We start from the raw sequence: 65,209 nt of genomic DNA, 5'->3' as shown, positions 1-65,209 counted from the left end.
TTTGAGGCTCACTAGAGGACACAGAGCCTTGGGGGATCGATTTGCACAGAACCCCAACATTTTTACAATTTACAATTTCTGATTCAAAACTTTAGGGTTTGTTTTTTTTTTTTCTCCCCTATTTTTCCTTCTCCCCACTAGCAGAGGGGGAACACACAAGGCAGGGCTTTTTGTGCCTCTACCCCCCCGTTCAACTTCAGAGTCTAAGAAGCCAGCACTTTAATCTCTTGTTCCCTGTGAACTGCTAACAGAAGTGAGTGGTTTTAAAAGTTGTAATGCTGTGGTCGAAATTGGTTTTGTTTTGCCTTTTTTTAAAAGGTAAGATCATGTGATTGGAAGAGCACAAGAATTTGCTGTTTTGCAGAGAACTTTGCAGCTGAAGCGCTTCTACTTTTTGAGTGTTTAAGCCAGAATTTGGAGGGAATGGCCAACTTAGGAAAAGTGTCTGAGCTGTAGTGTCAGGATGGGGGAGAGCCGCAAGGACACCCGCCAGGTTGGGGAAGGGAGGATCTCCCTTTCAAGCTGACATAGGAGCAGGATCAGCACCTAGGAGGGCAGCGTTGGTGCCCTTCTCAGCTGTTGACGAGCACTGATCTCACAGGAACCCACTTGGTTGGGACCCCGGGGGAAGGAGATGCTATACATTTGAGGTGCCTGTCCTTAAGATTCCTACACGGTAGATGGCGGGCATGATTCATAGGACAGCCTCAGGAGCTTGGCAGTTAGTCCCCTTGACAAGCTCTCTCAAAGCCCAGAATAGTGAGTCCACTGCATTTAACCATCCTGGAGACCTCAGGCTGACTTTGAAGATTCCAGAGCGAGCAGAGACTCCCGTGTGGCAAAGGCTGCAGTGTTCAGTGTGCATTGCTGTGCAGGCTGCCTGTTGCCACAGGACACAAGTATCGCTGTGTTTTCATTTGCTGTGTTTCTCAGTTGGGTAAAACACTCTTTCTCTTGGTCTTTGTCTTACCATTTCACCCCCACCCAGCCCTGGCCTGCTCTGCAGATCTGGTGTTAAGGAAGCCTCTTCCCTAAAAGCCAAATGAACATCTGGGTCAGGGGCCAGACACTTCCTCCTGTAGGTGTCCACCGGCTTGAATTTGTCTCTTAGCTGTGTGTTCACGTCTTTGTCATTGAAACCAGTTTTTCATATTGCAGATTCCGCTGGGTAGGATTTCATTTCCTTTATTAGGAGTTTTTAGGGAGGGAAGGAAGGACACATTTGTTCATGCCAACGTCGCCGCCCATTTTTAGCACATACAGACTTCTGATCAGCCCTGTTTGCGTAGAGCCAGATCTTTCCCTCCTCCCCCCACGAGTGTCTGCATCAGGGATGTGACTTGGTGAGAAGGAGAAGGAGGGAAGAGGAGAAGCCGAATTTCTGAACCACCTTCTTACCTGGTTATTGAAATGGCTGCAGAGCAGACACACAGGATGATGTTGAACCTTTGGTCTCATTTGTGAAAACGTGTGCAATTTTCTTCCTGTGCTACACTACATACAAATCACCAAATTACAAATTAACCCTTTGTGATCCTTGGTGTAATGAGCAGTTTCTTTGGGGCTTTCTCTTTCCGGGAAGTGGGAGGGAAAGGAGCAAGGTATCATCCTGCTCTTCATTTGTATTTTGGTCCCAAAATGTAAATACAATTTTCTATGTTACTTTTTTGTGGTAACTACCAAGATGAATATTTTAATTAGATAAGTTATATGAAAAGGAAGGAAAATTTCATGTCTAAATAAAAAAACAAAAAACCCCATATACTGTGTTCTTCTTTCCTTTCTCCCTTATTGTGTCTGAGAATGGCAGTTGGTCACCAAGTGTCTGGTTCCTGGGCTATGAGGCAGAGAGCTTAATCCCTGGACCTGGACCGGGCTTCGTAAAGGATGTTGGATTTCTATAGCAAAGTGGGACTGGGGGATGGGAATTTGGGGGGAAAGAACCCTTGAGCAAAGGGAGGAACCTCAGATGACAAGGAGTACCTCCCGGCACTGAGGCATTAACCCCATATTACAAGCCGGAAGCTGGGGTGAAATAATGCAGCCAATCTGCAGCGAAGGAAAGGATGTGAAACCCAGGTTCTCTGGCGGCAAAGTGGGTGCCACTCCACCTGCCAGTCCCTGGGGGGGTGTGAAGGACCCAGGTCGGTCTCTTCAGTCTTACACGGACTTGCCAATGAGAGCATAATGACAATTAACGCAGAAAGGTCACGTCAGCAAGAACTTAAGGCCCTGGCTGAGCTGCAGGAGCTTCAGCCTTTCACTAGTGGAGCCCAGGGCTTGGTTGCAGCCTCTGCAGACATTGGATTGTATCTTTATTACGAGCTGGGGGTGGGAGGGGGGACAGAGGGAGAGAGAATCTTAAGCAGACTCTGCGCTGAGCAGGGAGCCCAACACCGGGCTCGAGATCAGGACCTGAGCCAAAACCAAGAGTTAGACGCTCAACCGACTGAGCCACCCAGGTGCCCCTGTATTGGATTGGATCTTACATCAAACCTACAACATCTCCCAGGAGCACATTTTTATTCTCCTCTCTTAATGAGGGCATTCTTGGTATACGAACTTAACTTTCCCTAGCCTTTACTGGATCGAATGCTCACGCTAAGAAGTTACAATGCATTTGAGGTAAATTATGGAACATGGTATCTGATGGACGATTTCACCTGGAGTTTGTTAAGTTAGCACCTTGTCCTTTACTCATTAATTCAACGTTTGCTAAACCAGAACCTGGATTAGACCCTGGGATACAGAGTAGCACACACATCTGGCAGGCAGTCAGGTAAGAGTAACTGGCCTCACTGGTTCTGAACCCACCACTTGGCAGGCACCGCTCTGACTCATCTACATTGTCTCGGTTATCACGGTATCTTTCCAGGTAGGTGGTCATGGCCCCATTTTTAAAATGAGAAAACTGAAGCACAGAGAAATCAAGAATGCGTGCAAGCTCACACAATCGGTGAGCAGGGTGCTGTGTGCTGGCCCTACCCCAAGCACATGTTGTCAGTCACATTTAACCATCTCTACAATCACACACACCCGAGTTAGGCTGAACGCCAAGGCAAAAAAATGCCCTAATTGTTGCGAACAATGATTTCTTCTCTTTGCTGCATGTAATTAATGCCCAGAAGAACCCTCCGGCTGGCTAATCACCTTGGCAGATGCCCCCTTCACAGACTTTCTCCCCTAGGGTTTCACATCCACTTCAGTCTCTCTGATTATTTGCCCAAATGGTGAAACAGGCAGTTTGTCTTCACAGGCCCCCTGACTTCTCTTTCTGTGATGCCTACTGTCTCAACCCCTTTCAAAAACCTCTGGGGAAAGGGCAAGCCATTAAAATTTTATATAGCCATACCTGTGTTTCTCAAGTATAGAATCTCTGGGGTTGGGGCCCCAACATGCACATTAAAAAAATTTAAAAAAAATCTTAAAATGTTCATTCAGGGCGCCTGGGTGGCTCGGTTAAGCGACTGCCTTCGGCTCAGGTCATGATCCTGGAGTCCTGGGATCGAGGCCCGCATCCAGCTCCCTGATCAGCAGGGAGTCCGCTTCTCCCTCTGACCCTCCCCCTCTCATGTGCTCTCTCTCTCTCATTCTCTCTCTCAAATAAATAAATAAAATCTTTAAAAAAAATGTTCATTCAAAAGTTTGAGAACTGCTCCGGCTGATTTGCCACGAATAGTTTACAAGCCCTTTGCAGCTGGCCCAGGGGTCAGGGCTGGGAAGTTTGCACATTCGGTCGCATGGCACACACTTTGCCCCCCACCCTGCGTCACTGAATCAGACAGACATGGTCCCTGCCTTCCTGGATCGTCCATCTAGTAGGGGAGACAGTAATCAGATTACTGCATCAATCATTAGCTAAAATACAGATTTCTTCTGGGCCCCACTGCAGAAATCTGTTCAAATAGGTCAGAGGGCCTTCCCCAGTGATGAGCAGCCTGGTTTGGAAATGCCGAGTGTAGTGGAAAAACTATGCATGAGCTTTGAAGAAAGGTCCAGGTTCAAATCCTGGCTCCACCATCCTTTAGCTTTGTGACACCTCTTTGACTTAGTTTCCTTGCCTGTAAAATGGAAATAATGACACCCCACAGGAATTCTTGTAAGGATTCAATGAGAGAAAGGGAGCTCAGTATGTTTTAATGTCCTTCCTTCATTCCTTCGAAATGTGGAATGAAAGGAAAAGCTTTATTTCCTATTGATGTGAATTGAAGCTTAGGGTCACAAGCTGAGCACTATTTTGAGGTCAGCAAGTCCTTCCTGATAACTGAAATCCTAGCCTGTGCCCCAGACAGGGTCATTCAACTTTTCTATTTTTGGACTCCTATCTATTCTTTCAGGTCCCTTACACTATAGCCCCTAACAACCACAAAAACAGCAGACCTAATTCCTTCTTAATCAGGAATCACAAACTCATATGCCAGGAGTTGGTAGAAGATAATAGCGGGGGTAGGTGGAAACAGGAAATGAAAGCTATTTACCCACATCCACCAGATTGTCTCAGGGTGGAAGGCAGGGCCCACTGCTGCCGCAACTTCAGAATTCTTTTTTTAAAGGAATCTTTTTTTTAATTAAGATTATTTATTTATTTATTTGCTAGAGAGAGAGAGAGACAGCATGGGTGAGAGAGAGTGAGCTAGAGTACAAGCAGGGGGAGCTGCAGGCAGAGGGAGAAGCAGGCTCCCTGCTGAGCAAGGAGCCTGATGCAGGACTCAATCCCAGGACCCTGAGATCATGACCTGAGCCAAAGGCAGCCGCTTAACCGACTGAGCCACCCGGGCATCCCTCTTCCCAGAATTTTAAAGAAAAGACAGAAATCTAGAATTTTTTTTAAAGATTTTATTTATTTGAGACAGAGAGAGCATGAGCAGGGGGTAGGGGTAGAGGGAGAAGCAGACTCCCCACTGAGCAGGGAGCCTGATGCGGGGCTTGATCCCAGCTAAACCGACTGAGCCACCCAAGTACCCCCAGAAACCTAGACTTCTTTGTAAAACTTCCCAGCTTTTAAAACCCTGGGCCACAACTCTATGAAACAGATCAGGAAACCTATATGAAATGGATAATTCTCCAGAAAAAAAAAAAAAAACTTACAAAATTGACTCTTAAAGAGATGCCAAGTCTAAACAGACTAGTTACCACAGAAGAAATAGGGAAAGTAGTTGTAGAGCCTCCCCTGTGGATGGTTTCACAGGGAAATTCCTTCCACCTTAAAGTCAGATAATACCAATACCACTTAAACTATTCCAAGGCAATGCAAACCAAAGGAAGGAAAATGCTACTGAAGTTAGTATAACACTGACATGGAAACTGGATAAAGATTGAACCAAAAAGAAAATTACAGACCAATCTTATTTATGAATATTGACGTGACTATCCTAAATGTTAGCAGAATCTAACAGCGTATTAAAACAAATAGGGGCCCCTGGGTGGCTCAGTCGGTTAAGCGTCCAACTCTTAGTTTCAGCTCAGGTCGTGATCTTGCAGTCATGGGATCGAGCCCCACGTTGGGCTTTGCGCTCAGCATGGAGTCTGCTTCAGATTTTTCTTTTCCCTCCTGCTTATTCTCGCTCTCGCTCAAATAAATAAATAAAATCTTTAAAATAAATAAAGAAAAAACAAAGAAATCATGCCTAAATGGGGTTTACTTAGGACTGGCAGGATACTCAGTCTATTAGGATAGGCTGGGAAGTCATTCTCAACCGGACGTGATTTTACCCCTAACAAGACACTTGGCAAAAAATGTTAAGTATCCCACAGCATACAGGACAGCCTCCCAAAGCAAAATATTATCGGCCCCAAAATGTCAATAGTGCTGGGGCGCCTGGGTGGCTCAGTTGGTTAAGCGGCTGCCTTAGGCTCAGGTCATGATCCTGGAGTCGCGGGATCGAGTCCCGCATCGGGCTCCCTGCTCGGCGGGGAGTCTGCTTCTCCCTCTGACCCTCTTCCCTCTCATGCTCTCTGTCTCTCATTCTCTCTCTCAAATAAATAAATAAAATTTAAAAAAAAAGAAATTCAAAATGTCAATAGTGCTGAGGATGGGAAACCCTGGACCTGGTCGTGTTAGTAACAGCTCCAAATCTCAGTGGCTCAAAACAACAAGGTCTGTCTCTCACTCACATTACATGTCCTTTGTGGGGCTGATGGGGCTCTGCTTTATGTCATCCTCACTCAGGGACCCAGGCGAAGGGAGGCAGCACCTGTGCTGCTAAGATTTTCAGGACAAGTGAAGAATATTGCACTGGCCGCTAAGCTATGTCCAGAAGTGACAGCCATCGTTTCCTCCATGTTTCCATTGACTGCACCTAAATTCAAGGGGATAAGGAAGTACAATCCCTCCATGTGCCTGGAGGGATTGAACACAGAGAACTGGAAATATTTGCTAACAGCACCAAAGACTCCCAAAGCATTTACAACAGCCTGCACCCTCAGGTAATCCGCAAGGCCACCCAGCTTCAAATCCCACACTTCCTGGCTGTGTGCCCTTCACCAAGTCACTTAACCTCTCTGTGTCTCTGTTTCTTCCTCCAAAAATGAGGAAAATATATCTATTTTATAGAGCTATTATACAATGATGTAATGAGTTAAAACGTATAAAGCACTTAAGACAGTGCCTGGCACATAGAAGGTGCTCAGGACATGTTAGCCAGGATGTTGATGAATAAGGTGAAGTACCCCACATGGAATGGGCTTTTAGTAAAGGATTGTTGTTATGACTGAAGCTTTGAGGGAAATGAATGTCCAAGGTAACCCAGCTGGTAAGTTCAGCATGGTGGTTAAGAGACTGAGCTCTGGGGTTAGGGCTCACCTTGGCACTCAGAAATACTCAGTAATGTTAATTAATATTTGGAGAAGGTTCAGTGTGGTTAAGAGTATGGACACTGCCTGGGTTTAAATCCTAGTTCCAACAGTCATCAGCTGTGTGACCTTGGGCAAGTCGCTAAGCCTCTCTGCACTCTAGTTTTATCATCTATAAAATGAGGATTATAATAGGACACCTGCAATTATGAAGATTAAAACACAATATAAGTAAAGCCCTAGGGACCCCGTGGCCAAGTGTTTGGCACATTTTCAGCACCATGTGGTTGTTAGCTGTTCTCTTACCACACTCTCAGCTTTCCACACAGAGGCAACCAAAAATAAAAGAAAAACAGTTCGTTTCACCCAGCCTAATTAAGACGGGTGAGAAGACACAAATTTAGCAGTCCTTGAACCACAGAAATGTTGCCAATGAACCTGGGAATGAGAAAAAGAAAAAAACTGGAAACTTTTCCTACCTGCCCCAGGGAGTCCTAGAAGTCAGTGAGAATTTCCATTTGTTCTCAGTCATCCCTGCAGCATAGACGTTCAAGAGAAGGGACAGGCAAGAGTAAGTCCAGTAAGCAGAGGCGAAAGGGCATTATTCCCAAATCAGAGCTAAATTACTCTGCAACTGCTGGTTTCCCTCAAACCCGGCCTTTTAAGCAATTGCAGTTTCCCATCCAACCAGACGGGGGCACTGAGTCAAAAGTCTTGCTCTTAGCAACAGTAAGTCACTATTTAACTGTTTTCCTACTGACCAGACGTTGTTCCAAACATTTTCCATGCATGATCTCATATTACCCTCACAGTAAAACCCTACAGAGTAGGTATTCTTATTATTCCCATTTTAGACATGACAAATCTGACGAAAGTAACTAAGCAACTTGCCCAGCAGGCCACACCTAATATTTCCAGGACTGGGGCAAAAGTACATATGGAGGCATACCTGAAAAGTTATAAATGAGGGGCGCCTGGGTGGCTTAGTCGATTAAGCATCTGCCTTCGGCTCAAGTCATGATCCCAGGGTTCTGGGATCGAGCCCCACATCAGGCTCCCTGGTTAGCGGGGAGTCTGCTTCTCCCTCTGCCCCTGCTCATGTTCTGGGTCTCTCGCTCAAATAAATAAATAAAATCTTTTTTTTAAAAAAAAGTTATAAATGGAGTTCATGAACTGTTATATAAAATACAGTCTGTTGGGCTACCTTGAAAAATAAACCTTCACAATGACCTGGAAGGCCACATCCAAATTTCTGGGCTTCTCGGAGCTCTGCACTAGAAGGTGGTGGAAGGTGGAAAAGCAGGATGGTAGCCCCATGCCCCCTTCTCTTTATACCCCTAAGTGCATTCCCCTGCAAGGGGCCTTGTGCACCTGTATGCTCATGTTCTGTTCTAAGGTTTCAAAACTGAAAGGCTCCATCAGGTATCCAGCACCGTGAATCACAAAAGAGCCACAACAAAGCACAACATCATCACATTTCAGAGTACCAGGGACCAAGAGAAAAGCTTAAATTTTGTTTCCAGAAAGGGAGCAGGGGGGACATCCATGCAAAGAATCAGGAATCAGAATGGCAGTGTACTTCTCAAAGCTAGAAGAAAACAGCAATATCTTCAAAATTCTAAATGAATTTTATCTTCAGTTAAATTAAGCATATGAGAAAAATAAAGACATTGTCAATGATCACTTAGCATGTATGGTAGTGTGGTGGCCAGCCTTTAACGAGTTCTGTCTCCTGCTATTTGTACCCTGACACAGTTCCTTCACACTTTGAATATGCCTGACCTATGGAACCATGGGATATTCCAGAATTGACAATATGTGATTTCTAAGGCTAGCACAGTTGTTAAGCGTCTGCCTTCGGCTCAGGTCATGATCTCAGGGTCCTGGGATCAAGCCCCGCATCCAGCTCCCTGCTCGGCGGGAAGCCTGCTTCTCCCTCTCCCACTCCCCCTGCTTGTGTTCCCTCTCTCGCTGTGTCTCTCTCTGTCAAATAAATAAATAAAATCTTTAAAAAAACACACACACACATTGTGGTTTCTACCTTGCTCTCTCTGCTTTGGTGAAAGCCAGCTACCATGTCCTAAGGACACTCAAGCAGTCCCATGGAGAGGTGTATATGACAAGGAAGTGAAACCTCCAGCCAACAGCCTGCACCAACTTGCCAGCCATATGAGTGCACCATCGTGGAAGTGGATCCTCCAGCCCCAGTCAAGCCTTGAAAGACTCTAGGCTCATGAGGGAACTGAGCCAGAACCACCCAGCTAAACCGTTCCCAAATTCCTGGCTCAGAGAGACTGAGATAAATACTAACTTGTTTTGCCGTTACGTTTGGGAGTAATTTGTTACACAACAAAAGACAATTAATACAGAAATATTAGGGAGGAGGGGGAAAGGAGCCACAGCATTTTGTAGTTCTCTCAATCAGAAGGTGCAGTCAATACCTCCACCCTTGAGTTTGGATTTGGCCATGAAACTTGTTTCAGCTGATGGCACATTAGCAAAGATTACAGGAGCAGAAGCTTAAAAAGTGCTCATGCAATTGGGTCTTCCTTCTCTTGTTCCTAAAAATCCGTAACTGCCACCACGTGACTAAGCTCAGGTGGCCTGCTAGAGGCATATAGCCCCACCACCTCAGCGGAGAGCCAGCATCAACCAGACATGTGAGTGAGGCCATTCCAAATTATCCAGCCCAAGCCAAACTGGCCCAAAAAAGAAGTGCCCAGGTAATTTACAGAATTACGAGTATAATGCCTGGAACCTAGTGCTCAATAAATCAGTAAAGGATGACAATGATGAGAATGACAGGAAAGAAGCCAAAAGTGAGTAATTGTCTCGGGTAAGGCCTGTGTTAGTCCTGCAGTAAGCAGAGGCGAAAGGTGGGACATGGTCTTCCCAAAGAAAGGTGGGACATGGTCTTCCCAAAGAAAGGCTTCTAAGTGTATCATTCAATTAAACAAATATTTGCCAAGCATTTACTATGTGCCAGGCTCCTGGCCTGAAACTGTGATTGCAAAGTAGAAATAATTCGTGACATTGTGCTGTTCTGAATCAGAACCAAGCTTGCCTATTTCACAAAGAATTGAACTAGGACATCAAAATATTTTAAGTAGGCTCCACACCCAATGTGGGGCTTGAACTCACAACTCTGAGATTAAGAATCACATGCTCTACTGATTGAGCCAGCCAGGCACCCCAGACATCAAAATATTTTTAGAGTGGAACTTAAGCAGATGGATATTTTAGGTTGTATTTCACCAGCCTCCAGTCTTGTCTGGACACTCAAGAGCCAGACATGAAGGGCAAGGGATATCCAGAGTATCCCATAACACTCTCTACATCCTCTGTCTTTCCCCCTCCCCACCAGCAGTAAGAACACATTCTACTCTGAATCCAAAATCATTTCAACTCTAGGGGTGCCTGGGTGGCTCAGTCATTAAGTGTCTACCTTTGGCTCAGGTCGTGATCCCAGGGTCCTGGGATTGAGCCCTGTATTGGGCTCCCTGCTCTGCAGGAAGCCTGCTTCTCCCTCTCCCACTCCCCCTGCTTGTGTTCCCTCTCTCGCTGTCTCTCTCTGTCAAATAAATAAAATCTTAAAAAAAAAACAAAAAAAAAAAATCATTCCAACTCTAAACATTGGCTTCCAATTCTTTTGACTTCAACCCAGGATATGAAAAACACTTTATATTGCACCTGAGTACACAAACCTGAAACAAAAGTTCTATAAATTGAGACTTAAAAGCGTGATATATTCTGAATTTTTAAATTACATACTCTTTTCTTTTAATTCTAGTCACAATCCTCTAAATGGGTTTTAAGACTCATTAATGGGTCACAACCAGCCATTTGAACAAACTGCTCTGACATGTCACATGGCAAGGGGACTTAAAGATTATCTACTCCAATCCTGTACTTTACAGGTGGTAAACTGAGACTCAGAGAGGTTAAGTCACTTGCCCAAGGCCACATAGCTAGGAAGTCTGCGGTGCTTAGATTTGAACCAAGATGTGACTCAGCTTTTGAACTTTTACCATGTGTCAGCCACTGTGCTGAGTTCTCTAAGTTCATTATCTCATGTAATACTCACTGTGATCCCATGAAACGTATTCCTACTTTACAGACGAGAAAACGAAGTCTCAGGATGGGGAAAATGACTTATTCAGAGTGTCACAGTGTTAGTAGCGGACCCAGGACTTGTCTCCAGGTCCGGTCGTCCGTGAAGCCTGCTCTCGACCGCTAAGCCCACTATGAAGAGAGTGGTTATGAAAGTGAATTTGTGAGCTCTAAATGCCTGCAGGTGCACATGTGAAGCAGCGATAACGTAGTGCTCCCAACCCTTCGGGGCCTTATCACTGCGCACGCTTTCCTCGACCAACTCCCCAAAACCGCTGGTGGCAAAAGAGCACAGACTTTAGCCTAATGAGGAGGAGGATTCGAATCCCAGCCCCATCATTTACTCGGAACGCCAGCCTAATCTCTCTGCGCTTCAGTTTCCACACCTCAGTAGCGGAGAGAGCGATAGCATTGACTCCAGGTCTGACTCCCCGGCACCTGCAAGCGCTTGTCAAGCGTCAACCCCTCTCCGAGCCCCGCCCCCTTTCTCCCCGGGCGCATGCGCCGCTCCGGGGCGCCTTTTACGACGCGGCCGCCGCGGAGCGCTTGGCGGCCGGAGCGAAGCGGGGCGAGCGCTGCGCGGGCGGCGGCGGCGGCGGCAGGGCCGAGGGGGCGCGCGGGGGGCGGCGTCGTCATGTCGCACGGCCACAGCCACGGCGGGGGCGGCTGTCGCTGCGCCGCCGAGCGGGAGGAGCCGCCCGAACAGCGCGGCCTGGCCTACGGCCTCTACCTGCGCATCGACCTGGAGCGGCTGCAGTGCCTCAACGAGAGTCGTGAGGGCAGCGGCCGCGGCGTCTTCAAGCCGTGGGAGGAGCGGACCGACCGCTCCAAGGTGGGCCTTCCGGGGCCTGGGGCGGGAGGGCGAGGCGGGGACCCGCGCGGGGCCTCAGGCCTCCCGTCTGCCCTGTCCGTCTCAGTCCTGCTGTTAAAAATAACGACAGCTCGCTTGCCGAGCGCTTTCCCGTGCCCGTCACCTGCCCGCCCCCTGGGAAGAAAACAGGGTCGAGTCTCCCCATTTTGCAGATAGAGGAACTAAGGCCCAGAGAGGGAAACGGGAGCTTTGGCTTTACACGCCAATATTCTCTTCCAGAGCTTCAGGAGGTAGCGGAGGATGGCCATGAGGGCGTTTTCCCTACTGTTTGACTGCTAGTCCCAATGGCTGCCCGATCATAATCACCTGATGAAGACTAAAGACAGGCTAGGCAGATGAAGCATGTTATTCTTTCTAGAGCATTTACCACTGTGGGGTCACAGAGCCGTTTGAAAGCTGTGGACCCCACAGGCACGGATTTTTACACACAATTTGAGGAGGCTAGTTGGGTCTGGAAGTTCATTCACGGGCTCCCCATTTAAGGACTATTAACTTATTAGCATCAGGTTATTAAGTGCTGGAAAACCGAGGGAGGTTGACTATTTGCCTTGCGCTCCGGTCATAGAACAGGGTGGAAAATGCGTGAAATTGTAGGCTCTCAGCAAATATTTGTTGCTTTCTCCTCCCCACTCCCCATCCCCTCCAGTTTGTTGAAAGTGATGCAGATGAAGAGCTTCTGTTTAATATTCCGTAAGTATCTCCTTGGTGTTTGCCTCAGGCTAGACAGGCTGTACCCAGTTGTCTTCTCAGGATTCATTCATTGGTGTGTCAAGGGCACACATCTGGTTCTAGAAATGGGGGAAATTACAGTGTGGTGGGTTTGAGGAGGAAAGCATAAAGATGTATCTGTTGAAAGATAACTGAGGAGTCAAGGTAAATTTCATAGAACTGCAGAATGCCAGAGGCAGACAGGATCTTAGAAATGTTCTGGTACAAGTCTGACACATGAGTAAACTGAAGCCCAGAAAGGGGAAGGGTCTTGTCCAGGGTTACACAGCTATGCAAAAGTTCATACCCAAGTTGACAACTTCTTTTGCATTCTGGCAGATTTACAGGCAATGTCAAACTCAAAGGCATCATTATAATGGGAGAGGATGATGACTCACACCCCTCTGAGATGAGACTGTAAGTGGCGTGAGGGCTGAGGCTCTCAAGAAGCTAGTTCTGTTTTCTGTGGTAGCACTTTATTCCAGAATGACACACTTTTTTCTTTTTACTGGGTTAAATATTCCCTCCCCCCTTTAAAAATGTTGGTCTTGTTCTTCATCAGAATACACTTACCTCTTCCTGAATTAATGACCTTTTTTTAGATTAAGCATCTTTAGGGCCAACAGCTTGTGTCTTTTCAAAGTACTTGCCGTGGCACCATTCATCCAGAGAGCATCCTATAAATGCCAATTGTCCATGACTTTGCAGTTTTCTTAGTAACCCAACTGCAGATCTCAAATGGTGGTTTCTACTCTCGGGGTTAGTTTCCAAATTTACCTTTGTTATTTCACACAGTTAAAATCTTTGCGTGTGTTTTGTTGACATGGAATTACTACTCCATCTGAGTGTGCATGCCCTTTAGTTGGCAAAGTTCTGTATTCCTCTTGCAACACTGGATCTGTTGCTAGGAGGGTTAATACTCCATTTTTGACAGCTTGCCTTAGTCCAGCATAGCCTTCCTAAAAGAAGGTGAAAACTTTTTTGAGTGCTGGAGAAAAAAATACCAGAAGAACTTTATATTTAAAAAAATTTCTTCCCAGGGCGCCTGGGTGGCTCAGTTGGTTAAGCGACTGCCTTCGGCTCAGGTCATGATCCTGGAGTCCCGGGATCGAGTCCCGCATCGGGCTCCCTGCTCAGCAGGGAGTCTGCTTCTCCCTCTGACCCTCTTCCCTCTCATGCTCTCTATCTCTCATTCTCTCTCTCTCAAATAAATAAATAAAATCTTAAAAAAAAAAAAATTTCTTCCTGAAAAATCGGTCAGTTGGAGAGATTTAAGAAATTGATACTTTTTTTGAAAGTTGGAAACATGAATTTGAAAGCAAACCCACATATTTAATCATGTTAAGGAAACCGTACGTCTGAGTTGATGCTTTTAGAGACTTGTTTACTGGGGAGATGGATTGGCTTCAGAAAACTAGAAATCTGTGTTGCATTGTGTTTAAGAGTGGGCTCTGGAATAAACTGCTTGGGTTCAAATTCTGGCTGTACCGCTGGTTAGGTGCATGCATTTGGGACATCTCTTTATCTCAGTGCTCTCGTATGTAAAATGACAATAGTAATAGTATGAACCTCATAAGATTGCGGAGAGAATTGAATGATACATAACATGTAAAGAGCTTAGAATAAGTCTGGAACATAATAAATGCCTAATTTTGGTAGGGCAGGTACAAATACATAGCCCTTGGTTCTAAGCACTTTATATACATTATACTTTATCAAATCTATGCCATTAATTAAAAAAATTTTGCTTATTCAACTGTGACATGCCACTGACACATCTAGAAAAGTTAAAATGGTAATTAATGAAATTTAAACACAGACTAGGTATTAGATGATTTTAAGGAATTGTTAATTGTAAATTTTTGTAAAATGGTATCATTTTAAGAGTGGTATTTTAAGTCTTTACATTTTAGAAATACATACTAAAGTATGAGTGAAATGAAATGTTTGGGATTGCTTTAAAATATCAAGCACAAACAAAATGGGGGTGATAGGAAATAGGCATAATGTTGATTGTTGAAGCTGAGTGATAAATAAGTGGAGATTCATTGTATTTTTCTCTGCTTCTGTATATATTTGAAGTTTTCCATGGTAAAAATTTTAAATTATATGTATCTTAGAATTGATTCAGTTTAATCTCATCATTGTATGGGATATGTACTATCACTGTCCCCACTCTATAAATGAGGAAACATACAGAGAGGTTAAATCACTTGCCCAAAATTACACAGCTGGTAAGTGACAGAGCCACGCTTTAAACCTAGAAGTCTGGCTCCAGAGACACTGCTTTTAACTACAGTGCTACACTGCCTCTCATAATGCTACTCGTAAATATTCACTGTTATTATTCTGTGCATCATTCTTAGAAACACTTTGAAGCAAACATTTGCTTTCTTAAATTACATGCATTTTGCTGCCCCTAATGTCTAGGCCCCTCCTGTGTGGGTGTTAAAACACTCTAGAGATGGTGGGGGTGTGGCTTAGGGCTTTAGAATCTTTGAGTTATAGAGGAGACACCTGTTTCTTTTTTTTTTTTAAGATTTTATTTATTCATTTGAGAGAGAGAGAATGAGAGATAGCACGAGAGGGAAGAGGGTCAGAGGGAGAAGCAGACTCCCCGCTGAGCAGGGAGCCCGATGTGGGACTCGATCCCAGGACTCCAGGATCATGACCTGAGCCGAAGGCAGTCGCTTAACCGACTGAGCCACCCAGGCGCCTGAGACAGCTGTTTCTTAGATATTTCTTTGGAAAACTTTTTCTTCATTAGCAGTTTTATTTGACTTTCCAAAGCTCGTGAGTTGGTAGCATTTTGTGCTCTTTTCAAAATGGAAACCCCAAATTGTATTTTTTTTTTTTAAAAGAACTGAAGAGGACTCAATATACAGGGTAATTTTGAACACAAAAATTGCTTGAGCGTTAAGTTACCTGCTCTTATCTCTTAACTCTGTTTAATAGGTTTCTGCCAAAAGTATTTTTTCTCCCATGAGTAAGCTGTTTTATTTAACCTCCTCAGCTTTGTCTGAATGTGCTGAGTTGCTGATTCTCTCCATGCATTTGCCGCACGTGACCTGATTTGAGCCTCCTCTTTGTGTATTGCTTCTCATGTGATCTTAACCCACTCAAAGATGCCACTGGCTTATGTTGCAGTTCTCAGCTCTTTTCTTGTTGGTTTAAAGATATTTGTGTATAAATGCCAGTAAAATGCCATTCCTAAAATTTGATCTCCTTTTAATAAAATGGAAGGCAGTTGAGTCAAAAAGAAGTTTTGAAAAACTGAAAAATATGCACAATGTGATAATGCACATTTCTTGATTTTTCTTCCCTTTCCTTTCTTAGGTACAAAAACATTCCACAGATGTCCTTTGATGATACAGACAGGGAACCAGATCAGACCTTTAGTCTGAATCGGGATCTTACGGGAGAATTAGAGTATGCTACAAAGTAAGCACTTGGCCTGTCTCCACTCTCTGGCTTCTGAGGAACAGCAGGTGTTCACTTGCAGTGAACATACATGCTAGCACTTCCTGAGCTTGCAATTCAATTTTGGCCCATTTCCTGCTTTCTTAGCATGAGAAACAAGTTAAAACAGTGGAGGAAACTTGATCCTTGGCTTGGTCAATTTTGGGCAGAGATGCAGTGCAAGCCATGGACTTGTTAAACTTGTAAGCAGTTGACAGATCTGAGTGATCTCCTAGGATGGTCTTAGGAAAGAGGTTTTCAGAATTCCTCTTTGCGTAGTGGGCTTACAATAGGCCACGTTACCCAAGACCACCTTATGTCTTCACTGGTTCTTTTTCCTAATGGTAAGGTTGGTGAGATCAACACCGAACTTGTGTTAGAATCCCTGCCTGGTCATACAGCATTTCTCATTCTTGCTTCTTGAGGGCAGGGCAGTGTTGACTCATTTTTCTATTCCTGTTGCCTGGAGCAGGACCTGGCAGATGCTCATGCAGTTTCCACTGAATCAATTCTTGTGCGAAAGAGAAGAATGATACATAAGAGTCCAGAATGTTCTCTGACATTTACCTGGGTTTTATCACAAGTTGGAGCTAGAATTGTTGTTTTTGTCCTGGTGGTGAGATATTCATTGAACTCTAACCTGTGTCTTCTCTCCCCATTCCTTTCATTCTCTAGAATTTCTCGTTTTTCAAACGTCTATCATCTCTCAATCCATATTTCAAAAAACTTCGGAGCTGATACCACAAAGATCTTGTATATTGGTCTGAGAGGAGAGTGGACTGAGGTAAGAAGGGGCAGAAAGCATGATCAACCCCCCACCCCCCCTCCACCGTGCACATATATGTGTGTGTACGTCTGTATGCTGTGGTATGGGCACTCCGAGGAAAGGAAAAAAGAGCAAGTGAGATACTACTTGCTTTCAGTCTGTGTATAATTTTTCTTGGTTTCATTACTGTAAACAGTCCATTTCTTTTGACAGGCTGTAGGTATTTTTAAGGGAGTTGAAATAATACAGTTGATAACAATTCATTTCTTTCACTTGGAGATTCTTTTCTTCATTTGACATTTTTGATAACTGTTCTTGTTCCAGGCACCCAGAGATAAGATAATAAACAAGATAGATAAGGTCCTCTTTTCGTGGTGGCGCCATAATAGTGGGGGAATGAATCTTTTAAGTTATGGGGTGAATCATTGCTAATGATCTTTGCAGTCTTACTAGGATAAAAGTGTCAAAAGGGGGAAGAGATGACTTCCAGAAATGAACCTGAATAAGGACTACTCCAGTGTGTGGTCTGGGAAATGGCCAGCTGACCCAGCCTCTCACTTTTCTTGCAGCTTCGCCGACATGAGGTGACCATCTGCAATTATGAAGCATCAGCCAACCCAGCAGACCACAGGGTCCATCAGGTTACCCCACAGACACACTTCATTTCCTAAGACTGGCCAGGGCTCCCACAGAGGCGCTGTGTCGGTGAAGATGTACAGCATCCTGTTGGGGAAGACAAAGAGATAGGGTTCCAGAGAGAGTTGGTGCCACAGCCTCTGCCAAGCTTTGTCTTTGGGGCTTGCTGCAGAAACCTGGCCTATGGAAGATACCACACCACCAGGGAGGGTAGTGTGGGTGCTGAGGGACAATCGTGGTTCTCTAGGGCCTAGAAATTGAATTTTGGGCTGGGCAGCATCTGGCAGTCATTGGATAATGTCTGCCTTTCCAGTCAGCGTGGCCATGGGATCCCAAGTGTCTTGTTGCTTTGTGGCAGGATTTTTGTGTGACTTGTTTTTTTTTTTAAATGGAAACCATTTCCTGGGCTGCAGTAAACCTTCTGAAGCCTCAGCATTGTGTTTCTATTAGCCATCAGGAGGGTCTCCAACTAGAAATACTTGTCCCTGCTTGCTCCTTCTTCCTGTCAGCGTTCAGCATTCTTGTCAAGTTGCCCAGCTTGGAGTTGTCTGTCATGTACTAGTGTTCCGTGGTTATAGCTAGAAGAGCAGGAATCTCCTGATGATGCCTACTAGCTTGAGGAGCTCTTTTTTTCTTACTGCCTAGGTAAGCAGTCTGGGGAGAGCATGGGCATTTCTGTGTTTGTGAGTTATCCTGGTTGGATAAGAGTGGGACTTAGGTAAGATTCCCCTTGGGACATCCTTAATGTTTATTAGCTTCTAACTAGTGTCGTAAGCGCAATGCCAGAAATTGGAGATCTCAGTTCTTCTGTTCATGGCTTTTTATTCACCGTACCTAATAAGCTTCCTAATAAATCTTTGCCAGACTTAATGTTTGTATATTCTTTTGATTTCTTGGTAGTACTGATGAAACTTTTACTTTACTGGGAAGTAGTATGGAGATTTGAAATTTGTTGTTGTTTTGTACTAGGTAGGTCATAGTGCCACAGTGATATTTAAGACTAGATTATTTTCTTCAGGAAGGGTACATTGGACTAAAAACACTCCTACAGCCACCCACCCACACTTTGTAAAAAGGAAGGTGAGGTTACAAACCGATGTTCCATTTCTCATGAGAGGAAGTAACGTTTACAAAGTGGAGGGACATTTACAAAACAAGGGAGAACAGTTTCCGGAGCTCACCAGAAGAAATGAGAGCAAGGAAAGTAAGTGAGCAGCACATGTGGACCCAAGACTGGACTTAAATTTTGTAAGTCAAGACAGCAACTGGAGACAATTTAAGTATCTAAAATGAGGGGATTTGAGATGGTCAGTATTCTCTCCTTTGCAGAAATAGAAACAGTGAATAATGGGAATTAGTGTCGAATCTCATCCTCTTGAAAGACTTCCTCTGAAGTGTTGGCCCACACTTTCTCCAGCCTGTCCAAGGGAAAGCGTGCCACCGCCAAGCTTTGCCAAGCCTCAAGATTTCTAAAATGTAACTGGAAATCAACCAGAGTGCAAACGCAATTCTTGATGCACTAAAGGTCCTACTCCTCAGCCACAGCCTCTTTATTTCAGTTGGATCATTTTGGAGATTAAAGGCTGTTTTAAAATTTGGAGTAGGAGGAAAAATAAAGTTAGAAATCTTAGAGCAGACTATCCCTTCACTAGTTCCACTAATTAAAGCCTAATCACAGGCAGGCCTTGGGACTGGGCTTCTGAATTTGAAGCTTCACTCTGAAGAATTTGTTCAAGAACTTGAAGAAGTGCCCCAGGGTCCCAGGGGATTGGGGGTGCAGGAGGAATTGTTTACTCTTCTATAAGCAGACCTAGCAGGGCTCCTGGGGCGGTGGCTGGCAATTATGTGGTCTGGGCACACTCATCCCTTTCTGACATCCAGTCTGGTTCTTTGGCTTGTTGCAGTCCTCAGGACTCAAAAGATTCCCTGTTCAGAATTCTGGTATTTTAGGCTCTGTCTTTGTGACCTGTTGAGCACTTAAGACAAACTGCCTCTCAGCCTGGAAAGGTGCTTGGAGTTCCCAAGTTTACTGTTTTCTTTCAGTTCAAAGAAAACTGTAGGTAGCAGCATCACTCATTTCCTGTTTGTAGATGCCCACATAGTCCTTCAACTCAGTTTGCTTCCCCTGCCAGCCTTTCTGTGGACCCGGAACCCATTTCCACTTTATCAGTGCGGCAAGGAGGAAAATGGGGACAAAATGCAGGCCTTTTTGTTCTTAACAAACTGGGGCTCATTGATGGTATTCTGTTCACTGTCCACATGGCATTGCTTGTTGAGGGCAGAGCTAAGACAACACTGCCTGTCCAGCTGTCCTGCTGTGACCTGTGTTGTTTTCCCAGGTACTTTTTAGTCAAGTCCTCACACTAATTTTTCAGTGTATAAAGCATTTCCATACGACCTATTTTGAGTCTAACAGCAAAGCTGTGAAGTAGGCAGGGTGGTGTTTATCACCGTGTTATGGCTCAGGAAGCAGATGCAGAGAGGCGGCATTACAGTGTCATCCTGAGATTGCTGTTTCCTTCCCCTCCCTGAGCGTCCGTTTCCTCATCTTTAGAATAAGACGAGAACTGGATGGTCTCTAAGGATGTCTTCAGTGTATGATCCATCCGAAACTGCTAGTGTGAGGGGTGCCTCTCCTTCCGGATAGCTTTCCTTTAGGAGGCGCATGGGTGGTGGTAGCAGGCGGGAATTACCGACGCGCTGTCTAGATTCTGCAGGTGACTCCGTGGCTTCATTACGGGGAGTGGCCCCACCGTACCCAACATGGCAGCTCCTATCTGGCGGATCGCCGACGCCCACTTCCGGGTTCCGTACCGCTGGCCAGGCTACTTCCGGCAGCGCGATGGCTGGGTTCCCGGGACTCAAACGGAAGTTCCGGCGGGGGCGGCCGAGGGGGAAGAGTGTGTGTCTGTGCAGGAGAAAGAGGAGAATCGCCCGAGAGGTCTCGAAACCCGCAGGGAGTAGAGGTACCCTCGTCCGGGACCAGCCGGCGGAGGGAGGGTACCGGGCGGGGGGAGGAGAGGCCGGACCTCCGCGGGGGTCCCGGCGAGTGGGGAGGGGACCGCAGTTGTGAGGGATGGGGGCGGGGAGTGAGGTGCGAAGAGAAGCTGGCCGGTCTTGGGGACTTTGGGGGTAGAGTGGGGCAAGAAGGCGTCCGGCTGTGATTGGAGGGACTTAGAGTCGGAAGTGGAAGATCCCATTGTGGGGCTGGGGCTCCCCGGGGTCAAAAGTAGAACGCCTCTTTGTGGGCAGGAGAGAGGGTCCTGGCTCAGGGTAGAAAATGTCACAGTAGGCAGGGTGCGACTCTTGGTCAGGACAGACGTTCCTAGTGTGGAGAGTGGGAGACCCTGGGTTAGGGTGGAAGTAGTTACTCTGAGGAGCTTCCTTCCCTTGTCGGGGGAGGCATCACTTTGAGAGGGGGGACCTGGGATGAGAGGTGGAAGTCTCCCAGCCAGGAAGGAAGGGAATCCCAGCTTAGGGCGAAAGATGTATCCCCGTGTGGGAAGAGGGACCCCGAGGTCAGAGGTGAGGGATCCCACGTGGAGAGGTGCACTCAGGGTCAGAGATGGAAGGTTGAAGCAGGTGGGGAGGGGGGTGGGTGGTGGGCACCACTCTGAAGGGTAGACGCTTAGGGGCAGGTGGCTTCTGGGGACTTGGGAGGATGCTAAGGATGGGGAGGAGCCAACCAGCCACGCATTCTTTTGTGTGTTCAGGAGTCCCAGAGCATGGTCAAACCGGGGGACCTGGTTGGATTCAGTAGGCACTAGCAGCCGCAGGTAGCCCCATTCAGTGGGGCGTGGGGCACAGTTACAGGGTGGGTAGTGGACCCGAGTCTGTGTGCCTTCTGGGGACATGGGCAGCCCCTGGGGGCTCAGGGAATGGCTGAGCCAGAAACTGCTTGTGAAGGCCAGGTGGGGGCTGGTTGTCGGGGGGTGGGGGGAGGTTGGAGAAAATGTGCGTGTGGGGGTGTTGGGGGTAGGGGCTAAAAGCATATTTTTCTGGCATTTTTCTCCCCTTCATTTCCCGGTGGGGCTGGGAGTTGGGGAGGAGGGAACCCGGGGCTCTATTAGAGGCATGATGATTGGAGAGCAGGGAGGAGGCAGTTAGTGGGGGGACGACAGCAGGGGATGCCCTGGCTCCCCTCCCCCACAATCCCTAAGCCCTCTCTCTGCCCTTCTGGGTCTCCAGCAAGCTCAGGCTGTGTGGTGGGCCAGAACCAGGGACTGTGGTTTCAGCCCTGGAATGGAGGCAAACTTCCTCCCTGCTCTGACCCGAGACGACTTGCCTGCCTTTTCTTGGTGCCCAGGACAGAACCAGGGTGTTATGGGGCGCTGACATTCTGAGTGGGCCCTCAGTTTGAGGCTCTTCTCCTGTGTCAGGAGTCTCTCCCCTGCCTGGTCTTGCTCTTGACCACTCCCCCAAATTTGCACAGGCCCCATCCTTGGAGCCTGCAGTGTATGTGTGGTAACACCATGTCTGTGCCCCTGCTCACCGATGCTGCCACTGTGTCTGGAGCTGAGCGGGAAACGGCCGCGGTAAGGGTCCTCCCCTGCCCTCGGCAGCCCCTGGCCCAGCCCCTGGCCCAGCCGGGGAAACTGGCTGGAAGGGGTGTGGGGAAAAATGGAGGTGGCACAGTTGAGAAGGGAGCAACCTGAAGCCAGGCAGTAACGGGTTAATAGCCTGTTTGGCTGCTACCACGGTCCCCCCCCCCCCCCCGGGTCCTTGGGGGCGCAGGGGGATGGCCTGAAGTTGGAGGACCGAGGGGGAATGAGAGCAGGGTAGTGGTGACTGCCCTCTTCCCACGTCCCCATGTCTGACCCTTTTTCAGGTTATTTTTTTACATGGACTTGGAGACACAGGGTGAGTGAGCTGGAGAGGGAGGGGGTACTTCCTTGGGAAGGTGGGGAAGGGCCCAGGGGGCAGGGTTAGGGGGCCTGCGCCCTCCCTCTCCCCCTCCCCACATGGGTGCCGGTTTTCCCTTCCTTCCTAAAGGCACAGCTGGGCTGACGCCCTCTCCACCATCCGGCTCCCTCACGTCAAGTACATCTGTCCCCATGCGTGAGTGTCACCCCTGCAAGGGATCCGCTGGGGGGTGGTCCTGTGGTCTCGGGCCTGCTCTGTCCTGTCAGCTGCATCCTGCGGCCTGAGCCCAGGGCAGTTAGAGGTGCCATTTTCAGCCTTTACTCCCGTGGAGCTCGCAGCCCCAGCCCCCAGCCCTAGGCCCTCCTAGACCAGGGATCTCCTAGAACCAGGAGATCCTGTGCCCCTTCCCCCAAGTACTCACCCACTGAGCTGGAACCCCGTCACACCTAGTATCAGGCTCTGCTTCTCTGCTGGTGCCCCAACCACAGCCTCCAGCCCCACGTGGCAGGTTGCCTGGCAACACCTTAAACACAGCCCTTGCCTGCTGGGAGGGGCCCCCCAGGGGCTACTCTGCCCCCTCCTGGCTCTCTGCTGTGGCTTCCACATCCCTTCTGCGCATGATGGCTCTTCTCGCTGCCCCTCCCCAGACCCCGGATCCCTGTGACACTCAACATGAAGATGGTGATGCCCTCCTGGTGAGTGGGAGTGGGGGGCGTGGGGGTAGGATGGGAGCTGAGAGAGCTGTAGGGGACTGGCCAGGGTCTTCCGGGAGCCAACACCTCTCCTCCCCCAGGTTTGACCTGATGGGGCTGAGTCCAGATGCCCCAGAGGACGAGGCTGGCATCAAGAAGGCAGCACAGAACAGTAAGGCCCCAGCCCCTCCTCAGCATCTGCCCTCCCCACCTTCCATCCCCCCCCCCCAACAAAAGCATTAGGCAGTACCTGGCTCCCTTCCCTGGGCCGCCCAGCAGCTTTTCCCCTACCCAGTCATGCCCCTTCCCCCCAGTCAAGGCCTTGATTGAGCACGAGATGAAGAATGGGATCCCTGCCAATCGAATCGTCCTGGGAGGCTTTTCACAGGTGAGGGGAGAGAGAGGGGGTGGGGGGTGGTAGGTGAGCTGTGCCCTCATGACCTCTAATTCTCTCCTCCCTCTAGGGTGGGGCTCTGTCCCTCTACACGGCCCTTACCTGTCCCCACCCTCTGGCTGGCATTGTGGCATTGAGCTGTTGGCTGCCTCTGCACCGGGCCTTCCCCCAGGTGAGTGTCTCCGTGACCCCACTCCTGCCCTTTGAGTCTCCTTGTGGCCTGGGGCTTGTGCCGAAGCATCGGCTTTGCTCTGGAGGTCTTTTCTGGCCCACAGGCAGCCAATGGCAGTGCCAAGGACCTGGCCATCCTTCAGTGCCATGGGGAGCTGGACCCCATGGTTCCAGTACGGTTTGGGGCCCTGACGGCTGAGAAGCTCCGCTCCGTTGTCACACCCGCCAGGGTCCAGTTCAAGACTTACCCCGGTGTCATGCACAGCTCCTGTCCTCAGGTCAGTGATGAGGGGCCCCGGCCTATGCCCAGCCCTCTCCCTCCTCCCTCCACCTGGGAGCCTCTCACAATCCCTCCTCACCCCCAGGAGATGGCAGCTGTGAAGGAGTTCCTTGAGAAGCTGCTGCCTCCTGTCTGACCGGAGGCAACGGCCCCCAGCGCAGCCCCCCAGCTCTTGGGGGTCCAGCACGCGCAGCACCATCTTGGATCTGAGCCGGTCGAGCCCCTGTCCCCACCATCCCTGACCTGTCCTCTTCCCATAGGCCTCTGGGGCAGGCAGGCCGAGGCCTGGCCAGGCCTTCCTTCCTGGCCTCAGCCACCTGGCTGTCTGCAGCAGGGGGTGGGCCGCCCACTTCTCCCGTGTCCCTGGAGGCGGGCCCCCCTGGCAGCAGTATTGGAGGGGCTGTAGGCAGCGGGAGAAAGGGGCCCAGCCGCTGACCCACTCACTCAGGACCTCACTCACTAGCCCCGCTTTGGGCCCCCTCCTGTGACCTCAGGGTTTGGCCCCACCTACCACTCCACCCCCAAGTGATTCTGCCCAGATAATCGTGGGTCTCTCCTCCTTCCCTCCAGCTGCTTCTCAATCATGAATGTGTCCATGGCCCTGGGCCCCCGTGCTGCTGTGGGCTACCTGCCCCTGGGCAGGGGTGTTGGTGAGGGGGCAGAGTCCTTGAAAGGGGGCCTTCCCTTAGCCTCCCCAACGCGGGGGCTGGGCCCTGCCTCCCTCTTACCCTGCTCCCCCGCGGGCCTGGAGCCTGCAGGGCTGGACTGAGGCTCAAGGTCTCCCCCAGCTGTCCCACCCCCATGTTGTCCCCACTCTAGGGCCAGGGGAGAGGTGGGGGAGGAGTTGTGTCTTGTCTTCTGTCTCCATGTGGTTTTGGGTGTTTTTCTTGTTGTGTCCTGGATTCCGATAAAATTAAATTGCTTCAACTCTCAGGCTGGATGATTCTATCCCAGGGGTAGAGTGATCGCGTGCAAGAATCTGCCCCATTGTTAGAAAACTTTTATTTTAAATACTTCGTAAAGCGCTTTCAGAGCAGTATAAATTAGTGCCTGTCTCGGGACCCTTGCTCCCCCATTCACTTCTGGTGGTCCTGATGGGTTCCTGGACGCTGCTGCAGAGAAGAGTTAGGGATCCCCCCAACTCCTGGTCAGTGGAGCCCTTGGCTTCATGCCTGGTGGGCTGAGAAGGCCCAGCCTGGGTTTGAGGTAGGGGAGGCTGAGGCCCTTGGGTTCCCCCCAGAGGCTGGAGAGCAGCCAGTTTCTCTCTCCTTTTCTGGTGTGTGGTAGGGGAGCGTCTCAGGCCTGCGCACCAAAGCCTGAAGGATTCTGCTTCTGCCAGCGCCACAGATCTTCACCTGTGATGGGGGGAGGGGTGGAGTGAGGGTCCACATCTGAACGCAGGACCACCACCCTCTCGGGCAGCCCTGGGTGGGCGTGCTCAGACCCAGACAGCCCCCACCCAGCCCGACTCCCTCTCAGGGGTCAAGCCAGCACCCAAGGTCAGGGGTGGGGGCGGAAACTCACACATCCTGTCCAGCCCTAAGGCTGCTGTCCAGCCCAGCTCCTTGAGGGCCAGGCTGGGGTTGGCGTAACAGGCAGCCACATCGCCTTCCCGCCGTGCCACCACCTTGTATGGGATCTGCGAGAGACGAAGCGGCTGTGGCTTAGCTGAGCCGGCCCTGGCCTCGCCCACCCAGCTGCTGACCAGGCTCAGAAACGCAGGTGTAGGCACCCAGCGCTCAGGCAGGCAGGCAGAGGAGCTGGGCAGTGCTGGGACGCCCATCAGGGAGGCTAGTGGGAGGGGCCCAGGTTGCCTCGAAAGTGAGGGCAAGGCGGGGGGGGGGGGGGGTCGACGTGGGGCTGGGGTACAGCCGGCCTACCTTCTGCCCAGAAGCCTTCTCCATGGCCTGGACCATCTGTAGAACCGAATAGCCCGTACCCGTGCCCAGGTTGTAGATCTGCCCAGGAGAGGAGAACGGGTGGTGGAGCGGGTTGGACTAACTACCCCCTCTGGACCCCCAACGCCCTCGCCAGCCTCGCTTCTCGCCTCTCTCCCTACCCGGCAGCCACACTGCTCCTTCAGCTTCCTCAAGGCTGCGATGTGGCCCTTGGCCAGATCCACGACGTGGATGTAATCCCGGACACCTGCGGAGGAGGCAGGGGGGGGGGTGTTCGGTACCGTGTCTGTGGGACCGCACTCTCCCCCCGGTCCTCGGCTCACCTGTGCCGTCCTCCGTGTCATAGTCGTTGCCAAAGACATTCAGTACCTCCCGTCGCCCGATGGCCACCTGGGGTGGGGGTCAGGTCAGCTCTTCCCAGGCCCTCGGCACCAGCTGTGACCTGACCTTCCCCTTCCCCCTTACCTGGGAGACGTAGGGCATGAGGTTGTTGGGGGTGCCCTGGGGGTCCTCGCCGATGCAGCCCGAGGCATGGGCGCCTGTGGGGTTGAAATACCGCAGCAGCACCGCATTCCAGGCCTGCGGGACCAGGTCAGCTGGGCGGGGGGCAGAACCCAGAGCTCTTTACCTGCACCCCCCCCCCCCGCCTGGGAGGTCCCCCCACCCGGGGCTGTGATGTGGGGCAGGTCACTGCCACTTCCAGAGTCCTCCCTTCCTCCTGGGTGGGCGGTGCCCGGGATTCCACCCTCAGGTTCATAGGAGGCCTTGAGTCCATGAGTGGGACCGGGGCTGGGTCGGGGGGCGGGGGGCTCGCCTTGTCTGCCTGGCACAGGTCCCGGATCATCTCCTCGATGAAGAACTTGGACTTGCCGTAGGGGTTGGTACAGCCACCTGTGGGGTGGGCCTCATCCAGGGGCAGGTACTGTGGGTTCCCGTACACAGTGGCTGAGCTGCTGAACACCAGGTTCTTCACCCCGTGGGCCCTCATGATCTGGCCACGGAGGGGAGGCGTCAGTGGCCTCTACCTCCCACGGTATTCCCACCCCCTTCCTCCTTCACAGGTGAGAGGGGCTGAGGTTCGGGCGCTCCTGTTTACAGATGGGGGGACCGAGGCAGAGGTAGAGAGACGTGTACCGTTTTAGAATGGTACAGCCTGGGCCCCGCCCGCCTCTCCCCTCCAGGCCCCTCAGCCACTGTGTCTGGCATGGCCCGCCTGGCTGGGGTCTCCTGGTGTCTGGGACCTTGCCGCTCAGCTCACCTCCAGCAGCTGGATGCTTCCGGTCAGGTTAACTCTGTAATAATCCAGAGGCTTCTGCACCGACTCTCCCACGGCCTTGAGGCCCGCAAAGTGGATGACTGCTGTGAAGCTGTGCTGCAGGGGCGAAGCCAGGGTCAGAGGTCACTTTAGAGGCCGGGCCCTCGGCGGTGCCCCCTGCCTGCCTGCCCAGCACCTACCTTCTTAAAGAGACGCTGTAGGGCTGCCTGGTCCAAGATGTCCATCTCCTCAAACTCCACAGAGCGGCCTGTCAGCTCCTGAACCCGCTGCAGGCTCTCGGGCATGGAGCCCCTTCCTGGTTGAGCACAGGGAGGCCATCAAAAGAGGACGTGGGTCCTGGGCTCCCAAGAGACGAGACAGACAGACAGACACACACACACACACGCATCCATAGGAGGCGGCGGTGGAACCCACGGTTTTCCTTCCACCCCCGGCCGAAGCCAGAGCCCCCCGGCCCCGCGCTCACCACGGATGGCATTGTGGAAGTTGTCGACGACCACGGGCAGATAGCCGGCCTCCAGCAGCTCCAGCACCGTGTGGCTGCCGATGTAGCCGGCCCCGCCGGTCACCAGCACCTTCTCTGCCATTGTACCTGGCCCAGAACACAGAGCGTCCGGCTCACGTCGGAGGCAGTACTGTGTCCTCGTGAACAGGGTGGTTCTGGAACCAGCCCCGCTCCACGTCTGGAGACCATCTCTTTCTGGCCATAGGCCTTGGAGATCACTTGTCCTCTCCTGGCCTCACTTTCCATCTCTAGAAGTTGTAACTGTACAAACGTCATGTGGTAGTGTGAGGGCTGAATGAGGTGACTTGAAAGGCCTGCCACACCGCACGGGTGGGAGACTCATGTGCAGGCACCACAATTTCTAGTCCCAATTTACCTGGGACTGAGAAGAGGAAACCTAAAGCCTCCCAGGTGTCTGGGGACTAAGCAGTCGTGGCCAGCAGGAAACACGGCAGCAGCACCGGGACTCCCAAGAGCCCAGGAAGAGGTTCTGTCTGCTCAAATTCCGGCCTTCCCAGTCCCTCTGCTATCACTGGGTGTAAACTGGCCAGTGATTAATACCTCCTGCTCTGGGTAGCTCCCCTGACTCCCTCTCCCTCAGTCAGCTGGGAGGAAGCAGGAAATAAACCAAACGGCCCCAGGGTGGGGTGCTTTGCCAGGCGGGCTGAGCCCAGCTCTGGAGCTGCAGCACCAAGGTCCTGGAGTGGGCCCCACCCCACCCCAGGTCAATCAGGCTGGCTCAGCCTCTACCGACGCATGCCAGGGCCAGCTGGGTCGCTGCCCAACTTTAGGCGGCACGGAGCTGGGCGGTGTAGACGTGGCCCTGGTCCCGAATCCACTGCCAGGTGTGCACCTCCGCCCTGAACAAACTGCGGGTAGAGTTGGGGAGGGGGGAGGAGGCTCCAGACACTCAGGTCTTTCATTCGGTGCGGCCTGGCCCGCAGCCGCCTTCCTCCTGGCTGCCTCAATCCCCATTCTGGGCTCATCCACTCCCACCCACTTGACTGAGTGCTTCCTGCGTGCCAGGCTCTGTACCGGCCACTTCTGCATTATTTTCCTGGATTCCCCCAACATCCCGTTGAGCCAAGTGTTATGGCTGGCACTTTACCGAGAAGGATACTAAGGTCAGAGAGGTTAAGTAATTTGCCTGAGGACACACAGCTGTGACAACCCGGCTAGAATCCGGATCTCCAGGCTCACAGCCCGCTAACCTCGCGCCAAGGAGTTCACCCTTCCCCCTCACCACCGCTTCCAGCTGGACTTTGCTCCGGACCCCGAGGCCGCCCCCACCCCCACCCCGCCGTGCGAAAGCCTGAAAAGTGGTCGCGGATGAGCCCCAGGGGGCAGGAAGGCTGGTGAGGCCAGCCTCGCCCCGGACCGACGGGTTTACCTCGGTCGGCTGTCGCCGCCTCGGTTTTCCCAGTCTGCAAAATGGAGGGGAGGAGGAGGTGAGCGGCGGGCTGGGATTTGGGCCGTGGCTCCGAAGGGGCCGAGCTCGGAGTCTCCGGGTCGGGAATGAATGAACCCGGGCCGCCCCAGCCAAGGCGGCAGGGGCTGAGAGCTGCAGGGGCCCGCCCTAGTGGGACTCTACCCAGGACGCTGCCCGGACCCCTGAAGCCCTCCCTCGCTCTCCGCAGACCACCCAGCCCCTCGCGAGCCCGCCAGGCCCCCTCCCACCCATTCGCCTCGCGAACCTGCTCCAGACCGCGCTCCCCGCGCTGCCTCCAGCGGTGCCGCCTCCCGCACCCCGCGTCCGGGTCACTTTAAGAGCCGACGACCGGCCTGGTCCCGCCCCCCCCACGCCCCCAAGGAAACGTGTCGCCGAGGAGCGCGCTACGGGGCCCCGGGAGGACCAAAGGCGCTGTGGCATCAAGGTGCCTGCGCGGCGCGGCTCGGGGCGGGGGCGGGGGCTGGGACCCGGGAGGCAGGCGGCGCGCTCGGGAGCTGTCTCTAGGCGGGAGCCGCAGGCCGAGGGCGGAGCGGACGGGCCCGGCTCCGCGCTCCCCGCGGCCTCTCCAGCCTTTCCGTACCCGCCGAGCCCCGCAGGAAATCAGCGACGGCGAGCAGCAGAGGCAGCCGGGGGGCGGCGCTGACCGAAGAAAGCTGGTTCTGGGAGGTCTGGTTTGCAACCCCCCGCCCCCGAGAGCTGGGGAAGCTGAGGCCCAGGGGGAGATCGCTCGGCCGACTGCGCTCAGCCCCCACGCGAACCGCCGGGGATGGTCGGTCGGTCGGTCCGCACTCCGCCTACCAGAGTCGGCTAGAAAATGATGTGGTGCTTCTGTTTAAAGGGAAGGTGGGGCAAAGTCATGGCATCCTGAGTGATGAGCCGAAGTGCGTGCCCAGCCCGGAATGCCCTGGGCCCGGAGTCCAGCAAGGACGACTGACGGGCGCACTCCCTGCCCACAGAGCCAGGAGCCGCAGCACCCAGGGTGTTCCGGCCAGGCCTGAGCCGGCCCAAAGCCACTGGTTTCGTCATTAAGAATTCGGGAATCAGGTGGGGAAACGGAGGAGATCCAGAGATGCACAGACTAGTTCCAAGTCTACACGTTCCTCTCAGAATGCCATGCTGTAAAGATGTGTTATTCCCCACCAGTCCCCCCCATTCATACACACACAGCTGCACAACACAATACTGGCACGTGCTGTTATGTGTTAAACCTTTAATTACATAAGCTGTGCTCAAAAGTCAGGTCCAGAGTGCACATTTTCCAAAGACGCTGGAGTCGGCAGGTGGTCACCGAAGACAGCTCCGCCCTCACCCCTTCCAAATGCCCTCGCCAGCTTGGGGAAAAACTCCAGGCCGCTTTGCTCTATGGAGTCAGCGATGGCCCCAGAGCCACAGCAGGTCAGGCTGTGTAGCTAGCTGACGGATTTCATCCAGAGATGGGGCCTGAGCACCAGGGAACTGGGTTCCAAGGGGGACCCCAGGCATTCAACTCCTGGGCCTGTGGGTCCACAGGGCAGGGAGACCCGCAGCCCCCCAGGCCTCTCACTCAGACTAGACTCCGGCAGGGAGGGCCCGAGGCCAAGCAGCTCCTGTCCCTTGCCTGCCTTTTGCAGGAGAGACCTATGTGTGGACCTGCCAGGGAGGTGCCCACTCCTGTTGATTTCATTCCCATTTCCACGTGCCCTTTCCCCAAATCATTCACGTGAGTCCCTATTCCCACTGAGTCCCCCCGAAGGGGTTTACAGTTTACAGGTAGCCTGAGCCACTTTGGAGCTGGTTTTTCTGTTCAGGGCTTGGCAGATAAAGGTCCCAGCTTCCAGGAGCTTCTGGAGGTTCACACCCTTTGAGAAACAAGTTAGAGGATGCACTAGGTCATGACATGCCTGCAACACCCAGGGAGACATCGGACTGGACAGAAAACAGATACTGAGAGAGTAAAGGCGAAGACAGGTTCTCGTTCCTCTTGTGCTGGGACAGCACCTGCCTGCAAGGCTGCAGACTTCTGCCATCTGGGGTTACCCCGGGGGCTCCCCTTGTATAAGATGCCTCCAACTGTGGAATGGTTTCTACTGCTGCCACCATGGCAGGGATCTCGTCGTTCCTGTTCAGTCTGCATCTCCAGCGCCCAGCACAGGGCCTGGCCTGCAGCAGTCAAAAAGTGCAGACTGAAGTAATAACGACTGCCAGGCAGAGTGAGCCGGGAGGGAAACACCAACTGAAAAGGCCACCCCGAAAACCTGTTCGTGGCAGGAGCTCACATGTACTGATGCGTACTGTGTGCTCAGCTCTGGTCTGGGCACTCTTCATTTTCCTACCTAGTCCTCATCACAGCCCCACAAAGGGGTGCTGTTAGCATTCCCGTTTCCTAGGCCCAGGGAGGTGAAGTCGTTTGTCAGGTCACACAGCCTGTGAGTGTCAGGACTAGGTTTTAAACCAAGATCCATCTGGTCCCAAAGCTCAGACGAGATACGGCTTCCAACCCACCACTGAGGGTCCTCACTGACTCTAACAGAACCCTGGGGAGGGCTGTCTCCTCCTGCCCTCATTTTACAGGGAGCAATACAGGCCCAGAAGGAACTGCCTCAGGTCATGGATGCGGCCCTTTCCCTACTCCTTGGCGCCTCCTCTGCTACCTCTTAACTGTCTTCCCTTTCACCAAAAAACTCCTAAACAAAACCATCAGCTTCTGTCCTCAGGCTTCAAGGAGAGTTCTAGTCAGTTCGGGGCTGTCGCCAGCAGGGGACAGGTGCGCTTACCGTGTGAATGCCCAAGCCAGACAGCATGTAGACAAGGTCCTCAGTGGCCAAGTTTCCGGATGCCCCCTGTGCATAGGGACAGCCTCCAAGTCCCGCCACGGAAGAGTCCACGACACTCACTCCCATCTGGAAACACGAGGGTGGGGAAACCTGAGTGTCACTGTGGGGCCGGAGCCTACAAAGCCGGGAGGTCCTTGCAAACCTCCCAATCAACTGCTGCCTGAAATTCCACTGAGTTACTCTTTCCTTTGGCTAAGGATTCTGTCGATGTTTCTCTTTTTAGTTCCTGGAACAGTGTGAATCTTTTTTGTGGACACTGTTTCCTATGCCAGGGGTATCTTCCCTGGTTCCTTTCACACTCAACTCCTCACTCTGAAAGATCTCCCTAGGCGCTTCCTGGCCACAAACCTAAAGGAAGCACCTCTCACAGTTGAGATTTCAGGCCCCTGTTATTTACTGCTATTCATTTACCCACGTCCCACCACCCCAGCCTAAGGCTGCTCTCACTTCAAGTTGGGCCTCTAACCCCAGGGGGCCTATCCCATTTCCCTGGGGCAGCACCGCCCACTCTCCTAATGACCGTTTCCCTTTCTCTTCTTCCCTCAAACCTCCCACAGACCTTAACCTGGACAGCTGCAACAGAGAAAACAGACCCAGAAAGTTACAGAATCTTGCGGCTTAGAGACCTGAGCCTCTAGGAGATAACTTAAGACCCCCCTCCCCCCAAAAAACCCCGCAAGAACAAAGATGGCCCAGGATTGCTTTAGCAAACCTAAAGACAACAGGCCAGACTTCAACCAATGTGACAGCAAGGTCAGACATAAGGCGCAGACACAGCCTGTGGTCAGGCACTCAGAACTTTCTAAGGGGTGGCCAGTCCACAAGGAGCAAACCTCAAGGGAAACCCAATCTGAACCCTCAGTTCAGTCTTCGGGGGACAGGTCAGGCTCCCCTGGAGTGACTTCTGCCTGCCGCTCTGAGCCCCCCCTTGCCCACTCCCTCTGTGCATGCGCAGTCACAGCACCCCCCCTGGGGGGGGGTGTGTTCTCCCCAAACCCGTCAGCCTTACAGCGCAGGGCTGCCTAGTCAGCTTCCCGTTCCCTCTTCCAGCTGCTTAACTTCCTCACATCGTCCAGGCCTCATTCGGGTCTCTCCTGGCAAATCCTCTTGGACCTCCCCAGCTGGGATGGAGGCCTTCCTCAGCCACGTGCTTCCTCCCTGCAGGTGACCTGTCATAACGCACGGGGACTACCACAAAACTCCCTTGACTATCCCCCTCACACACCCTTACAGGCCAGGGTCACGTGTCCGTGTCCTCTGTGGCCGCCCCAGGGCCTGGCACACAGGTATCTGTGAATCCTCGCTGAAAGAAGGAGGGTACCTAGCTGTCCTGCCACTATGTCCTTCTGGAGAATGGACACGTGCCTTTCTCCTCGGACCTGCCCTGATTACCTGCAGGGCCATCAAGGTGTTGGCCAGGGCCTGGCCGTAGGTGTCATGGCAGTGGACAGCCAGGGCAGCCACAGGCACCTCGTGCATGACAGCCGACAGCATGTCCTTCATGATCCCAGGGGTGCCCACACCGATGGTGTCCCCCAGGGAGATCTCGTAGCAGCCCATCGAGTACATCTTCTTGGTGACCTGGGGAAGCAAGCAAGCAAGCACTTGGAGGACACCAGGTTCCTCAAGCCAGGGGCGCAACACCTCAGAAGCAGGGGTCCCGGGCCTGTGTCAAACATCTCCCTGTGGAAATACTATGTTCCTGTCCGATCATCGGCTCCTTACAACTTTCTGAGTGGGAATGATGATCCCCACTCTACTCACCAGGAAGCAGAGACGTACGGGAACAGAGCTGGCCCCTGGAGCAACCCTGGGCTGCAACCCCCGAGCTTTCCTCCCACCCTTTCCTGCCCCTGTGCCCCGGCTTCAGGCCTTCGCGTGCCACCTCAACGCACCGGGTCAGAGCCAACGACTGGAATCAGTAAAACGGATTTCTCTCATGTGACTTTACCCTCAGGAAGATCTACGATCTCGTGGGTCTGAGGGACTAGTTATGTATTTTTAATAGAAGTACCTAACTGTTTAAACTTTTAGAAGCTCATCTGCAAATCCCTAAAGTCACTGAGAAGCCAGGGCAGCGTGTGCCCCCCCTTGAGGAGATGCTGCCCCACACCGCGCTGCCAGAGAAGGTGGGCATGTGACAGGGCCAGGGATGCAGGTGACACTCTCAGAGGCCTGCGAGGCAGATGGACCGGCGAGCCCCCCACTGCCCAGGCGGGAGACTGAGGACAGCCGGTGGGGGCAGACGCTGCAGCGAAGGAGCGGGTTCTGGAGTGACACACGTTGGGTCACCATCCCAGTTCGGCCACTCCCTGGCTGGGGGGCGCTGGCAGAGGGCTGATCCTTTTGGAGCTTCCATTTCTCCTTCCGAGAAGCAGCGTGGGACTTGGCGGGGCGGCAGTGAGGACTGGAGGCTGCGGGACGGGCGGCTGGGACGAGCACCACGGCCACTGTCAGTAAGCAGCGTGCTCTCCTTGGGGCTCCCGGGTGTGCAGGAAGAGCAGGGGGGTTGCCGGTAAACAGAGTGGGGACTGAGACCTAGTGTCCCCATTTGCAACCTGTGTGGCAAATTATTTAGTCTGTTTCCTCGCTTGAGAAACGGACTAAGAATAAGAACACCGAATCTGCAGGGTGACTTTGACAACTAAGTGGCATAAGCTCTTGGGTTGCTCAGACTCTGTTCCCACACTGTGCTCTCCTTGGCGCGGACTTGGTTCCTGCTCGGAGGACACCAAGGGCGTGGTGGCCTCTCCAACCACGGCAAGGAACTGCGGGGAGCCTGGGTGGGGAGCCCCTCCACAGATCCCCTCAACTATCACCTGTCCACTGACCAGACTGCATACTGAGTCAGAGGCTTCCAGGCTGGGGCAGAGGGTCGGGCTTCACGCACGCTAGGAGGTGGGCCTCCAGGAGCAAGGGCTGGGAGCTGCGTGAACGAGTGACATCAGTGACCCGCCAGGAAAGGGTGGTGAGGGGAACCTCAGGGGCAGGCAAGGCAGACAACCCTCAGAAAACCCCCGGCCCGATACACACACACCTCAGCTACTTTAGCCGGGGAGATCTTCCCTTCATAGGGACATCCAAGCACACAGGAGACATACCTGTGGGAGGACAGGGGAGGGATGGTGTCAGTGCCCCCAACCTCCCAGGCCAGCAGGGCTGACGCAGGGCAGAAGTCTGACAGCCATCCCTGAAGCGGGACAAGGTCAAAGGCCTGGGGAAAGGCAGATTCGATACCGCAGGGCCAGAACGGCGTGAGTGCCGCGTGGCACCAGGAGGGGGCAGTGGCGAGCCAGAGCAGGGAAGCGGGGGCTGCCCGGGCCTGAGGGGAGAAGCCAGAGAGGGCAAAGTGAGCAGGCTCCTGAGCCGTGGGGCGGTGAGATAGAGCAGAACATCTGCCGCAGGCAGCTGGGGCCCTACTCCCGGGGGGGCGGGGGGAGGGCAAGGACACATGAAACCCAAGCAGGAACAGAAGGGCTGGGCCGGCCTGCGGGCCAAGGATCAGCTGCTCCGGTGAGCTGCCCAAGGGTTCGGACACTCATTTATTCTACGGGCACCGACGGAGTCGCCCACTACGTGCCAGGCGCTGGGTCACGCTGTGAAAAGGCCGACAAGGTGCCTACCCTCACGGAGGCTATTTCCAGTTAGAGACAGAGCCGATACGCGGGCAAACGACGGAACGGGTGAGGTGACCTGGGAGTGCTGTGCTGGAGGGGAGAACAGGGGACGTGGCGGGAGCGACGGAGGGGAGGCTGACCGAAGCCAGGGTGGCCCGGCAAGACCTCCGAGGCCGTGACACGGGAGCCGGGGTGGGGGGGCAGGTGGCGGGAGAGCCACTGGGAGAGCCTTCCAGGCAGAGCGCAGAGCAGCGTGGAGCCCCTGAGGTGGTAGAGAGAGTGTGCTCAAGCCTCAGAAGGACGGAGGGCCGGGCCCGGAGCGCCTGCGGCGGCGAGCACAGCACGTGGCCGGACAGGCGGGCGCGGGCCGACCCGGCGACCTGCCAGCTGCGGGGAGTTTGGCTTTGGACACTGGTGGGCTTCTGTTCCCACCTGCCCTCTTGGCACTAAGGCCCCACTGAGACCTCGAGTCTGGCAAACTGTTCCGCATGTGACAGGCGTCACAGATGTTGGCTGGGTACATCATTTCAGGCTCAAAGATCTCAAGGCGTTTTCCCAACTTCCTTCTCGCCCTTGTTCTCCAGTCACTGCTCAGCAAAGAGAAGGGAGATGCTGAGGAACGAGCACAGGCTTGGGAGTTGGGCAGACCCCGTGGGCCCCTGCTTCCCCGTGCCCCTCGCATCCCCAGAACCCCAGCGTGCTGGCCCTGCACCGCGGGAGGGAGCCGGCCACGAACTGTGGCACATGGGCTCTGCCCTCACGGGGTGCAGGGTCCGGCGGGGGTGCGAGGCAGGGGAGAAGCTAACATGCAGCTAAGTGCCCTGTCAGAGGACGTCCAGGGGGCCATGAGAGCCCGACGAGGGGCACGAACCCCAGCTGGGGGCCAGAGAAAGCTTCCCGGAGAAGCTGGAAGATGAGCAGGAGCTAGCCCGGACAAGTAGGAGGCAGGGCAAGAGAGTTCTGAGTCTATGGAAAGCACCCAGAGGCGAGAGAGAGCGGGAGCAGGGACACAAGGAATGAAGTTCCCGTCGCGCTGGAACGCCGCGAGCTGAGGAGCGGGGCTGGATGGTGAGTGGCAGTGGGAGAGGCTGCAGACAAAGGCGGTGTCTCGGGAGCCGGGGGAGACGCCCAGAGTCGGGGTGTCACTGACAGGTTTTAACCAGGGAGGGAGGTGATCACACGTGCACCTTCAGAAAGAGCACGCTGGCTGCGGTGTGGAAGCAGTGCGACCTCACAGCCGACTCTTCGGCCTTCCTGAGCCAGGTCTGTCTTCTGGAAGCAGGGAGAGCCCTGCTTGCTGGGTGACCGCGAGGTCACAGTCAGATGACACAGGGACCATGCCCGGAGACCTAGAGGCCGACGGGGGTCCTCAGACACGTACGGAGAGGGGTTCATCTGACACCCACAGACCCCGGGGAGTGTCCTCTCCCTACTGGATTCCTCTGGGGAACTGACCCCAAAACCGGTTTTGGAGAAAGCACTTGCCAGGATTTCTTGACCACAGCTACTGTGGGAAAGATCTCAAGGTGTGCAGCATGGGCTGTCTGCGCCCAGGATAGGGAGTATGTAGGGGGACGGTGGCTTGAGTCAGAGCCTGGCCCCCCTTCCAGAACGGTACCGAAGAAAAGGCAGACGGCGCCAACGCGCGGTGACTCACCCGCGCACAGGGACACCGGCAGCCCGAGCTGCCCTCAGGATTTCGTCGGACCGGTGTAAACTCTCATCGATGGAGCAGTTGGTGTTCTTCTTGGTGAACAGCTCTGAGGCAGCTCCAAAGACGGTCACCTCCTTGGCTCCAGCAGCAACCTGCCAATAGCCAGGTGAATTCCTTTCAACCTTTGTCTCTTCAAGGAACACCAGCATGGCAAAAACCCTTGTCTTACAGTGAATTTTATAACACACGACTATCATAGGTTGAACTATGTCCCCCCGAAAAAACATCTGTAGAAGTCCTAATCCCCGGCACCTCAGAATGTGGCCTTATTTGGAAATAGGGTGGGTGTAGAAGTAGTTAGTTAAAATGAGGTCACAGTGGTCCTGACTCCAATAGGACGGGCGTCCTTCTAAGATGGAGGCCCTGTGAAGACACACACAAAGGGGAAGGCCAGCGAAGACGGAGGCGGGATGGGAGTGAGCCGTCTACAAGCCAAGGAACGCCAAGGACTGCCAGTCTTCACCAGAAGCTAGGAGAACTGTGTCCTCCCAGCCCTCAGGAGGAACCAACCCTACTACCACCTGGATTTCAGACTTCTCGCCTCCAGAGCTGTGAGAGAATACATTTCTGTTGTTTTAAGCCACCTAGCATTTGGTATTTTCTTATGGCAGCCCTAGGAAATTAACACAGTGAATTCTATCTCCATTAAAGAAACACCACCACCCTCGGCCTTCCCCCGAGGCCCAGCACTGCCGCTGACATCACTGCCCTGGACATCACTTTTTTTTTTTTTTTTAAGATTTTATTTATTTATTTGACAGAGAGATAGTGAGAGCAGGAACACAAGCAGGGGGAGTGGGAGAGGGAGAAGCAGGCCTCCTGAGGAGCAAGGAACCCGATGTGCGGCTCGATCCCAGGACCCTGGGATCATGACCTGAGCTGAAGGCAGACACTTAAGGACTGAGCTACCCAGGTGCCCCCTGGACATCACTCTTAAGAACAGCTTTCTGCCTAAATTCAGAGTCAGCATCCCCAATGATGTTCTTGTCCAACACTCTAAGAAAGATGGCAGATACCCGCAACCACCGTGGACAGCACGATCACCTTTCTCTAAAGAGGAAATGGATAATAACAACAAAAGCTAGTATGTATTAAACACTTACTTTCTCCCAGGCTCTTGCTAAGTAATGTAGGTGCATTCTATCCTCTGAAATCCTCCCAGCATTAGGTACTATGGACTTACAGTCCTACCTTACAGGCAGAATCTGAGGCTCAGAGGGTTAAATAGCTGGTCAAGGTCAGAGAGCTGGGGGTGGCAGGGCCAGAACTGCCCTGCGTCTGTCTGACAGTGCTCATTATTACTGGAGACAAGCCCTTGAGACAGACAGCCCAGGATAGGGACGAGGGCCCAGTGACGAGACAGGGACCAATGTCATCAATCTCATTTCAGGGGAGCCCACCATCAAGCGAGTCTCTTACCGCTGCCTGGAAGCCTTTGATATTTGGGGTCAGGACTGGGTAGTTGATGCCAGGAAATTTCTGGATGCCCTTCAAGACTTCAGCATTGTCAGCCATCTGGGAGCCAAAGGAGACATTGCCAGGTCACTGCCAAGTCAGGCAGAGAGCTCAGGTAGAGAAAACATTTTTATCACGAAATCTCTGTTGTCCAGAACCCCTGAAGAACGAGTCCCTTTCCAGAGCTATGTCTCCCCAGTGCTTTTACTCTTTGTTTGACCGAGGATGGGCCCGAGGGCTCCTTGGGGCCGGTAAGTCCCCCAATTTCTCTCTACAGCTAATATCGCCAGCTTCACACAAGCAGTAACAACACTACCAGCCATTTACTGAGAACAGACTCTCTGTTCCTTTTTTTTCCCTTTTTTTAAAAGATTTTATTTTATTTTGACAGAGACAGACCCAGCGAGAGAGGGAACACAAGCAGGGGGAGTGGAAGAGGGAAAAGCAGGCTTCCCGCCGAGCAGGGAACCCGATGCGGGGCTCGATCCCAGGACCCTGGGATCATGACCTGAGCTGAAGGCAGACGCTTAACGACTGAGCCACCCACGTACCCCTGACTCTGGGTTACTTAACGCTCAGCTGAAACAGGATCTTTCTTCCCACTTGATTATTTCTGTGAAACAGGAGTCATCCGTCTTTCCCTTTTACAAACATAGGTACCACTTTTCTAGACAGGGCTAGAGATTCTAGACTTCCAGAGCCAGAAGAGGCCTGAGAGGTCACTCTCAGCCTGGAGAGGGGAAGACCTCCCAAGGCCCCCGAGCAAGTCAGGGGCAAAGCCAAGACGGAATCCAAGCCTCCTGCCTTCCAGGTGATGGTCTTCTGCTGCTCCATGCTCCCACAGGTCACGAGAGCAAGCCAGAGCTCTGGAGACCTATGTTCCCAGCTTCTACTTACTTCCAGGGCAAATGCAAAACTTCACATCTCTCTCATCTGCGAAACGCTTATTACTGAGGGCCAGGGCTCACCTGGGGAACCCACTTGGGGGACACAAAGCTGGTGGCTTCTATAACGGGAAGTCCTGCTTCAGAAAGCATGTCTATCAGCTTGATTTTCGTAGAAGTAGATACGATATTCTGTGATGGAGAAAGAAACACCAGAAAAGATGGGGTTAGCAACAGTGGGAATAAAATGGTCTGAGACCCAGAGCCTGTTAGTTCAAAGCTTTGCTACAGCACGCACTTCACTATCTCAACTTCCAAACACGAGCATGAATTCACATGTAATTCGTGCCAATAGACGGGGGACGTGTCCAAGTTCTACAGATAGCATTTTGCAGTGGAGGCAGCTTCTCGCCTGAAAAGGAGTTAATATTTACATGGAAACAACATTTTTCTATCATAAAGGCTTTTTCTTAACTGTTTGTGAATTTATGACCCCATCATAAGCAAATGGAGAGCAATGTGCCATGACCTCAAAGGGCAGAGATGACTAACCCTCTGTCTGCGTCCCATGAGATGGGGCCCCCAAAGTATCACTTTGTCTCCTTTTCTGTCTCCCAACTGGCGCTGGACCTCATCCTCACATGGTCAGCCTGCTGCTTCTCTCTCTCCCTCCCCCACCATGCCTAGTTGCTCACCAGATTCTATGGATCCCTCTTTCCAAATCTACTATTATTCTCCCCTGTATTTTATGGCATGGTCCCACTCTACCAATTCATACCATGCAGGAATCTAAAACAGTCTCCATTGTTTCACTCTCCTGCTCAAAAGCCTTCCATGGCTCCCTGGTACTTACAGGATTAGGTAAAAAAAAAAAAAATTCTAAGAACTCCAAGTCCTTCTCACCAGGCCCTTTCACGCCAACCCCCTCAATTCCATTGCTTTACCTTAATCCATCCCATACATAATTTTTGAGAGCCTTCCATGTTCCAGGCATGGTGCTAGGTGCTAGGGATACAGCAGTGAGCAGAACAGACACAATTCTACCCTCACAGAGCTTATCCTTTATTGTTATCAATAAGCTCTCACTATTTCACTTTCCAAAAAAAGAAAGAGCTTTTCCGATTGAAAAAATAATGCTCTATTATTTCAGAAAACATGCCCCAAACAAAGGAAACCACCCTTAAAATCTCCCAGAGATAACACTGGTAACATCCTGATAATGTGACTTTCCAGATCTGTGTAGTCCAATATAGTAGACGTTAGCCATATGTGGTTATTTAAATTTACATTAATTTAAATTATATAAAAACAACATTTCAGTCCCCCAGTTACACTAGCCACATTTCAAGTGCTCAATAGTCTTGTGTCCAAGACAGCTCACATCTCGAACATTTCCATCCTCACAGAAAGTGCTACCGGACGGCACTGTTCTAGATCCTTTTCTAGGGAGATGTTCCCACAGATATACAAACTTTTTTGTTTTACCTAAAAGTGTAAGATGAAAGAAAATGTCTATTATTTTATAATCTGCTTCAGTCACTTAACATGTTCCTTATTACTACAGCTTCCTAATCCATTTAATGAAGTCATTAAAGTATTTGAGCCAGGGGCGCCTGGGTGGCTCAGTGAGCTGGGCATCTGCCTTCAGCTCAGGACACGATCCCTGGGTCCTGACACTGAGGCCCGCATCGGGCTCCCTGCTCGGCAGAGAGCCTGCTTCTCCCTCTGTCTCTGCCTGCCGCTCTGCCTACTTGTGTTCTCTCTCTCTGTCAAATAAATAAATACAATCTTTAAAAAAAAAAAAAGTATTTGAGCTAACTTTCTCCACACCGAGCACTGAGGTGGTTTCCAACTGTTTTATTACAACGAGGTTGTGAGGAACATCTCTAAGGCTAAATCTTTGCATGTGGCCTTCGAGACGTCCTGGGGATAAGTTAAGTCGCCTTACACAGAATTGGGAATTGCCAGATGACAGGCATGCCCTCACCCTCCCTCTCCTCTCCTGCTGCCTTTCCCATCCGCCCTGCCGCAGGGGATCTTGAGATGGACTGGGGACGCCACACCTGAGGCACCGCCGTCTTAGACTGCTTTACTGTCACCCACGACTGCCTGGCCTTCTCTACTTTGCTCTGCGTTGAGTTGGGGGGAGGGGGCGATCATGTCTTGCTCTGTCCATCCCCGCAGTGCCCACCACAGGCAACGCTTGCTGCTCAAAAAACCTCTTTTGGTTGAATTCCATCTTTACCTTTTCATTTTGTAGTCCGTCTCGGGCACCAACTTCCACAATTTTCACTCGCTTTGGGAAAGTACCCACAGATGAGGTGCTGACCTTTGGTTTAAAAGAGGAAACAAAAAGTGATGAGAGGAGATTGTCACAATTCTCCAAGGGGACAGATCTAAAAGAATGGATCCACCTTCACTGAGACAGGAAGCAGTATTTCTCACTGTAAACACTCCGTATCTCTCACATTTGGTTTATTGTAGAAGGAAGAACAAAAAGAACTAAAGCATTTCACTGAGGAATGGGCAAGATTCCTGCTCCTCGTACCGGCCCATTTCTCACCGCCGGTCTGCCAGCTGAGCATTCAGGTTGTTTCTTACACAAACCTATTTGCACCTCCTAAACTCAGAAGTCCCTAAACAGAACTGTTTAAATTCTAAAGCTCCGTCTGGCTTCATCCTTTCTCAGTAAAAAACAACACATGCATTCTATTGCTTAAGCCAGAAACCTGACTCATCCCCTTACCCCACTCCCCACAGGCTAGTAGGTTCTTATCATTTGGTTCCTGCTGATCTCAGTGAGCTCATGACTTGTTTCTACCGTCCCACATCCCCCAGTGAACTCATTACTTGTCCCGACTCCCCCTTTTCCCCCAGTGGGGTCCCTATACTGCAGCCCCAATGGCCTTCCTCTCACAGCAGGGCCTCAAGGCTTACTGTTCCCTCTGCCCAGAATGCTCTTCACCTGGCTCTTCCACATCTGGCTCCTTCTCACCTTTCAGCCAGATGGGCCGCCTCTGACTGCCTTTTGTAAAGCTGCCAATCCCCTGACCCTCATTATTTTCTATCTCAAAACCCTAATTCCTGGGGTTCCTGGGTGGCTCAGTTGGTTAAGTGTCCAACTCTTGATTTTGGCTCAGGTCACGGTCTCAGGGTTGTGAGATTGAGCCCCACACTGGGTTTCACACAGGGCGTGGAGCATGCTTGAGATTCTCTCTCCCCGTGCCTCTGCCCCCGCTTTAAAACAAACAAACAGGGGCGCCTGGGTGGCTCAGTCGTTAAGTGTCTGCTTTCGGCTCAGGCCATGATCCCAGGGTCCTGGGATCGAGCTCCGCATCAGCTCCCTGCTCCGTGGGAAGTCTGCTTCTCCCTCTTTCGCTGTCAAATAAATAAATAAAATCTTCTAAAAAAAAAATAAAACTCTATGGGGTGACTGGGTGGCTCAGTCGTTAAGCGTCTGCCTTCGGCTCAGGTCATGATCCCAGGGTCCTGGGATCGAGCCCCACATCGGGCTCCCTGCTCTGTGGGAAGCCTGCCTCTCCCTCTTCTACTCCCCCTGCTTGTGTTCCCTCTGTCTCTGTGTCTCTCTCTGTCAAATAAATAAATGAAATCTTTAAAAATAAATAAATAAATAAATAAAATAAAAAATAAGTAAAAAAATAAAACTCTAATTCCTTCAGAGCCCTGACAATAATGCCTACTCAGTTTCCTTCAGGAGAATATAAGCTCTACAAGACTTTGTCTCCACCTCTGCTCCATCCCTCATGTGTGGCCCTGCGCTTGGCACAAAGCAGGCATGCACTAAAAAGTCACTGAAACAACAAATAAATGCATGAAGGGCATAGCCACCCCGGGGAGAGGGCAATTCCTAGGTAAAGGAGAGGAGTAGTTAGCCTTGGACTTTGTGGGGTTTGGGGGATGGAGGAGGACTTGTTCTGTTACAGTCATAGGCTGCGTGATGACAAGGAGTGGGTCTGGGGAGAGAGGACACCAACAGCTGAAGACAGTATAAAAAGGCTTTGAATTTCCTCCATTTAAAGTCTGCCCCAAATCTTCCCCTCCTTACCACCAAGCAGTATGAGGTTTCTTTTCCCTCTTTCCTCTGTTCTTAATACTGTAACTCTTCAAAATAACTTCGTTTTACCAGATTTCATCTGGATAAACATACTGCAATGGGGAAAGGGAAGAAGTGCACTGGGTAATCTGCTAAGGATCCCAAACTCCTGAAACCCTTAAGGAAGGTAACATTCCCTGCTATGAATCAGCTGGAACTTGAACAACTCACCTGAACTGGCCTTGCTTTTGGTCAGCAAAACTTCCTAGAGACTAAGGTGATGAGCCACTGAATTTCATGAAGTCAACAAGCTAGGTTAGAAGGTCCCTGCAAGGGGGCACCTGGATGGCTCAGTCAGTAAAGCATCCGACTCTTGGGCACCTGGGTGGCTCAGTTGGTTAAGCGACTGCCTTCGGCTCAGGTCATGATCCTGGAGTCCTGGGATTGAGTCCCACATCGGGCTCCCCGCTCAGCAGGAAGTCTGCTTCTCCCTCTGACCCTCTTCCCTCTTGTGCTCTCTATCTCTCATTCTCTCTCTCTCTCTCAAATAAATAAATAAAATCTTTAAAAAAAAACAACATCCGACTCTTGATCTCAGGGTTGTGAGTTCAAGCCCGCGTTGGGCATGGAGTCTACTTTAAAAAAAAAAAAGAAGAAGAAGGTCCCTGCAAGTTGAATGTCACTACAACAGGGATGTTCAGCTTATGCTGGTACATTGCCCTAAGTCGATCCCACTGGAATGTAAGCTGCATGAGGCAGCGACTTTGTTTTATCCGTTCCTGTAATTCCAAGGCCCTGGGACATAACAGGGCCTTGTTGAAAGCATGCAAGACCTGCTTCCAGGTTCCTTCTACTAGAACAGAACAAACTTAATTCCACGTCCCTCCCCATAACAACTCTTCACATAATAATAAAACAGTAGATCACATTTATTAAGCATTTAATATCTGCCAGGCACTCATAAGAGCCTTTCACATATTAACCCTATCATCCTCTCAACCTTATTAGGTAGGAACTATTACAATCTCTATTTTACTGTGAAAAATAAGAAGCCCAGAGATCAAGTAGCTTTCCCAAGGTCACATAGTTAGCTTGTCATGAGTCATTATCTGAACCTGGCAGTGTTGACCTACAGCGCTCCCTCCTAAACCCTGGGCCACGTTGCCCCTTTGCCACTTTTCTGTCGTCCCACCCGCCAAATCTTCTCTTGTCTTGGTTAACACCCTGTTGGTTCCCTCTGCCCAGCTCTGCTCAGAGATGATCTCTAACCACAGAAGTCCTGGGCCAAGCCTCCTGAGCTATGGCATACCTATACCAACAGCTAATAGCAACTAAAGCCCAGTGCTAACTTCAGGATCAGTACCTCATTTAGTAGCTACATGGCAGGGACTATCATTATCTCAACTCCATACAGGAAGAAACAGCCTCAGAAAGATTCTCCAAAATCACATAGCTACCAAGTGAAGAAGTCTGGCCTTTAACCATCTGTTTCTGATACCAAGCCTCTGCTAGTAACCCCATGGAGAGCCTATAACCACCACCTCATTAACACTAGGAATTTTTTCAAAGCACATTAATACCCACCATCTCACGTAGTTTTCCAAACCGGAAGTACCATCTTTATTTTACACATTAGTAATTGGTAGGGCTGGGTGGCCTAGTAGACATTAAAGTGGCTTTCTGAGGGGTACACTTGCCAAGACAGTGTAATTTCCCCACTACACACTTATAACCCCTTCTAAACTTAAAACAAAAATAACACACCTGATTTATCACTTACTATGAGCTAAAACAATGTCAAATGCTTTACCTACGTTTCCCTTAACCTCCAAAGAACTCTGAGGTAATGTTTACCCATGTTATAGATGAGAAAACTGAGGTTTAGAGAGCAAATAATTGTCATTCGACCCAGTGGCAGAACCACTGGGGCACCACAGCTTCAGCTTTAACCAAAACAATTTCTTCAACCCCTCATTCAACTCGGTCTCCTACGCTTTCCCTCCACTCCAGCAGGGGAGGGGGAAACATCAGGATCGAACATGACCAAAGTACAACCCCAAGGGAATCAAATCACACATGGTTCTACGCAACCCCGGTCCTACTTGGCACACCAGGATAGCTCTCCAAGCGTCCCCAAACGCAACAAGAGCTGGAAATGCAGGCAGAGGGAGGGGGAGGACCTTGCTTTTCCCCTCGGAAACTGGAAGATTATTCGTGATTTTCACTACTGAGGAGCTTGCAGAGCTTGGAAGCTCAGAGGGAGAAGGTGCCAGGGTCGCCGGGAAGAGCCTTGGACGTAATCAGGACACCTGGGATGGCGCCCCAGGTCTCCAAGACCCGGGCAAGTCGTTCCCCATCTACGAGCCTCAGTTTCCCCATGCCCCTCAAGGGATTTGGGCGGGACAAAGTACATCTGAGACTCCAAAGCCCTCCCGATAGTGGCCTGAGCAGCTGTCCGGCTTCGCCTCTCATAGAGCTGCCGCCACGGGCCAAGGCCCCGACCCCGACTGTCACGGTGCCTGCAGGGCCACCCCTCGGCGGGCCGGGGCACTTACAGCCCGGAGAGACGCCAAGCCCACCAGTCTCCGCGGCAGCACCTTCCTCATTGTCGCCATCTTCGCCCAGCTTGCCCCGCGGCCCCCAGCTGAGTCCCACGTGACCGCCGACGGCCAGGTGGGCGTGCCCCCGCCTTTGGGGCGGGGCTTCTGGAGCGACGTGATAACGCCCTACGCGGGCTCTCTTTCCAGCTTCTAGGTTTTTGTTCCTTCTGGCCAGTTCTTCCTTACCCGTTATGTTTTTCTCTGAGTGCTTTCTACTTGCCATGGAAAAGTGAGGCTAGGACTATGAAAATGAACAGAAAATAATCAAGGGGTTTAGAGTTTGGGAGCTCTTGGAAGACATTAATAATCACACAAATAGTTGTATAATTACTACGTTTCGCAATAAAAGACGAAGCATTACTATTTGCCATGCGCTGTTCTGAGTTCTTCGCCCGTGTTAACTCTTCCATCACGATCTCCAGGATTCAAATACAGGCAGTCGACGGGAGGGAGAGAAAGAGCGCGCGCGCTAGTGAGCGAGAGCATCCTTTGATTTCATACCTTTAAAATGGGTAAGATTTATCCAGGTGAAGAGGACACAAGAAAAGTTTTCCAGAGCGTAACATATGCGAAGACTCTGAGGCAAAGAAATTGAATGCTTAGAGCAGTGTTTTTCAAAATGCATGTTGTACCCCATTAATTGGTCATAACATTAATCTAGTGGGTGCCAACTTTAAAAAAAAAAAAGCAAGCACTGGAGTGTATTGCATAAGTAATAAAGCTAAGCATTGCTTTGCAAATCTTATTTTTATATATGTCAACCAGGTTGCAATGTAAAATAAATTTCTTACTGTAGGCTGCAATTAGAAATGTTTGGGAAAAAATTGTTTTAGAAAGATGGAAAGAAGGCCAGAATGACTGTGGAGCTGCGAGGGAGTAGGGACAGACTTCCTACTAAGATGGGAGAGATTGACAGGGACCATATCACCCACTTTGGAGAACACATAGCAATGCATTTGATGGGTTTTAAGCAAAAAGAGATGATCAAATTTGCATTTCGTCAATAGTCACTGTGGCTACTGGGTGGGTGGATATCCAAATGGTAGGTGTACTGACTGGCCTTCTCAGGGGAGGCAGAGAGGGCACTGTCTGTCCCTGCCTTCAGGGGCCTCAGATTTTAGGTAGGGAGAGCACAAGACCTGGTAAATGTTCTGTTATGCTTCTGCAGCATCAAAAATTTCCTCCATCATAACAGAGCAGTACTCACAGATTTCTCAAACCTGCAGCTAGAGGACTGAACATGACCCAAAACTATTAGCATGACATTTATTTAAAAATATTTATGTAAAGGGGCGCCTGGGTGGCTCAGTCGTTAAGCAACTGCCTTCGGCTCAGGTCATGGTCCCAGGGTCCTGGGATCGAGTCCCACATCGGGCTCCCCGCTCCATGGGAAGCCTGCTTCTCCCTCTCCCACTCCCCCGGCTTGTGTTCCCTCTCTCACTGTGTGTCTGTCAAATAAATAAATAAAATCTTAAAAAAATAAAAATATTTATGTGTGATTTTCATGACTATTATGACATATTTATTTTTTACTTTCAAGAATTGTGCACTGAAAACTACAAACAATTCCTGAAATTAAAGAAGACAGGAATTAGCAGCACCTGGGAGGCTCAGTCAGTTAAGTGTCTGCCTTTGGCTCAGGTCATGATCTCGGCGTCCTGGGATGGAGCCCCATATTGGGCTCCCTGCCTGGCAGGGAGTCTGCTTCTCTCTCTCCCTGTGTTCCTCCCCCTTGCTCGTGCACTCACATGCGCACTCTCTCTGTCAAATAAATAAATAAAATCTGTATTTTTTAAAAGATTTATTTGTTAGAGAGGACAAGCAGGGGGAGGGGCAGGCAGAGCAGGCAGAGGGAGAAGCAGGCTCCCCACTGAGCAAGGAGCCCAATGTGGGACTCGATCCCAGGACCCTGGGATTGTGACCCAAGCTGAAGCAGATGCTTAACTGACTGAGCCACCCAGGCCTTCCTAAAAAAGATTTTTAAGTAATCTCTACACCCAATGTGGGGCTGGAACTTATGACCCTGAGATCAAGAGTCGCATGCTCCTCTGAACCAGCCAGGTGCCCCTCTATTCCCAGTTTGAGTGTATTTATCACAAAAAGGTGTTGAATTTTGTCCACAATAGCCAAACTGTGGAAAGAGCCAAGATGTCCATCGACAGGTGAATGGATAAAGAAGATGTGGTATATATACACAACGGAATATTATGTAGCCATCAAAAGGAATGAGATCTTGCCATTTGCAACGACGTGGATGGAACTGGAGAGTGTTATGCTGAGTGAAATAAGTCAATCAGAGAAAGACATGTATCATATGACCTCGCTGATATGAGGAATTCTTAATCTCAGGAAACAAACTGAGGGTTGCCGGAGTGGTGGGGGTGTGCGAGGGATGGGGTGGCTGGGTGATAGACATTGGGGAGGGTATGTGCTATGGTAAGTGCTGTGAATTGTGCAAGACTGTTGAATCACAGATCTGTACCTCTGAAACAAATAATGCAATATATGTTAAGAAAAAAAAGAAGAAGAAGAAGATAGCAGGAGGGGAAGAATGAAGGGGAGTAAGTCGGAGGGGGAGACGAACCATGAGAGATGATGGACTCTGAAAAACAAACTGAGGGTTTTAGAGGGGAGGGGGGTGAAGGGATGGGTTAGCCTGGTGATGGGTATTAAAGAGGGCACGTTCTGCGTGGAGCACTGGGTTTTATGCACAAACAATGAATCATGGAACACTACATCAAAAACTAATGATGTGGGCGCCTGGGTGGCTCAGTTGGTTAAGCGACTGCCTTCGGCTCAGGTCATGATCCTGGAGTCCCGGGATCGAGTCCCACATCGGGCTCCCTGCTCAGCGGGGAGTCTGCTTCTCCCTCTGACCCTCTTCCCTCTCGTGCTCTCTATCTCTCATTCTCTCTCAAATAAATAAATAAAATCTTTAAAAAAAAAACTAATGATGTAATGTATGGTGATTAACATAACAATAAAAAATAAAAAGGTGTTGAATTTTGTCAAATGCTTTTTTGCCTCAATTGAGACGATCGTGTTTCTTTTCCCTTCATTTTGTTAATGTGGTTTATTACAATGATTGATTTCTGTATCTTGAACCATCCTTGCATCCCATGAATAAATCCCACTTGGTGATGGTGTGTAATACTTTGAATATGCTGATTTTGGTTTGCTAGTGTTTTGTTGAAGAGTTTTGCATCAGTGATCATAAGGGATGTTAGTCTAGTCTTCTAGTAGTGTCTTTGTATTTGGCATCAGGTTAATGCTGGCCTCATAGAGTAAGTTAGGAAGTTTTCTCTCTTTACTCTTCTGGAAAAGTTAGTTCTTCTTTAAATGTTCGGTAGGATTCACCAAAGAAGCTATTGGTTCCAGGGCTTTTCTTTGTCAGGAGATCTTAAAATTACTGAATCAATCTCCTTACTAGTTATACATCTATTCAGGTTTTCTATTTCTTTGTGATTTAGTCTTGGTAGGTTTAATGTTTTTAAGAAATTTCCCACTTCATTTGGTTAACCAATTTGTTGGAATACAGTTGCTCTTTAGTTCTCATAATCCTTTTATTTCTGTAGAATTAGTAGTAATGTCCCCATTTTCATTTTAATAATTTGAATCTTTTCTTTTTCCTTAGTCCATTCTAGCTACAGGTTTGTCATTTTGCTGATCTTTTCAAAAAACCAACTGTTTCATTTATCTTCTGTTGTTTTTCTCTATTTTGTTTATCTCTGCTCTAACATATGGTCTTTTCTTCTTTCTTCTTTCCTCAGACTCAAGTGCAGTATTCTTTCTTCTGCCTACTCAAATCTGCCTTTGAATCCCTCTGGTGAATTTCTCATTTCAGTTGTACTTCTCAGCTCCAGAACTGTGTATGTGTGTGGTTTCTTCTTAGGTTATCTAGCCATCTATTGACATATCCGTTTCATTCATGTATCATTTTAACTTCCCCTACAGCTTCCTTTAGTTTTTTGAGCATCTCTAAGGCAGCTGTTTTAAGTTCTATCTAGTTTATCTGCCACCAGGTCTATTTCAGTTTCTGTTGATTTAGTTTTTTCTTTTGAATGGGTCACGCTTTCCTGTATCTCGGCATGCCTTGTGATTTTTTTTGTTGTTGAAATCTGGACATTGGAATCTAATAATGGGGTAACTCTGGGAATCAGATTCCCCCTCCCCCCCACTTCCCAGGGCTTGCTGGGCTTGTTATAATTTTTGCATTTTGATTGTTGTAGGCAGTCTCTGTGTTGCAGATGAGCCAGAGGTATAAACTTAGGCCTTTCCCTGGGCATGTGTGGTCATTTTCTAATTTTCCTCATACATGGTGTTTTTTTTTTTTTTAAGATTTTATTTATTTATTTGCCTGAGAGACAAGGAGAGTACAAGCAGGGGGAGTGGCAGGCAGAGGGAGAAGCAGGCTCCCTGCTAACAAGGAGCCCGATGCGGGACTCCATCCCAGGACCCTGAGATAATGACCTGAGCGGAAGGCAGACACTTAACCATCTGAGCCACCCAGGCGCCCCACGCAGTTGTTTTTGAATGTCCTAGTTTTTAACGTGTGCTCCTAAAAGGGGGACTATTTGAATGGGGGGGGGCATCAGCCCTTTAAATCCACTGGAAGTCACTTCAGCCAGAGGAGGAACTTGCAGCAGTGGGGGGGGTGGGGTACAACAAAATCTGCCCACCTCTTTGCCTATAGCTCCGTGATCAGAAGCAGCAATTAGAGATCAGGGCTCAAATCCCAGATATTTGGAGGACAGGGTCCTTTTTGCCCACGTTGGCTCCCACAAGCTGTGTGCGAGTTGCTCCAGGAACATGTTCATGGCTGCCCGCTACATGCCTGGGGCTGGGGGATAGGTAGGTGAATTGACCAAAACCACAATTTATCATCCGAATCTTCCTCTGGAAGCTGGAGCCTTCGTAGACTCCGTACTTCTCCAAGAGATCCACCAAATTCCGCCAGTGTACTTGTTGTCTAGGTCGGGAGACAGATTCCTGGTGCCTCCTGTCATCTTCCCAGGATCCTCTCTAAAGACTTCATTCCATCTCACAAAGTTCAGTACATAGTGGTCTCATTATTATTCTAAGTATTTTCTAATTCCTTGTATGGTGCCTTCTTTGATCAGTGAGTTATTTTGAAGTGTGTTTTAAAGTTTCCATAGAGTTTTTTTTCCTCCAAGTTTTTATTCTTTATGGCCCTTTAATTATTTTGCAGTCATACAAGTCTGTACGATAATGCTCCTTTGGTATTTACATTTGTAAATATTCCATGTGCTTGAGAAAAACAAATATTCCTTAAATGTTGGGTAAAAATTTATAAACATAGCTATTAAATAAAAAGGAAATAGAAAATCTGATTAGATCTATAATAATTAAAGGGGCTGAACTGATAGCCAACTCAAAAGAATGGTACTAGAAGTGAGAAGCAGAAAAACCAAAGGGATTTTGTTCTTTGTTCCGCATTAAGGAGACTTGGCAAGTCCTTTTTTTTTTTTTTTTTAAACAAACAAAGCTTTTCATAAGCAGTCCATAAGAAACTGGGAGAAGAAAACTACAACATGCTTGTTGGTAGAAACAATTTGACACAAAAATTTATTTATTTGATATTTTAAAAAGCAGGGCAGAATCACATTCATTTTCTTCATAAGACCACTGTTTACTTGTGACTTTCTGAGCCCCTGGTTTGCTTTGGAAACTTCCAAAGGGCTGATCACTAGCAGCCCTGGCAAGCCTTTTCCTTCCCTTCCAGGCTCTCCTCTTCTCCAAGTGGTGCTGGTCACAACTGATGCTAAATACACAGCATCTGGTTGAGCTTGCCAAATCCTTTTCACCTCCTTCCACAGGCAGTAGGGTGACTTGGCTCACTCCTTATCTGAAGTCACTGATTAAGGAGACAGGTTTCAAACATAGAGAATGGAGGGAAGTTTCCAGGATAGATCATTTCCCAGGTTAGGAATAGAAGGATGAATTCAGAGCTTAACTGGTTTAGTGCCTCCTGCTGATCAGGGAGAGGTATGCTAGCAATGGATCTCAGATCTCTGATCCATTGAGACATCAATATAATGCACTCAGTTCCTTTGATTAAAATGTGTTGGAAAAGCCATCTGTGAGTAGAGAAGTAGTTTATTACAATGACGGTGCTATAAAAGGAAAACCAAAGCAGCAAATAGGAGGCAGTTCTGCCTGAACTCCAATGATCAACGCACTCCTGTCAGCTTGATAGTCCAACCAAACTCAACTGGCAGCGTAAAGAGTGGTAACTGGGGCAGATAAATGAGCAGACCTTCTTCTGGATCTGTGGACCACTTCAGATCTTTTTGGATCCCCAGCATTGTTATCTGCAGAAAGCAAAAGGGGATGGCGCATTGAGTACAGAATATGGCTTGAACGTGACGGAAGACAGCCACACTGGGCCAGGTCAGGGCAGATAGTCTTGGGGGGGGTCAATATGGGGGAGACCTGGCACAGGAAGGAAAAAGTAGAGAAGACCTCCAACCTCTCGGATCGGACTGATGGAAACTCCTCACCTGTGTAGTCGAGGTAGTTACAGGGGATACAAGGTTTAAGACTCCATTCTCTGGCCAGTGCAGGAAAATGGCATAAACAGCTGTTCCTCTTGAGGTATACCTGGGAAAAAAAGAAAGGTCAGTGTCAGGGACCAGGGCTTGGGACCCTGACACATAGCCTCATATATCCCCTTTACAATTATCTACCGATCCCAACACCTTGAGTCTGTCAGTGCTGCTAGGAAGTGCTACTAACTCAATACCTATTAAGGTTTGTGGGACCTTAATAGGTATTAAGAAAGCAGTCCTGTAAGACTCTTTCTGGGGATTGCTTCCATTTTCCCTCTCTATTGGGTTATAAGTTTTCTTTAAACATTTTTAACGCTTACACTAGTTATTTCACATTGAAGCCATTTGCCTTTTTATTCAAATCCTTTTCAACTCCAGATCCATGGGAAAACAACAGAGGACCCAGTAAGATGTGCAGTGAAGACGGATTTGTTCTGAGAGTTCACCATGCTTAGAGAAGAGGGTGAAAATCACTAAATAGGAATCCACCCCAAACAGAAGGATGAACTGGTTTCCCCTGATGCAAAGAGCTATGTCCAATGGTATCACATGCGCAGATGCCTTTCACCGAACACTTTGCATGCGCCTGGTGGTCTGTTGGGGCGCTTTACATAAATTAACACACTTCACCTCCATAACAACCACAGGTTGTTAAGTATCATCACCCCATTTCACACTTGAAAAACACAGGCCCAAGGTTATATAACTAGATCCACAAATCCAAGTTTGAATCACGACTTCTCCACGAGTTAGCTTTGTGATCCTAGGCAAGGTATAGAGCTGCCCTGGGTCCCCCTTCTCACCTGTAACATGGAGATAATAATAGTATCCACTTGGTGGGATTGTTGAGGGGATTCAGTGAGCGGAAAGAATCTGGACTGGAGCCTTAAACATTGGAGGTGCTGTGCAAGCATTGGCTATTACTAGTTTTAGGAGGCAGGGTAACAAGGTCAAGTATATTCACAGACACTCTGTAGCTCTTCCTTTCACCAAGCGCACCATACCTCTCACTAGTCAAAGATATCTTGGTGGCTTAATACATAAATTGGGGTACAAATTTAATAGCAGAAGCACAGCTTTGGGGTTTCCTCAAGATGGCTTCTACCCTAGCTTGTAACACTGTGGACGCGAGGAGACGCCAGCCAGGGAGGGTTTGTCCTGTTCCCGCATGCAACAGAGGACAAGCTCACCACACGGACGTCGTGTTCCTTTCCAGTTGTATCCTCCATGGTTTAGAGGCATAGATAGCCTCCCCATTGATGCTCAGCCACTTCCCAACAGCAAGAAGTCTTTCTTGGAAGATGGGAACAATCAGTCCATCTTTAGTTGGTCCAACGTTGAGAAGGTAGTTGCCTCCCAAGCTCACCGTCTGAACCAGTTCCTGGAGAGGAAAGAAACAATGAAATCCTAGTGACGACTGCCACGCCCAGCATAACGCGTATAGCACACAGGTATTAAGAGAAGAAAAAGAATCTAGGGCACAGTCTCTCCTCTGGTGAATATCCTTTACCCTTTTGAAAAGGCTCTCTATTTTTTGTCATCATAAAAGCAGGATGGGCTTATACGAGAAAACTGAAAAAACCTGCTACAGAGTGGAGAAATACATTAACTTGGATTCCACGGAGTGATCATGGGCCTGCGCTTCCCCGGGGGCGGCGTGCAGTGGAATGGGCCATGTGCCAGCAGCACAGAGTGTGATCAGGGAAGCTGAGAACAAAGCACCTGGCTGTGATCACATGGGGCCGTGAGGAGAGTGGAAAGCATCCTGGGACCAGAGGACAGAGGTTCTGAGTGGGTGCCAGGGAGACTTGGGGGACATGGAAGAGATATGCAGAATTTGGGACACTCTGTATGAAATGGGTGACATAAATATATATGCTGTCCCTTTGGGAAAACATGCTGTAAAGGGATATATTCTTCAAGGCTTCTGGAGTGGTGTGGTGTGCATGGTGTGTGCGTGTGTGTGCGTGTTTACTGTGATCTTAAATGGGTACGCTTCAAGTGGACGCAGAAAGACTACATTCAGAAAACTTAAAAAAGAATGTGTTACAGTACCCCAAAGACACCACACCATCAAGTTTTGATATTCCCTCTGGTCTTTTCCCTGTGCAGTGGAAATATATTTTATATAGTTGTGATAATCTGTAACTTATTTTTTCATTCAAACCCTAGGCATTGACCTATATTACATTCATAAAAATTTTAATGGTTAAGGAAAATCCCCAAATCTACTTAAATATCCCTTAATGGCTGTAAGAAATTAAAACCACCCACATATCCAACTGCAAATAATTCTGGGAAGAACATCTCTATATGTAAGACTTTCTTCTGTAATTACAATTATTTCCTTAGGACAGTTTTTTTTTTTTAAGACTTATTTATTTATTTGAGGGGGTTAGAGGGGGAGAGGGAGAGAGAATACCAAGCAGACTCCGCGCTGAGCGCGGAGCCTGATGTGGAGCTCAATCTCACAACTCCAAGGTCATGATCTGAGCCGAAACCAAAAGTTGGACGCTTAAGCAACTAAGCTACCCAGATGCCCCAGGACAGGTTTCTGTGGGTATGTTCAATGACCCCAGGGGGTTCTATCGACCTGCACTCCCATCCAGAGTGCTCCCATCACTCCTAGTTAGAAGGCTAATTTGAGACAGTAGTTAACAAATAACTCACGGGTGCTCTTACCGAAATGATTTCACAGGCACTTGCAATGTCCCCCATCACCATGTTACGACGAAAGCCCCAGGAGCCCTTGTCTATGGAGGTACACATTTCCCACTTGTGATCTGGCAAGATCTCTGGCTTGAATTTATCTTGACAGTTGTAGTATCCTCCATGGTGACAGGAAGTATTCTGACCCCACCGGTCATTTACCACTACCCGATCCTAAAAGAAGAGAGTACCGGGTCATCTGGGGTAAAACCACTTTGTTTCCTTACATAATGCAGTTTGGTAAATGGTGTGTTTGGATATAATGAAGAGACCTGGTCTAGAACGGTTCTCAACTGGGGGCTATTTTGCTTAAGAGACTTTTGGCAAAGTCTAGAGACATTTTTGGTTGCCACCGTTGGGGTGGTGCTACTGCCATCTAGTTGGCAGAGGCCAGGCATGCTGTTAAATGTCTTAGGACAAACAAGACAGCCCCCTCACAACAAAATATCCAGCCCCAAATGTCAATAGTGCTGAGGCTGAGAAACCCTACTCAAGCCACATGTAATGTCAGAGCTGAGAGAGCCTGTTTTAAAGATCATCTGGTAAACTACTTCTTCTATTAAAGGAGGAATGGGGAGGAGAAGACGTGCCTGAGGTCACACCCTCAGGCAGAGATTCAGGAAGCTGGGACTGTGAATCAGGTATGTGAACTCAGCCCAGGATGCTTTCCACTACATGGCCCTGACTTTCTTTTCCTAGGTAAAGCAAAGTCAGCAAAGATTTTCTTTCCTTCAAATCTTTCCTGAACTATGAAAAAATCATTATGCAGGATATCTTTTTTTAAAAAGATTTTTAAAAATTTATTTGAGAGAGAGCATAAGCAGGGGGAGCGGCAGGCAGAAGGAGAAGCAGGCTTCCAGCTGAGCAGGGAGCCCGATGTGGGGCTCGATCCCAGGACTCTGGGATCATGACCTGAGCCGAAGGCAGACGCTTAACCGACTGAGCCACCCAGGCACCCCTCAGAATATCTTAGTGTTAATGATTAACACTACTGTGATTCTTGTACTGGGGTATCCAAGGTGAATAAAACAGTCCTTGCCCTTAAGGAGATCCAGCAGAGACTGGCTGAGTAGACAGGTATGTGGACAATATGACATCACATCAGAGTTACTTATCTAACTTAAATGGGGAACACTGATCCGAGTAGGTAGGATCCAGGTATGATCTCACCTAATCTATGGTGGATGTAAGAGAAATGAAATTCCTTCTTGAGAGTTAAACTGCCTAACCAGCATAGATCAGATGAGGGCATAAATATTTGCCACTTTATTCTTATCATTTAATTGTGTATGTTTTGTATATTCATTTTTTGGATGTTTTTCTCATTTATAATGTTTGCGTGCTTAATAGTTTATTTTACTTTCTCTGAGTCTCTGGGACTTTTCCGTACTGCTTCTATTCTACTACTTAAATTTGACAAGCTTTATACCTCTGTTGTCAAAATCAAGAATTAAGGGAGAAAAAGAAAGCTTATACTCTAAGGAAGGTGGGGAAAAGAATTAAAGGAGAACCCTTTAACACCCACGAAGCCCCCTGGTCCCTACCATCTCCGTGTCACTACTAGTATTTATTACTGTTGCCGTTGGCACTGTTATTACTCCAGATCTTGGCTCCTTACTCTTTCTTTTCACCTAACAGATAAATAAGAGAGAAGTCATTCAATCACATGCCTTGACTGGGCTATCATTGTAGAGCCAAGCAAGAAACACCGTGGAGTTCCAGTAAGTATCAGGACCTTCCCACTCTCCATCAGACCAAAGCAAGTCAGGTTCATACCTGAAAGACACGCGATTAGGACGAAGTTTGTTATCTGAATCTATTCACAGTAAAGCCTTACGGATCTATTTTGTAACAGATATTTTAAGACTTTCTCCCATTTTGAAAAGTACCATTTAATTACCACAGTGCAGACAATGTGGAAAACTAAAGAGACAAAACAACACCGTAACTCTGTTAAGGTCGCTCACATAACCACTGTTTAATATACAGTATATATATATTTTTAAAGATGTTGCACGTTCTTTTTTTTTTAAGATTTTATTTATTTATTTGAGAGAGAGAATGAGAGATAGAGAGCACGAGAGGGAAGAGGGTCAGAGGGAGAGGCAGACTCCCCGCTGAGCAGGGAGCCCGATGTGGGACTCGATCCCAGGACTCCAGGATCATGACCCGAGGCGAAGGCAGTCGCTCAACCAACTGAGCCACCCAGGCGCCCCTAATATACAGTATTTTGGAACATTCCCTCCTAATCTTTTTTCAATGTCTTCTGAAAAAAAAAACAGAGTTGTAATCAGTATATAAACAATTTGTTCCTTGCACCAACTAATTCCAATGAAAAGAGTGGTGCCCCAGAACTATAGAATTAAGCTTCCTGCTTTTAAGATGTATTAACAAGTTAGGAAACAATAGATATTGGCAAGGATGGGGAGAAAGGGGAACCCTCTTGCACTGTTGGTGGGAATGCAACCTGGGGCAGCTACTCTGGAGAACAGTATGGAGGTTCCTCAAAAAGTTAAAAGTAGAATTACTCTATGACCCAGCAATTGCACTACTAGGTATTTATCCAAAGGATACAAAAATAGTGATTTGAAGGGGCATGTGCACACCAATGTTTATTAGCAGCAATGTCCACAATTGCCAAAATATGGAAAATAAAGAAGATGTGGCATACACACACACACATGCATGCATGCACACAGAGAGGAATATTATTGAGCCATCGAATAGAACGAAATCTTGCCATTTGCAAAGATGTGGATGGAACTACAGTGTATTACACTAAGTGAAATAAGTCAGTCAGAGAAAGACAAATACCATGATTTCACTCATAGGTGGAATTTAAGAAACAAAACACATGAACATAGGGGGAGGGAAGCAAAAATAAAATAGTTAAAAACAGAGAGAGAGGCAAACCATAAGAGACTCTTAACTCTAGGATAAACAAACTGAGGGTTGCTAGAGGGGAGGTGGGTGGGGGCCTGGGGTAACAGGATGATGGGCATCAGGAGGGCACGTGATATGAGCACTGGATGTTATATGCAGCTAATGAATCACTAAACTCTACCCTGAACTTAATAATACATTACTAACTACAATTTAAGTTTAAAAAATTATCTGTATTTTTAATTAAAAAAATGTTTTAAGAGCTTGAACTATTTCAGGAAATGCATTGTTTTGGACAACTACCCAAAGCTTCAACTATAAGGGATCTCTACAGTCCACCTAAGCAACAGCTGCACCTTTCACATATTCTACTCTGACCTCTATGTGGCGTGAGTGTGTGTGCTTGTGTGTGTGTGTGCATGCACACACACCTATAAGGTAGGCATAATTATTCCCATTTAGAGAGCAAGAACTGGATGCTCAGCAGGGCAATTTCTTTCAGGTGACAAAACTTACAAGCAATAGGAGCTGGAACTCAAATGCGTATCTGTCAATGCCTGATCCCATGCCGTCCTCTGTAATCAGGACAGCAAGTGGACTCTTGGGAAAAGCCTGCCTGTCTAAGAGGCAAGTATAATGCAGATGATCTGCGTTTTACTGTGAATGAAAAACTGTACTAAGCACTTTATACTCATTACCTCATTAGTTTTCACAACAACCCTGCGGTGTATATTATCCCCATTTCACAGATAAAGCAACTGAGATCTAGAAAGATTAAGGAGTTTATACAAGGCCACACAGCCAGCAAGAAAAAGAAGTGGACTTCAGATCCAGTTCTGTCTGATTCCAAGCCTCTGCTGGTCTCTTACAACCTACTATTTCCTTAGGGAGGTCACCTGGATGCAAGGAATTTTCTTTTGGTTTTGGTCTAAAATGAGAGTCCAGGAAGAGATGGCTGCCCCTAGAGCTTTAAAGGTCCACCATCCTCTATGAGCCAGCCCCCAGGTGCAAGAAGGGCAAACTAGAAATAAAGCATGGTGAAGACTAGTGATGAATCCCAAAGTGAAAGTGATCATTTTAAGAAAAAAAATAACACCACCCTTATTCTGTACCAGCCAAGGTGACAGATACTCTTCACATGTTATTCTGAGCCCTGTATCGAAGGCATTATTTCCCTACTTTACAGATTGAGAATCTGAGGCTCAGAAGGATGGTTCTTTAAGGCTGGTGAGCAACAAGAGCCAGAATTCGAATGCAAATCTTGCCAGATGCCAAATCCTTTGCTGGGTCCTTGGGGCCCTGTTGCCCCTCTCCAAGGTCCTGACAAAGAAACCAGCATGCAAGGAGGGACGGAAGTTTTGACTTAAAAACTTAAAACCCCCACCCTCAGTTTGTTCGTTTCAATCTACAAAAGCAATATGACCACATTATGGGAGTTTTGAACAGTAGGCAGAAAAAATATATTCTGTCTTAATGCAAACCATTACTTTCATTTTGATGTCTTACAGATTTTTTTCCACATTCCTTCCTTTCCCCCTTCCCACAACTTAAAAGTATCCTATAGGAAGCTCTGATTTCACTGATAAAAGTCAAAAGGACAAAAACATATATGTATATATATATATATATATATTTTTTTTTTTTTACCTGTTAACAAGGTCATATAGCTCTGGCATTGTTTTTGCACGGACAAAATACTGTGTTTTGAAGCCATTTTTCTTATCAAGTAGGTAGAGTGGGTGGAACCATTCTAAAAGTGAGTGGTAGAGTCCGTAACGTATGTTCCTTAAACAGAAAAACAGAACAGCAAATGTCCATTAAACAAAGAAAAAATAATGTAGTTTAAGAAAAATCAGTGGCAACATTTTTACATCTCAGTGAAACTCACCAGTAAGAGCGTGCAGGGGCAAGTGGGATCACAAACCATTTCCTTAAATTATCTCATCATTAACTTAAACAAAATGACTGGGTTTTTGATCACACACAGGATTACTTTCTATACATAAATACCTTAACATCAAATGTCACTTTTTTTTAAAGATTTTATTTATTTATTTGGAGAGACAGGGAGAGAGCATAAGCGGCGGGGAGGGCGGTGGGGGAAGCATACTCTCCGCTGAGCAGGGAGCCCGATGCGGGACTCAATCCCAGGACCCTGAGATCACGACCTGAGCCGAAGGCAGACGCTTAACCGACTGAGCCACCCAGGCGCCCCTCAAATGTCACTTAAACCATCTTTTATCTATGTCCGTTATTTCACTAATAATACACAGTCCTTTTTAAAAACTGTTTTCTCTGTCAGTCCTAAGAATACATATTGTAGAGATACTGGAAAATAGAAAAAAGTATAAAGAATAAAACATCCCAAATCTCATCACTCGGAAATAGTCATTAGTAACATTTTCTACATAGTTGAAATTAATGATAGTGGGTTTATTGTTTCATTTATTTAAGATTTACCAATAGTTTTTAACATTAAAATGTTAAGAATTCTCAGCCAAAATGAAAGAGTCGAAGTGACCTGTTTTTGTACACAATAAAACTTGTTTTGAGTTATGAAAGGGGAGTGTCCCGGAAACGCCATCCTGCAGTGAGAAGTAAGGATACCATGGCAGCAGCCCAGATAACACAGGAAGAGTTGTTAGATATTTCATCATATGACTCGGGGACTAATAGACACAAAAAAGGTAAAAATCAAGGACCATAAAACCCAATCTAATCAGCATCTGACTTTCACAGCAGGACTGTTTTTGCTTTGCAGGACTCTGTGCGCGGCACTGGACAACTGAATACTGACCAGGTGACCAGAGTCAGCAGATGCTTTCTTTATGGGCCACATCGCATTTCAGTCTTTGCAAGCCTTGCGGTCTCTATTCCAACTCTGAAATTGTAACTTGAAAGTAGCCACAGACACAACACATAAATAAGTGGGTGTAACTGTATTCCAATCAAACTTTATTCAGACAAACAGGTAGCTGGCCTACTCTTTAAATAGGGCATCAAGTTTACCAAATCACAATAAAGCTAAGATGGGGTAAAGTACAAATACCACTTTTCCTCTCTATAGGTAATCATACCCAGAACTGTAGGGTCCCAAACCAGAATAACTGGGTTCAAATCCCACCTTTGTCACTTCCAAGCTATTTGATCTTGGGAAGTTACTTCTTATTAAGTGGCAAACATTAGGGAGCATTAATTAGAATCAACCAAGCTGCTCCTTACCTCACTTTCTGGCTCCCTTAACTGCCGCCCTTGTCAGTTCCCTCTTGACCTAGGATTCATCCAAACTTTCTCTGAATGCCCGCAAAGCTGCATGTTGACAGCTGAGGGGGACACAAAGATGACAGAGCCAGTCCTTCATCAGACACTGGAAAAGGCCTTGGGTTGGAAGGCCTTCCAGAAAGAATCCTTCACAGAATGCATATGAGGCACTGTGGTCTACACTGGGTATCCCTCACCTAAACAGGGCCATGAACTTCTCTGATGGTATCACCTTTGGTCACATGAAAAGTGCCGAGCATCAAACACTGCTAATTCAAAGGCCAGAAACCTTCAGGTTTACTCACTACATGCAGACTTAGAAAACACACGAGAGCAGAGAGGAATGACAGATCAAAAGAGATGACAGAGTAACCATCTGTAGATACCTACCTCTTCCGGAGGGCTTTTCCCAACTCATCCACCAAATCACGATGGGGACCCACATCCTTAGAGTTCCAGTTCCAAGATACAGGGCTTGGCCAGTTTGTGAAGCCTTCGTGGTGCTTTGTCGTCAGGACTACATACCTGTGGACAGCAAAACTACATGAGCAAAGGAAGCAGGTGGTGGGCCAGAAGCATGAGCTTACCCAGCATGCCTGAGGTTTTAAAAAAGGTTGGGAAAACCTGACCACAGGAAATGTACTTGCATGCGTGACTGTGTTGGTGATACCCAAGAAGGTGCTACAGTCACATCTCCCTGTGGGTACTGTTCCAGGAATGGAAGCAAACTTAAGGAAGCCAGAGTCCTTAGTCCCCAGCCAAGGAGGAGGCCCAGAGGGAAGGAAGAAGTAAGTAAGGGAAAAGAAGTGCACCTTAGCTCTCTTGTTCTGGAAATAGCAGATGATAGAAAAATAAAAGAAAAGGTCATATGAACTGCCTTTCATTTATAGAGCTGACAAAAGACCAAAAGAGCTGGGGAGAAAAGTGCAGTGATGAAATAACACTCAACATTTCATTTGCTCGTATGGCAAAAAACCCAATGATGCCTGCACATGATAATTTAATCACTGGCTGGTGTGGGGAGCTCTAAAACTTTAAGGGCCAGATAGTATTTCAGCCTTTGTGGGCTCCATTCCTCTCTGTGGCATATTCTTTTTCTTTTTTAACCCTTTTTAAAATGTAAAAATTGTTCTCATCTCATGGAATTTACAGAAACAGGCAAAGGACCTATCTCTCTGGCCACAGTTTGCAGACCCCTGGTATGGTGAAAGGAACCTTTGCCATAGACAAAGGATGTCGGACATTAGTTACCTTCCTCTATCTGGGCTTGTCACCTGGGCCACCAAATAAGGGGCCTGGGCAAAGGGCTCCCAGATTTCAATTTTTTTTAATTTGTAAATTAGGGATCTCTAAGGCTCCTATTAGACAGTGACCCCCACCTGTGTTTGAGTCTTATATTCCCATATATTTATCGGCAAACACTAAACATCAGCTGTAAATTTTCTTTAGTACAAGAAAACTTGTCCAAGGTTAACTAAAACCCAGGAGGTGACTGAGGAGACAAGGTAAGGGTGGAAGACCGCTCTAAGCCAGGAGCTGGAAAACCTCCCTGCCTCCGTTCCTACCCTCCTCCAACCCGCTTCCCTCCTGTCCGCCTAGCTAACTCTTCTAGAAGCTGGGGGCAACCATTCTCCGACTTCACCTGGCAACATACTGCCCTCGAGGCTTAATCCTTCCGGATTGGCCCCAGCCTTCAACAGCCTCTCCCTTCTCCACTTCAGCACGCCACGCCACGCTCGCACTTCTCTGAATCCTCTGCACGCAAGCTTAGACAGCTCTCAAAATATTTCAAACACCTCTTGGGCACTCTGTGTGCAAGGCATTGAGAAGAGCAGGTGAGTGAGAATCGGTCCCGTTGTCCAAATATACTGCGCACTCTCTTTCCCTCCCTTTTCCTCTGGGAGATGTTAAAGCTGAAAGGAACTAATACAACCCCTTTGTATCACCATGGAAGGAGGCTGCAGGGAGGTGACAAAACGCCAGACCACTGGATGAAAATTCTGGAACCCTGACTGTCTTGATGACCTGGAAGCGACATTAGGTATCACACAGCTCGATCGTCTCGATATACAGGCGTAGACACCGAGGGCTTTCCAGCCCACCACCTCCCTGAAAACCTTTACTGCTTCCTAACCCTCAAGCAGACGCGCCTCCTTCGCGTGATCGGTCGTGCCGCATTCAGTTTTGCATCCTTCGGGAGGCAAATCACAGGACCCGCGGGCACCCGAAGTCAGACCGGCAGCGACCCCGGGCGAGCCGGCTCGCCTTCCCCCTCCCGCCCCCACTCGGTTCCCACCTGCCTAACGTCAGCCCGAGCCGGGAAGGGGGGCTCCGCTGGTCCCCGCGGCGACACTCACTTGGCCCCGGCCGCCTGGAAAAGGTCGGTCCAGGCTTCCGGGTGGAAGAAGCGCGCCGTGAACTGCGGCCCGAAGTCGGCGTAGCTGAAGCCGGGCGGGTAGTTGTCGCTCATGAACTGCTCATACTGCGGCAGCCCCTCGCCCTTCCAGTGCCACCAGAACCACTCGCTGCCCCAGGCCGGCACCGAGAACACGCCCCAGTGCACGAACACCCCGAACTTGGCCTTATCGAACCAGTCCGGCAGCGGCCGGGCGTCCAGACTCTGCCAGTCCGGGGTGTAGCGGCGCGAACGCTGGGCCCCGCGCATGTACGCCGCTCCGAGCACCGGTAGCGGTAGCAGTAGCAGCAGCAGCAGCAGCAGCCGCCCAGGGCCCACCGCCCTCGACTTCATGTCGGAAGGCCGCGTCGCTGCCTCCGAACCTCCACCTCCACCTCTTAACGCGCAGGTACAGGCCGCGCGGTTCCGCCCACTCTCACTAATGATTGGCTCGGAAGGGAAAGGGGGCGTGTCAACCAGGCGGCTTGGCGACTGTCTTCCCCTTCGGGTCGGCCGTTCCTGCAGCGCCCCCTGGCGCTCGAAGGGAGAAAAACACAAAGCGTCGTTGACCGCGCTCCGCGGGACGAATGATCACTGGGGAAGAGACTTCACGGCGGGGTTAAATCGTGGGGGGCGTGAAAGGCCCAGTGCGTGCCGAGAGCTGGGCGTAGTCCATTTTGCTACTGGGAGCTATAGGGGACATCTTGAACTGTAGTATAGAAGAACAAGCCGGGAGGCAGGAATACCAGATGGAAAGGCATTGTGACAGTCCTGGCGAAATAAGTGGGAGGAGGATGGGGGAAGGAAGTATTACCAGGGGAGCGAAGGGAGAAAGGTGGGCACTGAATGAGGAAGAGCCTCTGTGATCATTTTGACTGTCTAATATTTACTGAGCTTGCTTTGGGAATTCTGAGGCAATACAAAGAGCTTAATGTGTAATTGGGAAAATAAGACCCATGCACAGACTACCACAAAAGAACGTATTTATAGTAGCAGGGTGAGAAAACTGAGAGCCCCAGGCCCAAGGAGTGTCCGTGTCAACCTTCTCAGGCAGGGAGGCCACCGGTTCCTCTACAATTTGTACACGCTGTGTGCCCAAACAGGGAGTGAAGTCATCAGGTGGGGAAGGTCTAATGACCCCACCTGGCACAGCCAATCCCCACCTATCAGGGAGAGAACTGCAGCATATCAGAGTCTGAGGGGACTTTGGAGATCCTCGACACTATCCCCTTCCATACTCTTCCCATTTTACGGAGGAGGAAACTGAGACCCACAGAGGGGATTGGAGGCGCCCAAGATCACACTGCTAGTTTGAGCAGGGTTGGGACCAGAATCCAAGGATCCTGGTGTGAAATCTGTGCCTCTCAACAAGCCGCTTCCCTCT

At 49.5% G+C, this 65,209-nt stretch overlaps 5 protein-coding genes across 8 annotated transcripts; 2 read left to right on the top strand and 3 right to left on the bottom strand.

Annotated features, from left to right (window-relative positions):
* The first annotated feature begins 11,512 nt into the window (after positions 1–11,512).
* Positions 11,513–18,212, top strand: PITHD1 (PITH domain containing 1). The gene is made up of 6 exons (XM_028113923.2): positions 11,513–11,734; positions 12,420–12,463; positions 12,821–12,898; positions 15,818–15,922; positions 16,616–16,724; positions 17,276–18,212. The coding sequence occupies exons 1-6, from the start codon at positions 11,537–11,539 to the stop codon at positions 17,375–17,377; spliced, it is 636 nt and encodes a 211-aa protein (XP_027969724.1). The 5' UTR covers positions 11,513–11,536; the 3' UTR covers positions 17,378–18,212.
* A 1,972-nt stretch (positions 18,213–20,184) lies between these two features.
* Positions 20,185–24,675, top strand: LYPLA2 (lysophospholipase 2). 3 transcript variants are annotated; one of them, XM_088022568.1, is made up of 10 exons: positions 20,185–20,342; positions 21,790–21,877; positions 22,171–22,202; positions 22,335–22,400; positions 22,853–22,900; positions 22,999–23,069; positions 23,212–23,285; positions 23,362–23,463; positions 23,567–23,740; positions 23,828–24,675. In XM_088022568.1, the coding sequence occupies exons 1-10, from the start codon at positions 20,185–20,187 to the stop codon at positions 23,876–23,878; spliced, it is 864 nt and encodes a 287-aa protein (XP_087878694.1). In that variant the 3' UTR covers positions 23,879–24,675. The 3 variants fall into 3 exon arrangements, with proteins under 3 accessions (XP_087878694.1, XP_087878693.1, XP_027969723.2); XM_088022567.1 differs by having other exon boundaries at positions 20,221–20,308; positions 21,775–21,877; XM_028113922.2 differs by having other exon boundaries at positions 20,221–20,308; positions 21,775–21,877; positions 23,549–23,740.
* A 52-nt stretch (positions 24,676–24,727) lies between these two features.
* On the bottom strand, positions 24,728–29,204 carry GALE (UDP-galactose-4-epimerase). 2 transcript variants are annotated; one of them, XM_028113919.2, is made up of 11 exons: positions 29,116–29,204; positions 27,383–27,508; positions 27,096–27,211; positions 26,899–27,012; positions 26,455–26,631; positions 26,106–26,219; positions 25,964–26,030; positions 25,802–25,887; positions 25,623–25,700; positions 25,267–25,381; positions 24,728–25,097 (listed from the first exon to the last, which is right to left on the bottom strand). In XM_028113919.2, exons 2-11 carry the CDS (start codon positions 27,501–27,503, stop codon positions 25,039–25,041), a joined length of 1,047 nt encoding a protein of 348 aa, XP_027969720.1. In that variant the 5' UTR covers positions 27,504–27,508; positions 29,116–29,204; the 3' UTR covers positions 24,728–25,038. The 2 variants fall into 2 exon arrangements, with proteins under 2 accessions (XP_027969720.1, XP_027969721.1); XM_028113920.2 differs by lacking the exon at positions 29,116–29,204 and having other exon boundaries at positions 27,383–28,643.
* Positions 29,205–30,066: 862 nt separating this feature from the next.
* Positions 30,067–46,069, bottom strand: HMGCL (3-hydroxy-3-methylglutaryl-CoA lyase). Its single transcript, XM_028113921.2, has 9 exons — positions 45,964–46,069; positions 41,600–41,683; positions 39,439–39,546; positions 38,435–38,530; positions 36,959–37,107; positions 34,722–34,785; positions 33,077–33,265; positions 31,625–31,750; positions 30,067–30,709 (listed from the first exon to the last, which is right to left on the bottom strand). The coding sequence occupies exons 1-9, from the start codon at positions 46,021–46,023 to the stop codon at positions 30,608–30,610; spliced, it is 978 nt and encodes a 325-aa protein (XP_027969722.1). The 5' UTR covers positions 46,024–46,069; the 3' UTR covers positions 30,067–30,607.
* A 5,495-nt stretch (positions 46,070–51,564) lies between these two features.
* FUCA1 (alpha-L-fucosidase 1) lies at positions 51,565–64,243 on the bottom strand. Its single transcript, XM_028113918.2, has 8 exons — positions 63,788–64,243; positions 61,821–61,955; positions 59,817–59,954; positions 56,957–57,062; positions 55,260–55,460; positions 53,768–53,958; positions 52,530–52,629; positions 51,565–52,340 (listed from the first exon to the last, which is right to left on the bottom strand). The coding sequence occupies exons 1-8, from the start codon at positions 64,177–64,179 to the stop codon at positions 52,200–52,202; spliced, it is 1,404 nt and encodes a 467-aa protein (XP_027969719.1). The 5' UTR covers positions 64,180–64,243; the 3' UTR covers positions 51,565–52,199.
* Positions 64,244–65,209: the final 966 nt, after the last annotated feature.

Source organism: Eumetopias jubatus, unplaced genomic scaffold, assembly GCF_037043125.1.
Source record: "Eumetopias jubatus isolate StellerSeaLion01/CBP00866 unplaced genomic scaffold, mEumJub1_p1.0 scaffold_4, whole genome shotgun sequence".
Lineage (NCBI taxonomy): Eukaryota > Metazoa > Chordata > Mammalia > Carnivora > Otariidae > Eumetopias > Eumetopias jubatus.
The sequence above is the reverse complement of the archived record's forward strand: the minus strand, read 5'-3'. Positions and strand labels throughout refer to the sequence as shown.

What these genes read in the sequence shown, in the direction of transcription:
- PITHD1 (XM_028113923.2), top strand. Translation starts at nt 11,537, where the DNA reads ATGTCGCACGGCCACAGCCACGGCGGGGGCGGCTGTCGCTGCGCCGCC. An exon ending in AGCGGACCGACCGCTCCAAG is followed by an intron (nt 11,735 to 12,419) that starts GTGGGCCTTCCG and finishes CATCCCCTCCAG; the next exon opens with TTTGTTGAAAGTGATGCAGA. An exon ending in TGAGAGGAGAGTGGACTGAG is followed by an intron (nt 16,725 to 17,275) that starts GTAAGAAGGGGC and finishes CTTTTCTTGCAG; the next exon opens with CTTCGCCGACATGAGGTGAC.
- LYPLA2 (XM_088022568.1), top strand. Translation starts at nt 20,185, where the DNA reads ATGGCTGGGTTCCCGGGACTCAAACGGAAGTTCCGGCGGGGGCGGCCG. An exon ending in CTGAGCGGGAAACGGCCGCG is followed by an intron (nt 21,878 to 22,170) that starts GTAAGGGTCCTC and finishes ACCCTTTTTCAG; the next exon opens with GTTATTTTTTTACATGGACT. An exon ending in CATGGACTTGGAGACACAGG is followed by an intron (nt 22,203 to 22,334) that starts GTGAGTGAGCTG and finishes TCCTTCCTAAAG; the next exon opens with GCACAGCTGGGCTGACGCCC.
- GALE (XM_028113919.2), bottom strand. Translation starts at nt 27,503, where the DNA reads ATGGCAGAGAAGGTGCTGGTGACCGGCGGGGCCGGCTACATCGGCAGC. An exon ending in AGGAGCAGTGTGGCTGCCGG is followed by an intron (nt 25,701 to 25,801) that starts GTAGGGAGAGAG and finishes TCTCCTGGGCAG; the next exon opens with ATCTACAACCTGGGCACGGG. An exon ending in CTTAGGGCTGGACAGGATGT is followed by an intron (nt 25,098 to 25,266) that starts GTGAGTTTCCGC and finishes CCCCCATCACAG; the next exon opens with GTGAAGATCTGTGGCGCTGG.
- HMGCL (XM_028113921.2), bottom strand. Translation starts at nt 46,023, where the DNA reads ATGGCGACAATGAGGAAGGTGCTGCCGCGGAGACTGGTGGGCTTGGCG. An exon ending in ACGGACTACAAAATGAAAAG is followed by an intron (nt 39,547 to 41,599) that starts GTAAAGATGGAA and finishes TCTCCATCACAG; the next exon opens with AATATCGTATCTACTTCTAC. An exon ending in CCCCGGCTAAAGTAGCTGAG is followed by an intron (nt 33,266 to 34,721) that starts GTGTGTGTGTAT and finishes TTGCTTCCCCAG; the next exon opens with GTCACCAAGAAGATGTACTC.
- FUCA1 (XM_028113918.2), bottom strand. Translation starts at nt 64,179, where the DNA reads ATGAAGTCGAGGGCGGTGGGCCCTGGGCGGCTGCTGCTGCTGCTGCTG. An exon ending in TTCCAGGCGGCCGGGGCCAA is followed by an intron (nt 61,956 to 63,787) that starts GTGAGTGTCGCC and finishes TGCTGTCCACAG; the next exon opens with GTATGTAGTCCTGACGACAA. An exon ending in TAACTACCTCGACTACACAG is followed by an intron (nt 52,341 to 52,529) that starts GTGAGGAGTTTC and finishes TGCTTTCTGCAG; the next exon opens with ATAACAATGCTGGGGATCCA.